We start from the raw sequence: 72,089 nt of genomic DNA, 5'->3' as shown, positions 1-72,089 counted from the left end.
TAAAATCCATGAAGGATTTAAAATGCTAGAAGCATATTGAAATTCTCAAGAAATAATTAATTTATATGAATTGAAATAATTTGAATATATGTGGTGAATAGTAGTTGAAGTGGGATTATAAAATGATCCAAAATACCTATTTTTGTTTTTATAGAAGAATCATGATTAAAATTTGCTACAATTATTATTGAAACTATAATGCCCCAAAATTGGCCCAGAAGTTTTGGCTGAATTTCGGAGGTCACATTGATCACTGAAGTGATCGTAGAAAAATTTTAATTTAACAAACCGAAAAATATTGCAGTATTTAAGTTACATAAAATTTTCAGTTAAAAAGTCCTAATATTTCAAAAGAAAATATAGTCCCAATGACACTTACGAGCGTAAAACAAAAAATTTCATACCACAGTTTTCAAAACAGTACTTACAATTCAAGGTGTTTAACTATAAACTCAGAAATTATTAAAATACTATTAAAGCCTATTTTTACCCGTGACTATCCGAGACCTCCGCAGATCGAGTCCAGCATTAAAATTTGGAAATGTACCTGCAAGGGGAAGCACTAAGGGGTGAGCTACACGAGCTCAGTGTGATTTCAAAATGTATCTAACAATGGAATTACAGATCAGAAACCAAACAGTAGTTCGATAACAAAAAGTACTTACAGAGATACGCAGAAACAGAAAGTAAAATCAGAACCAACGTCCCAAAATATGCAACAGTCAAAGCAAACCAAATCACACACAGAATACTCAACAGATAAACCCGTCAACAGGTCGATACAATAATACTTATCATCACAATCCAAAATGTCACTACACTAACACCTCATTGTGCGCAGAATCATTCATAAATGTTATGACAAACAGATAGATTACAGACAAGTAGCTCACATCCAGATACATATGAATGTAGTCAAGTATTAAAAACCCACCCATCCAGCCAAAACATCTCACCGTCCCTTGATCACACCCTAAAAGAGCTGTTTAAGCTCATCCAACCAAACATACCACATAGGACCTCGAAAGGTCTATCCAACCCTACACACCATGTATGTGGACTATGCCATTAAGATAATAACATGCAACAAGGCTAGTGTATATGTAGTACAGTGCATTGCGATAAACTGTTGTACAAACATCTTGAAGTTTAAACTGTCAGATCAGATAATAGTACGCAACAAAGCTGATGTACACACAGTACAATACGGTAAACTGCTGTACCGATCAGTTGCAGTTAAACTGCCAGATCAGATCAGAATCAGTCTTCCTTCTCTTCACAACCAAGCCAAAAATTACTCTATGCAAGTGCATGTATGTTTACAACCTCAAAGAAACAAGGAACACATCAACAGACAGTCAGACAGAAACAGGCATACACACACCCAGCTAACCGGGTTCAGAATCAGATATCTCGCACAACAGTCACAAATAACACATAAGTCCAAGCCCAGATCAGAGTCTTAACTACCCTTACTAAAGCCTAGTCAAGGGTCTGAACACACAGTCACATTTTTAGATAAAAAACATACACAAAACTAAAATTGGTGCTTAGGGCCACACAGCCGTGTGCTCTGGCCATGTGGAAAAGCCTAGGCCTTGTGGTGGTTAACACGCCCGTCTGGGAAGAGGCACACGCCCATGTGACCCAAGGACATGGCCGTGTGAACAGGCCATGTAACTCTCTATCCATTTGTGCTAAAATAGAGTACAGGGTATACACGGCCGTGTGAGGGTCTCACATGCCCGCATGCCCACCAGACACTGCCTTATGTCCAAAACACACACCCGTGTGAGATCCCTAAATCCCCAAATTAGCCACACGGTCGTATGGTACCAAATCACTAAAACCCTAATTCCCAAACACACACGCCCGTATGCCTAGGGGACATGACCATGTGAAAATCGACTAATTTCCCCAAATTATCCACACGGCCATGTGGCATCCAAATTAGCCCAGAAACTCTAAATCCCAATTGCACACGACTGTATGAACCGCCTATGAAGGGCACACGCTCGTGTGGCCACCCATGTGGTTACGAAACTGTACCGAAATAGGCTATCGAATGTGCCTTTGTTGTCAAAATGTTCTCCAATCCTTAATAACTCAAAAATAAATCAAAATCACACCCAGTTCCAAGCCATCCCATGATATTTGACATTTCGAATGGTCAATTTCACAAGCACACAAACAATGTCGAATTTCACCGAAACAAATCAAAAATTCGATAACGAAAGGGAAGGGTTTCTGATCACACATGCAAATATAGATTGCTACCAAATTGAATCATCAATTCACAAATAAACATCTTAGTTCACAATAAAACTCCCTAACAATCAATGAACCACAATGCCTTCACTTTTTGCACAATTGTGTCTCCCTCTAGAACTCGAAACCAATCAAGACGATGAAACCACAACGACCAACAAGAAAAAAAATTCATGAGAAGAGAGGGACAAGGGAAAAAGAGGAACATGTTTTTTGTTACTTTTCCCCTTTTTTTCCCAAAACCAAAAAAAAGTAAAATAAGTAACACAAATAAAAATAACTCTAACCTTTTAAAACAAAAACAAAGCTAAATCAAAATAGTTCCCTCAAAACACACTTAAGGACTTGAACCAAGGACCCCAGGCTAGACTAACACACAACCAACCACCAGACCAGCAGGCCTATTCTGACACTAAAGTGCGAAACTAAACACAATAGCACAACCTACTCACTAACCCTAACCACAAAAGCTCAAACTTCTAACCCTAAAAATTAGAGTGTTACAAAAACTCCAGAAGAGATCAAAATATATTTCCCCTAAATTTTCCCTCACTCATGACTTTCAAAAGAATAATGATATAAATGCTTAGCACATACATTCAAATAGTCATTTGAAAAATTAGTATATTTTCATGAGGGGCAGTAAATACGCGCTATACTCTTTTTCCCTTAATCGAGGTTTTGTCCCATTGGGTTTTCTTGGTAAGGTTTTTAATGGGGCAGCATATTATGCATATTATAGATATGTGTACTCTTTTTCCTTCACTAGGAATTTTTTCCCACAAGGGTTTTATCTTAGTAAGGTTTTAACAAGACACATTATCTACAAATGAACATCCAAAGGGGAGTTTTATGAATATTTTATTAAGTGGATGTCCATTAAGATTTAGATAAGTTTTGATATACTTTAAATTCTAGTAGTCATTAGAAGTAAAGTTCTATTTCATTTAAACTTACTATGTCTATAAATATAGACTTTGGAGAAGCATTGTAGATGATTCCGATTGATCAATACAATACACTCTCTCTTTGCTCTCAGTGACACCTAAAATCCGACCGGAACGGACCGACCCAAAGTCGAAACGACACATTAGCCACCGAAGTAACTCTCTAGCACAAAACCACCCCAAAACACACCCCAACCTTATAACATCTCAATTCTAACTAATAACTGTCTAAACTTATTGCGGAAGAGATTTGTAAACCATTTTAAAATTATTTTTAAGGATTTAACCCTAAAGGTATTTTAGTCATTTTACCACTTAAAACTAAACGATCCCAATTTTAATTCTAAATGATTACCAACTTCCTTTTAAATCAATTTCGAGAAACCCTTAAAATTCATTTTAAGTAACCATTTTTCATTAATCCATTTACTAATTAAGGCTATATTAGCTAAGTTTTATTACTTTAATCATATATATACAATTTTAATTAATATAATTACAATTAATAAACAACATGTATTCATAATTTAAGCATTCAAAATCATGCTTAACAAACAACAATTAAATTATACAATGGGCTTACCTTAGCCACAAAGCTATCCACTCTTTGACAAGCTACAGTTAAAATGTATTAGTGAAAAATTCATGCTTCAATCACTATGTTTTCAATCACCATGATATCATTTAGCAACATACTATAATCCACACAACATTTCACCATAAAATCAATCATTAAGAAAAATAAGTAGAACATCTCAAAATTAAAATTCAAATAAAAGTTTCAAATGTCCATTACAAGTATATCAAATTATCTCAATTGAGTGCCATAATGCCTTCCAATGTTTCTACAGAAGAGTCCTTAATCTATAATACCAAATAGAATTAAACTTGGACTAGCCTTGCCCTTGCTCCTTAACTATCCAAAGCTGGAAAAAAAACTCTGCACAAAGTTGTGAGGGTGTGAGTCGAAAAAGCTCAGTGAGTGACCATAAATTCAATAAGTAAATCACACCAAAAACATACTTAAACCAAGGTAAATCATGTATCAAATTTCGAGTATATGAATCATAGTTTCAATTATATTTTCATGCTTAATTATAACATTCAATTGATTGAAATTTCCTACAATAATGCAACATCATAACATCATAATTCCATATGTTATTCCATGAGTAAAATCACATTTATTATGGCATATGGAAACATAATTTAATTAACAAGAAAACACTTATATTGGAAAATGACATCCATGGCAAAAATATAAACATTTGATCATGCATTGGATAAGCAGATCTTCAATCTCCCAAATGTCGAATACAATACTTCGTTTGAATAGGGCGTAGCCACACACTCACTTATATCACCTCGAAATCACCAATAATTGAATGGAGAAAAAGACTCAACACTCCCTTATCCACTCCAACAAAATTAATACTCCTAGAGCCATATGCTCATAAATAACACATATAGTGGTGAGTACTCCGTAATCCTGTAGCATGCCATCTATATCCAATGGATCCACCATGAAATGTTGCCAATATAACCAATCATACAGGGCATAAAACTTGATATTTAAACACTTAATTCATGATCTAAAAATTCAAATTAAATCATGTCACTTAGCAATTTTAGTACCAACATAGATAAGCACAATAAGTGTCTTTGTCCATGGATCTAAAACCAATCATAAAACCATCACCAAGTGCTCTAATATATAGTAATCCATGTTCCAATTATTATTCAATACAATTCAAATCAATTATACCAAACACACAATTCACAATTTCCATAAATCATTTACAAATATGCTTATATAAAATTAAAATCAATTTTAATAATCTAAATCATTTGAGATACAATTCAATCATTAGAAACACAATTCAAAACCTCAATTTAGAATGTAAATAGGTGTGTTTACCAATTGATTTTAAAAATCACCACCTTCACACTTTGCTTCTCAAGCCAAAGTATATCAAGTAGCTGTATTTAGACCTCGATTCTGCTGAACAATGGCCTCTGCTCATTGTGGAGCTTAAATAGAGATAAAATAAATGTTACTAGATATCATTAACAATAAGAAAATAAAAAAAATCATGAACTACACGGATCTAAAACGTATCTCTAATCTACCTTACCGAAAACTCACAGTATAGATGAAACACAAATTTCAACCCCTAAATGACCTTCTCTACACCAAAAACCATTTCTAAACATCATTTCTAATCTATCAACACAAAACCTAAGCATCACTTTCATCAAAAAAACCATTTCATAATTTTTTGAAAAATCAACTCATGTTTTTAGTTAAAAATGGATTTGTGAAAATTGATCAATCAAACGAGTTTAATATTTTTCTGATCAAAAACCTCTTAATAAAAATGATTTGAGATTAGATATCCATTTAAACATGGATTCTAACTTAAAACCATGAATTCACCATTGATGAATTTCATGTTCAAAAGAGAAGAGATCAAGATTTGAAAAACCAGTTTAATCGATTTAAATTGAAAATAATGATTAAAAACAACTTTAAAATGAATTTAGAGTTGAGAAATTACCTTCAATTGATCTAGAATCATTAATATTGAAGATTGGATCAAGATCTTTGAAGAGCTCGGATGAGTTTTATCCTAACTTTAAAAATCTTTTCTAGAGAATTTTGAGAGAATTTTGAGAAAATTAAAGATGATATCTAATCTTCGATATGTAGGTTTCAAAAATGAAAAATAAAAATGAAAGAAAACGCTTAAAAATCGGGTGAAAATTGTCTGTGAAGTGAGGGGGTTGTAGTGTTTTTGAGCTAAAGAACCCCCACCTGATTTTTAAAATTTGGGGAAATTGCCATCAGGCCACTCCTACAATTCCCTTGTCTTACAAAGTAATCATTTCCCTCCAAAAATCTAGAAATACAAGAGATTAACGAGTGGATGTGGGAGTAATTAGTTTCTATGTAGGGCTTCTTAGTAGATCAACTAGTTAGGATAGGAAGAACTTAAAACCCTAGGCTTGAAAATCCTAGGAAGTCATCAGGTGCGAATGAACTCAAAATTGGTATTGTCTATCCGTAAACACCTTACCCCAATTTGGTTTGGACTATGAGGTCGAGAGATATGTAGTTCTTGCTGACTCATTAGTTTAATGGAAGACCGAGAAATCCTGCTAGGTTAATAACTACTTGATTGGATAGAACCCGAAATAGGAATTAGTTATGACCACCGAAGCGAGTTAGTCTTCCGTTCTTAGAATTGATCAAATCTATAAATTAGTTTTTCGCCTTTGCTTTTATACATCTTAATTATTTTTATAGAGTATGAATTTTCATCACCCTAGGAATTATCATAATATAGTTTAGTTAAATTACTAATTAGATCTATTAACGTCAAAGTTAGAATTGATTTAGTTTCACCTCCCTTGGGTACGATCCTCATAGTACTTCCATACTTCGTTGTATAAATTATATTACAACTTGACTCATATACTTACGGAAACCGCCTAACAATAATATTTGGTTGCAGGAATTACACTCTAGACACTAGTATGCGCGGCGGTGTTCGTTTCGAGTGATGAGTACCTGTGACAAGATAGCCATATGAGAAGTTCACAAAACTAACCCCATGAAACTTAACTTATAACATATCTCTTCTCACTTAATTTAACTGAATATTTGTAAGAGGATGTAGGTGTTAGGGGTAGTTCTGTGACGACCCGATAGTTAGGGGTGTCAAAAAACGTATTTTTGGGACTCAATTTTCATAAGCCAAACCCGTAAATATTTTTATTAAATATTTATGAGGCTAGCTTAGTAGCTAATTAATTTTTGGAATAGTGAATTTTGTGAAATTAGGAGTTATTAAGGTATAGGGGCTAACTCGTGTAAGGGTTAAAAGTTTGAATTATAGATTGAATTAAACTAAAGGGACTAAAGTAACAAAAATACCATTTATTAAATGGTGGGATGGAGACCGACCATGTCTTAATGATTTTGCATGTGTGTATTATGTATATATATTATATATTAAGTTATCATAATAGTTATATTAATATAAACAAAAGAAAAGAAAGAGAATGTTTCATTCTCTGTTACATGCACTCAAAAGAAAGAAAGAAAGAAAAAAGAGAATTCACGTACGGCTAGGGGTTTGGAAGTTTAAATCTAAATTGGTTAGTGCAATTTAGTCCATATACTTATAATTTTTATGTTTTTGGAATCCCGGTACTTAGGGCTACCTGACCTATTTGTAATTTTTAGTATTGTTCAAAATTTTAGATGTTGACATTGTTGAATTGTTTAAGTGTTAGGGATTAAATAGATAGATTTTTAAGTTAGAAATGAAAAAGGGCTAAATTATGGAATTAATTGTTGATTTTGAACAATAGGGACTAAATTGTAAAAAATTCAAAAGTAAAGGTTTGAATTGGAAAAGAGGAAGCTAAATGTGGTTTAGAGTGAAATTAGTATAAAAATATGAAGTTAATTGTGAAGGTTAAAATTAATCTCAATTTAGGGACTAAATTGAAGAATAAGCAAAATATAGTGTAAAAATTAAAATTTAATATGAAGTTGAAATGTGTAATATTCATGTGATTTAATTGTTTTATTTCATACCTAACATCGTACCGAAATCCTCGAGTAAAAAGGGGAAGGATAAAATCGACGTCGAATAGCTCAGAAATCATGGTTTGTGTTTCTATAATCTAATTAAATAGTAGATTATTGCATATATAATTGTTTGCATATGGTAAGCATTTGAGGTGAGTACTTTGGTACTTTGGGATTGAATTAAATTCATAATTGAAATGAAATGGATTGATTTTGTATATTATGAAATATATTGATTATGAATATATGTGTATTGAGAAAAATGTGATTATTATCAAATTGAATATATGTTTACATGTGATGATATACATTCATGAAATTGAGACATTGGTTGTATTGAAAAGTGAAATGAATCTTTATTAACTGTATTAGGTTGAGTCGAATATAGATGGCATGCCATAGGATAGGAAAAGTTTAGGGATTACTTCAACCTTGAGTCTATGAGGCACTGGGTGCCAATTTGCTTCGGTTTAACCGATGAGACACTGAGTGTCAATTTATATAGCGTTGGGCGCAGATATTACTTCAGAGTTATCCGATGAGGCATTGGGTGCCAAAGTAGTGTGTTGGTTGGATCCGTGTATCCGTCCGAGTTCATGTTGTGTTAATAGGGGAAAGTAAAATAATGATTTTATGTGATTGATATTGAAATGACAATGATGAGAAATGAATATGAGATGAGAAAATATTGAAATGGCAAATATGAGAAATGATTATGAGATGAGAAATGAGATATGAATTGATGAATTGAGATGTGAAACTTGAATGAGTTCAAGTATTGATCAAAGATATGAATCATGCCAATGCATGAGATGATGTATTCAAATGTTAAATAAAATGCCATTGATATATACTTATATATTTGAACATTTGAAAATCTTAGTAGATGTGAATAAGGAATGAGCAAAAATTGTACTATTAAATTGAAACACATGAACATAGCTTATTTGTTGCATTTTGCATTTTAATTACTTATATCAAGTTTATGTTATTTGGATTATAGAAATACCACTGAGTTTTACTCAGCGTTTGGTTTTGTTTTCTGTGCACAGACTAGGTACTGTTCGAATTATTGTCGATTCAGCATCAAATCACAAATCCTGAGCTCAAGTGTGGTGATATTTCATTTTGTAACGGCATGTACCTAGGGAGTCTTTTTTTGATATCATTTATAAGATGTTGTTAACTTAGTTGCTAGTGAAATGGTGGTTAAATGTGTATATGGTTGTGGTTGAGGCTATGTTTGTATGCTAGCCTAGTTTATATTTTTGTATGTGATAGTTTAAAGTTTGGCAGCTTAGCATAATGCTTGGTATGTGCTTAGCTTCATATTTGGTAACTTTAGAAGTTTAAAAGTTAGTTCAAATATGGTAAGTGTGATATGAATGAAAGTCTTGAATGTTTGATATGTTGTTGATGTATTTGAACATATAAAATATGGTACCAATGAGGGTACATTTGTTAGGCATATTAGGTGATGAATTTGGTGTATTTTGGGCATGTTTTATCATGTTTTGAATAGATTAAACGATTGGTAATTGAGTTGCTTAGTGTCTAAGTAAATAGGAAATTGTAAACTTGAGGTTTAAGGTACTTTTGGGTGTACATGGCCTAGCTACACAGACGTGTGTCACACACGGGCAACACACGTGAGGTGTGTCCCAAGTCAAAGAGTTACACAACCTAGCCACACGGGTGTGTGACCCCTGAAATAAAATTTTTGTAATTATTCTTAAACTTCCAGACTTGTTTGAAATTAGTCCCTGCCTATTTTTAAACTACTTTTAGGGTCCCATAGACTCATAATAGGAGCTGTAAGAGTAACTTTTACACTGAATTGGGGTGGATTAGCAAACCTAAATTAAGTGCATTCCACTAACATCATCAAAGATAAATTAAAAAGATAATCGTAGACGGAGTATGGACTAATACTTTGATGCTAATAATTGGAATAGTCTTATATGTATCTGAATTCTGACAGTCTAGAAGGGATAAATAGTGATAAGAGTGTAGACAATGGAAGACTAAGTTTAGCAATGTATAAATAGTGATAAGAGTGTAGATAATGGAAGACCAAGTTTAGAAATGCATAGCATAATTTATAATTCGAATGTATAAGAATCTAGCATGAAAGTATTAGATTGTCGTGACCTGCACCTGCATATTATAATGTTATTAGTTAGTTTATATGTTGATTATGATTGAATTATTTATTTGATTCATTAATAATGCTCGTGACCCTAATCCGATGACGGAGAGGGGTTAGGGGTGTTACAAGTTCCCTTTGACATGAACTGGTTAAAGCCTAGTATTACTTGATCTGTTATTAAGAATCTCTATTTTGAATTGAATTGAATCTTGCATTACTAACGTGGATTTCTTCAAATATCAAGTTTAGCAGTTACAAAAATGAGAATCCCATAGTTTTCCTCTGACAGTTTAAGCACATATACAACACCATTGCGTATGCCGATGTGTCAGTAAAAGTTATCAAATTGTTATTAATTTCATTTGCCTTAAAAGGACAAGCAAAGGCTTGGTTAGATGCACTACCCCCAGACACTATTACCACCTGGATTGAATTTGTACAATTATTCCTACTTTGAGTTGTACCGATGACTACAATAATCAACACATATGAGGAGCTATTTAAATTCAAGCAAGATGTGACTGAAACATTGGGATAGGCTTGGGAGAGGTTTAAATTGATTATTCGGTCAATATTGGGAGGGGGCATTAACTTTGTAGTACAATTACAACATTTCTATGATGGACTAGATGGACAAAGTAAACGACAATTTGATATCATAGTTGGAGGAAGTATTTGGTCAAAAACGGGACGAAAAATAGTTTACCTATTGGAGAAAGTCAATAGTGATGAGCTTACATAGGTATGAGCTAGGGGGCAGACAGTGTTAAAACAGCAGAATTCACATCCTAATTAAGAAAGAATGATCGATAATTCAGAATCAGAAGTGTTGAACTCAATCGAGCTAAATAAAGATGAAATAGAGGAGGAAATGATAGATGATCCAGAATAAGAAAATCATGAATTGGCCCTTCAGCTTGACTGGTGGCGTAAAAGCAAAGGACAACCAGAACAAGTAAATCCAGTGACAATTAAAATGGTTCATTCTATGATCAAACCACTTGTTTTGGAATTATAACCTTTACCTGACCACCTGAAATACGGATATTTCAGATAGCAGAATACATTGCCTGTAATTATTGTCGTAGGATTATCCACAGAACAGGAAGAGACGTTACTAAATGTACTGAGAATATTTTATTATCAAAATATTTTTATTTTTTTCTTATTTGTAAAAAAATTAAAAAAAATTTGCAAGTGTAAATAATATTTTTAAATATAAAGTAATACATGATTATAAAACAAAAAATAACACAAATACAATACGAATGTGTAAAATTTTCATGATAAAAAATGAAAGAAAATAAAAAAATTATAAAATAAATAACATGAATTATTTACCTAAATTACCCCCAAAAAATCATTTAAAGATAATAATTAGTTGTCTAATGAGCAACCTCCTCAAATTATAATCTAAACAATCTCAAACAAAAGGATAACATTTAAAGATAACAAAATATATTTTGTTAGAGCTTAATGTTGTACAAAGTTTTGTCTTTAATTTTTAAGAATTAGGTGTAGCCTTCAACCTCACATTGTCTATAAACAAACTACAAATGGATTATGAGTCTATAAACTCATATCCCATATCGCTTAAGAAAAAAAGGGAAATAAGACTTGTTTTGTAAATTTTATTCTCACAAAAGGTGACACCCAACAAATTAAAGAAAAAAGAGATATTAGAGGCAAAAAGCTCCTTCAGCTGGAAACTCTAGAAGCATTTTCCTGCAAATATGCTAAAAACACTTTCAACAATAAGTGTTTTTATTATTTTGGCCTAATTCAATAATTTTTTTAAAAAAAACAACCTAATCAATAATTTTAAATATATATATATTTAAGAAATTTACTTGGATTTTAAATGTTATGAAAATAGAGATAGTTGCAAATTGCAATAGAAAGCGCTTGAAAATGAAAATGTGAAGTGATAGTTTGATTGTCATGAAAAACGTCCTAAAAATGGTAATGCTCTTCCCTTTCCAACTGTTTTCCTTTTCTTTTTATTGATTAGCTATTAGTTGACTTTCCAGTCATCTTCCAAAGTTGAGGCGCTGCTCTGAATTTTAGCAGGGAAAAGGAAGAAGAAGATCAAGCAAAATTCAGGTGGAGAAAAGAAATATCAAATATGGCACTCAACTCTACCTTCATTCCTCTTCTCATGCCTCACAAAATGGGAAACTTTAACCTCTTTCACAGGTTTGTTTCCTTTATATATATAGAAAATAAAGGAAATTCATTATCTGATATCATGCTCTGATGATCTAGAATTTTGGGCGAACGAATTTTAGTATTTAGTTCTTTTTTATTTTCTTCCATTGATTCTTCACTATGGGAAACTGAGAACACTTTTCTTCTCAGTAATAATATAATAATAATTGTGGATACAAAATTGTGGTCCATTATTTTTGTCGTAAAATATAGCTAATCGACAAAGCCAATCAATTCATAGATATTTTGAAGTTTTTTTTCCTCTTTTACGGAATTCCCAGAGTTGTTTCCATAATGAATGAATTAATAGTGTATTTCTTTTTAAATTTTTGGAAAAAGGATACAGGGTGGTTTTAGCACCATTGAAAAGAAATACATCTTACAATAATATTCCACACATTACAACAAAATAGTCCTAAGATGACACTTTTGGGGCTACACTTTCCTAAGTGTTGGGATAGATTGATCAACATACGCTTTGACCAACTCTTTGTATTAGGGTTGGGATATGCATGCCTAAGGCAACGCTTAAATAAGAGTTAGCTCTGTCTAGTCCTAAGACGACACTTTTGGGGTGACACTTTCCTAAGTGTTGGGATAGACTTACCAACATACGCTTTGGTCAACTCTTTGTATAAGGGTTGGGATATGTATGCCTAAGGCAACACTTAAATAAGAGTTGGCTTTTGTGTAGTCCTAAGATGACACTTTTGGGGCGACACTTTTCTAAGTGTTGGGATAGACTTGCCAACATACGTTTTGACCAAATTTTTGCATAAAGGTTGAGGTATGCATGCCTAAGACAACGCTTAAATAAGAGTTGGCTTTTATGTAGTCCTAAGACGACATTTTTGGGGCGACACCTTCCTAAGTGTTGAGATAGACTTGTCAATATACGCTCTGGCCAACTCTTTGTATAAGGGTTGGGGTATGCATGCCTAAGGCAACGCTTAAATAAGAGTTCGCTTTGTCCAGTCCTAAGATGACTTTTTCCTAAGTGTTGGGTAGACTTGCTGACATACGTTTTGGTCAACTTTTTGTATAAGGGTTGGGATATGCATGCTTAAGGCAACGCTTAAATAAGATTCGACTTTGTCCAACACTGTGCCTACACTTTTGGGCTGACACTTTCCTAAGTGTTGGGATATACTTGCCAACATACACTTTGGTCAACTCTTTGTGTAAGGGTTGGGATATGCATGCCTAAGGCAATGCTTCAATAAGATTCGGCTTTGTCCAACACTATGCCAACACTTTCCTAAGTGTTGGGATAGACTTGTCAACATATGCTTTGGCCAACTCTTTGTATAAGGGTTGGTATATGCATGCCTAAGGCAATACTTAAATAAGAGTTGGCTTTGTCCAATAGTATGTCTAAGGTAACACTTAAATTGGCAAATTAATTTATGTAACAAATATATTCATAAATGATTGATACTAAAAAAAATGTTTTGATTGAAATATTTAAATTAAAATATTAAAGATTATAGATATTAAGTTCGCGAATCTTATTATAATTTGTTAATAGGCTACAAAGAATTTTTTATTTTGTAAAATAATCGTGTTGATAGATGTTAGCCATCTAATGTATAGTATTTATTTTGAGTAAATATATATTATTGTTATTATTCTATTTCTTTGGTTAAAAAGGTAAAAAAAAATTAGGGCAAGAAAAGAATATCTTTGTTATTTTCTTTGGATGAAACCTTAATGCATTAATGGAATTTTGTAAAAAGGATCGAATTCTTAGATAAATTCTGAGCTTTTGATAAATGCTTTCTCTTTGAAGCAACAATGCCAAGCTTGACACTTTGCATTTTCTCAAAACATTTAATATGAAGAACATGCCCAAGATACTTGAGGAATATTCATTTTTATAATTATAAAGATAAATATATAAACCACATATGCTCTAAGGATTATATTCTTCGTACATTTGTAATTTAGTACTTTACTTTCATTTTAAGAAATTGAAATTTGCCGATTGAGTATTAGCTTAATCGGTATAAGTATTGTTGCCAATGTAGGAGGATGTGGGTTCAAATGCGCTGAAGCGTATTATCCTCGTATTTATAGGTTGGGAAGGGATTATGGATAGTTCTAACAAAAAAGTCATAATATTTATGGAATCCAATTATTTCTGTGTATTTCTGTGTATTTACTTGAAGATTAAGAGTTAAATATTAAATCTAATATTGAAGTTTATTTATTTTAATTAAATCTAATTCTTAATCATTATTATTTTAATGAAAAACTAATGAAAATGTGAAATCATTATTATTTTAATGAAAAACTAATGAAAATGTGAAAAATTTAAACATGGTAATATGTGTGGTAATCTTATTAATTTTTAAAATTTTTATGAACTATTTGTATAATTTTTTGAATTTTAATTTTTTTATTTTATGAATATAATTTTAAATTATTTACTGATATGACATATATAATAAATGGTATCATGTCAGCATAAAGTAGGTGTAGATTAGCGGATTATCACCCTAATATAATTAACAAATTATTGTTTTAGTTAACATTTTCGGTTAAAAAAATAAATTTACTGTTTTTAAAAAAATTGAGAATCAAATTTAACTAAAACAATGAAAGCTAAATTATTAAAAATTTCCAACGTTTGAATACTAAAACTATTATTATGATAATATTAAATAATAAATAGTTTATTAAAGAAAATAAAATATTTTTGAATAATAAATAATTAGTAAAAAAAGACTTAAATGATGGTGACATGGCATGGGATTAGTGGTTAACTGGTCAACTTATCCTGATTCTTATCCACATAAAAACACTTATTCTCTCTCCCTCCAAACTCTTTGGCCAAAGAAAACCTATTGCATCTGCTGTCCACCCCCTGCTCCAACCACTGGTATGTCACGGTGCCTTCTTTGTCTTCTGTTCACTATCTGGGTTTTTCTTATATTGCTCAGTCTTTTTTTTTCCTGAGTAAAAATTCATCTAAAGATCATTACTTTTCATGAATTTGGGTTCTCTTCCTATGCTTATCTATGTTTTTATACCTATATATTGAAGTAAAGTCAAATCTTATTTATTAAAAAAGAAGAGTTGAGAATTCTGTAAAAAAAATCAATTTTTGGATGATTTTCATACTATTTATTCTATGTATATACATGCATGTATGTGAAAAAGTGATGTACATTATCACTCTCTTTCCCATTGGAAAGTAAAAGTAGTAAAATGAAAAATTACTTCTTTTTTGAAATGTTTGAAAACAACATAAAAGGGGAAACATTTTTCTCTTTGTTGTTGTTGGTTTTGGAGTGATGATGTTTGTGGGTAACTAAATATGTGGAAACAGTTGTTTGGGAAGTAAAAACTCATTAAAATTAAGTACATAACCAAAAAAATATTATTAGTTTTCTTGAAAATTGTTTCTCTGAAATTGTTAGCCATGTAGGGTGTTATAAATTGAATGCTACAATTTTAACTGTCAATTTGAAGAATAAATGATGAAATGCTATTTTCATTACTTACAATCTATTTGCCTGTAACAGCCCGTTTTTGGGTCAAGTAGGAACAGCGGTTTCGGGACCACAAATCTGAAGTTAAAATATTAATTTTATTATTACATTAACGTTTACAGCATGATAGAATTATTATGTGAAAGTTTCGTAAAGAAATTTTACTGTTTGAATATTTAATTCGGTAAAAAGGACTAAATTGCGTAAAGCATATAAGTTGTGTTCTATAAGCTAAATGTGTCTAATAACTATAGAACATTAAAGTAAAGGTCCTTAAGTGGTAAATAGGCCATTTATGAGTTAGTGGATGATAGTGGGGTGGCATTTGGTGTAATTACTAATGTTTTGAACGGATATTTTGGTAATTACATAATTAAGTTAAGTTAAAATAAAAGAAAAACAATTTTAAGTTTATTTTCTCATCTCTTTCACCGAAAATTTTAAAAAAAAAAAGAAAGAAAGAAAATTGTTGAGTTCTGCCCATTTCTTGGCTGTTCGAATGGAAAAGAAAGAGGAAGGATGCTGCATGTTTAATTTTTGAGCTCATTTAGGAGTTGGTTCCTTAAGAAACTGCTCAAGAGTAGGTTCGGTTGCTGTTCGGTAAGTCCTTACAATGAAACCTTGAAAATTTTCCATGTTTATTATGTGTTTAATACATGCAGGTAAAACGTGAATTTAAGGGCTGTTAAGCAAAGTTAGTAGTTAAAAATACATGTTATTTGTTACCAAAATACTGGTGTTAGAAGTGAAGAAGAGTTGATAAATAAATGTATAGTTGGTGTTGAAACCTGTCGTTGAATGCTGATAGTTTCAGCATGTAATTGTCGTATTTTATAATGCAATAAATCCTGGTGTAATTGATCTGTTGCTGTTCTAATTAAGGTAAAATGTTGGTTGATAAATGTCCTGTTTTGTGGAAATAAGCAAAATATAAATATGGTTGAAATTAACATGCATTACTGTTTGGTTTATGTTTGAAGAGGTATTAAATTTTGGAGCTTAAAACAATTTAATTTAGGGTTTACATTTCCAAATTTCAGTTTTAGTAATGTCCCATTATTATTGGTTGAAGCTAAGGAAACAAGCATTTGTTGAAAAGATGTAAGGAACTAAATTGTCTGAAAATTATTTTCTGTCAGCTAGTGAAAATTTAATGTTTGAATGTATACTGATTTTTTTTAAGTGTCTGAACGCATGTTAGAATTCAACATGTCCAAATGCACGCTAGAAATTAATACGCTGGAGTGTTTTGTTTAAGTAGGATTAAATGTGTATGATATTCAAACCCGTCTATACACTAGATTCATTGTTGTACCGTTACAAACCGGACAAGAAGTCATGTACTTAAAATTGAGATATCGTGTTGCATGATCTTGTATGGTAAATTAAATGAAAATAGACGACATTGATATCAAATTTTAATGCAAAATATAGGTGAGTATTGGATATATGAAATGATGTAAAAATTTAAATTATGATGCATGATTTATGTGTATAGAAATGAAATATCTTTAGTGAGAACTCGATTATGTTTATTTGTGAGCATGCCCTTCCCCTTGTTATGATCCAAAAATGGTGCATGAAGATTGTCGCTGAGCTTTAATACTGTGGTTCTAGTCATTGATACATTTTCTTAACTGTCATTGGCCAATGAGCAATTGATGGTTTTTGTCCTTTGTTGAATTAACTAATGAAGCATGACGTTCAAGGCTCGTACAGCCTCGAACACAATGAGTGCTTGTTGATATTTACACAAAATATAGCTTCCACTGATGAGCTTATGTGTTCTTTGATGTTTAATGGTGAAATATGAATATTTGATGTTAGATTTTCATATTTTATAAAGTGATTTTTGATGAAAATGCAAATTAGGGATTAAATTGTGAAATATTGAAATTATGTGGTTAAAAGTGTAATTTTGCCAAAATGTGTAAATTATGTTAAATTGAATGAATTAATGATTAAATAAGCAAATTTTGTTATCATATAGATTGATAAAAAATGAGATTCGGATCTAGAATGGGGGAAAACAAAGTATCGGATTAGTCGACCTAATTCGTCATTACAGCAAACGAGGTAAGTTCGTATTCTAGTAACGTATTTAAATTTTGTTATAAATGCTTAATTATTATTGAATTGAATTGAATGATGAATGGTCATGAATACGAGCCGAAATCGACAGAGTTACGACGTCCAAATGTCTCGTATGAACCTTAGGAATAGAATATAATACAAATGCCATGACATTAGGGTTATCGATATGTGATAACATGTAAGACCATGTCTAGGACATTGGCATTGTACTGTGATTATGTATAAAACCATGTCTGGGACATTGGCACCGTTATATGATTTTGTATAAGAACCTGTCTGGGACAGTGGCATTGATATGTGATAACATGTAAGACCATGTCTGGGACATTGGCATTGTATTGTGATTACGTATAAGACCATGTCTAGGACATTGACATCATTATATGATTTCGTATAAGACCCTGTCTGGGACAGTGGCATCGATATGTGATAACATGTAAGACCATGTCTGGGGCATTGGCATTGTACTGTGATTACGCTTAAGTCCATGTCTGGGACATTGGCATCATTATATGATTTCGTGTAACACCCTATAAGACCCTGTCTGGGATATGGCATTGTACGAGCTATTATGAATTCTGAGTATCCTTAACGATTTCGAATGGTTTAACGGGCAAGGTCAAGACTAGAATGAAAGTACAATCGAATTAAGTGATATAGATACGTATAGAACCTAAATGAGAATTAAATGAATGTAATTTTGTATATCATGAATATTGAATTAAATAAAGTATATATATAATTGCTTATGCATATGAAAATGTGAATGAAATGATAAGAAGTATTCAAACTATATGTCTTTTGAATGAATAAACTCATGAAAATATGGATTAGCTATGTGCATGAATTTGAAATAGAATGGTGTAAAAAAATATGAATTATATCATATTTTGAATAATTGTTTTAAATGCGGTTAGTTAATAACATGAGTTTATTTCCATACGAGCTTACTAAGCTTTATAGCTTACTTTGTTTTCTTTCCTATGTTTATAGAGTTTTAGAGGCTTGCTCGGGTTGAAAGTCGTCAGAGATCTCATCACACTATCCAGCTATGGTTTGGTATTTATAAGCTTTGTGATATTGGTTATATGGCATGTATAGGCTTGAGTCTGTTTGATAAAGGTTTTGGTGATGATTCAAGACGCCCATTTGGTCATTTGGTATATGATGAGTATTTACTTATAAAAGGCATGTTTTAAATAGGTTTGAATGTGTAAATGTGTTGGTTTTCATATTGATTGTAAATTGTCCGATAGGTATGGTAATGCTCCATAACCCTGTTTTAGTGATGGATACGGGTTAGGAGTGTTACATTTTATTGGTATCAGAGCTACGGTTTAGTCGAGTCTAGGACTAATGTGGCATATGTGAGTCTAGCTATACATTTCGTATTTAACCTGTGATAGTGTGATATCTCTCGATTTTGACGACAGTTATTTTAATTTGACAGATGTGTTTTCCAACCGAGCTAATTCTGATATAGCAGAAAGTGGTACTCAAATGTTTAAGTGAAAATGTGATTATGTTGAGTTGAAACTCATAAAGGAATGAATAAAATTTCATAATATTGTGTTATTAATAAATGTTATAGTATGTGCATGTATATGTGAGAGTTAAAGTTGAGGCTTTACGACCCTCACCCCCTCATTAGTAAGGCATTACAATGAAATCAGTAACATTTAGATTAAATAAGCTCACAAGTGTGGAATTACAGAGTTCTTTGATTGAAGGATTAATACAGTAGTCAGATTATATTGAAACTTATATTACCGCCAGAACTTGAGAAGATCTATAGCAAAGAACAGATCAAAATCCTAGTTTATGAGACTAAAGAGTTGAGAAATCCACGGCTATGTGATAAGCCAATGTGAAAGTAAATGTCCAACCAAATCACTGGTAAGATTTTCGGGGACGAAAATCCCTAAGGAGGGGAGAGTTGTAACAGCCCATTTTTGGGTCAAGGGGAACAGTGGTTTCGGGACCACAAATCCGAAGTTAAAATATTAATTTTATTATTATATTAAAGTTTTCAGCATGATAGAATTATTACGTGAAAGTTTCGTAAAGAAATTTTACTGTTTGAATATTTAATTCGGTAAAAAGGACTAAATTGCGTAAAGCGTATAAGTTGTATTTTATAAACTAAATGTGTCTAATAGCTATAGAACATTAAAGTAAAGGTCCTTAAGTGGTAAATAGGCCATTTATGAGTTAGTGGATGATAGTGGGGTGGCATTTAGTGTAATTACTAATGTTTTGAAAGGATATTTTGGTAATTAGATAATTAAGTTAAGTTAAAAGAAAAGAAAAACAATTTTAAGTTTATTTTCTCATCTCTTTCATCGAAAAATTTAAAAGAAAAAAAAAGAAAGAAAATTGTTGAGTTCTGCCCATTTCTTGGCTGTTCGAATGGAGAAGAAAGAGGAAGGATGCTGCATGTTTAATTTTTGAGCTCATTTAGGAGTTGGTTCCTTAAGAAACTGCTCAAGAGTAGGTTCGGCTGCTGTTCGGTAAGTCCTTGCAATGAAACCTTGAAAATTTTCCATGTTTATTATGTGTTTAATACATGCAGGTAAAATGCGAATTTAAGGGCTGTTAAGCAAAGTTAGTAGTTAAAAATACATGTTATTTGTTACCAAAATACTGGTGTTAGAAGTGAAGAAGAGTTGATAAATAAATGTATAGTTGGTGTTGAAACCTGTCGTTGAATGCTGATAGTTTCAGCATGTAATTGTCGTATTTTATAATGCAATAAATCCTGGTGTAATTGATCTGTTGCTGTTCTAATTAAGGTAAAATGTTGGTTGATAAATGTCCTGTTTTGTGGAAATAAGCAAAATATAAATATGGTTGAAATTAACATGCATTACTGTTTGGTTTATTTTTGAAGAGGTATTAAATTTTGGAGCTTAAAATAGTTTAATTTAGGGTTTACATTTCCAAATTTCAGTTTTAGTAATGTCCCATTATTATTGGTTGAAGCTAAGGAAACAAGCATTTGTTGAAAAGATGTAGGGAACTAAATTGTCTGAAAATTATTTTCTGTCAGCTAGTGAAAATTTAATGTTTGAATGTATACTGATTTTTTTTTAAGTGTCCGAACGCATGCTAGAATTCAACATGTCCAAATGCACGCTAGAAATTAATACGCTGGAGTGTTTTGTTTAAGTAGGATTAAATGTGTATGATATTCAAACCCGTCTATACACTAGAGTCGTTGTTGTACAGTTGCAAATTGGACAAGAAGTCATGTACTTAAAATTGAGCTATCGTGTTGCATCATCTTGTAGGGTAAATTAAATGAAAATCGACGACATTGATATCAAATTTTAATGCAAAATATAGGTGAGTATTGGATATATGAAATGATGTAAAAATTTAAATTATGATGCATGATTTATGTGTATAGAAATGAAATATCTTTAGTGAGACCTCGATTATGTTTATTTGTGAGCATGCCCTTCCCCTTGTTATGATCCAAAAATGGTGCATGAAGATTGTCGCTGAGCTTCAATACTGTGGTTCTAATCAATGATACATTTTCTTAACTGTCATTGGCCAATGAGCAATTGATGGTTTTTGTCCTTTGTTGAATTAACTAATGAAGCATGACGTTCAAGGCCCGTACAGCCTCGAACACAATGAGTGCTTGTTGATATTTACACAAAATATAGTTTCCATTGATGAGCTTATGTGTTTTTTGATGTTTAATGGTGAAATATGAATATTTGATGTTAGATTTTCATGTTTTATAAAGAGATTTTTGATGAAAATGTAAATTAGGGATTAAATTGTGAAATATTGAAATTATGTGGTTAAAAGTGTAATTTTGCCAAAATGTGTAAATTATGTTAAATTGAATGAATTAATGCTTAAATAAGCAAATTTTGTTATTATATAGATTGATAAAAAAATGAGATTCGGATCTAGAATGGGGGGAAACAAAGTATTGGATTAGTCGACCTAATTAGTCGATCTAGAATGGTCATGAATACGAGCCGAAATCGACTGAGTTTCGACGTCCAAAAGTCCCGTATGAACCTTAGGAATAGAATATAATACAAGTGCCATGACATTAGGGTTACTGATATGTGATAACATGTAAGACCATGTCTAGGACATTGGCATTGTATTGTAATTACGTATAAGACCATGTCTGGGACATTGGCATCGTTATATGATTTTGTATAAGACCCTGTCTGGGACAGTGGCATCGATATGTGATAACATGTAAGACCATGTCTGGGACATTGGCATTGTATTGTAATTACGTATAAGACCATGTCTAGGACATTGGCATCATTATATGATTTCGTATAAGACCCTGTCTGGGACAGTGGCATCGATATGTGATAACATGTAAGACCATGTCTGGGACATTGGCATTGTACTGTGATTATGTTTACATCCATGTCTGGGACATTGGCATCATTATATGATTTCGTATAAGACCCTGTCTGGGATATGGCATTGTACGAGCTATTATGAATTCTGAGTCTCCTTAACGATTTCGAATGGTTCAACAGGCAAGGTCAAGACGAGAATGAAAGTACAATCGAATTAAGTGATATAGATACGTACAGAACCTAAATGAGAATTAAATGAAGGTAATTTGGTATATGATGAATATTGAATTAAATAAAGTATATATATAATTGCTTATGCATATGAAAATGTGAATGAAATGATAAGAAGTATTCAAACTAGACGTGTTTTGAATGAATAAACTCATGAAAATATGGATTAACTATGTGCATGTGTAAAAAAAATATGAATTATATCATATTTTGAATAATTGTTTTAAATGCGGTTAGTTAATAACATGAGTTTATTTCCATACGAGCTTACTAAGCTTTATAGCTTACTTTGTTTTCTTTCCTATGTTTATAGAGTTTCAGAGGTTTGCTCGGGTTGAAAGTCGTCAGAGATCTCATCACACTATCCAACTATGGTTTGGTATTTATAAGCTTTGTGATATTGGTTATATGGCATGTATAGGCTTGAGTCTGTTTGATAATGGTTTTGGTGATGATTCAAGATGACCATTTGGTCATTTGGTATATGATGAGTATTTACTTATAAAAGGCATGTTTTAAATAGATTTGAATGTGTAAATGTGTTGGTTTTTATATTGATTTTAAATTGTCCGATATGTCCGGTAATGCTCCATAACCTTGTTTCAGTGCTGGATACGGGTTAGGGGTGTTACATTGCCCTTCTTAATCGGCATTGAGCTTGCCTTCTATGAAGCTTTTTTAAGCTCTGTTGTTGATGGTATAATTTTTGTGAACTTTTCAGGTTTAATTAAAGATCTCGAAGAATGAATAATGGCATATACCTTTTTTACTATAATTAATATATATGTGATATTGGCTTTACTAGTTTGATATAACCAGAAGGTTAATTAACCTTTTCTTTTCCTTTTTTTTGTTTTTTAAATTTAGGTTTAAATTTTTCTATCTTTGTAGTTTGGACTATTTTATTTAGGAATTTAAATATTATTTATCATAAATTTAAATATTATTTAATTGTCATAAAGATAAATTTTATTTATTTTAATATTTAAATTTGTTATTTTATTTCTTGATTAGGTAGTTTTGGTTACTGTTAGTTCACCAGAAAGCTCATCTCTTTTCACACATAGACCTTAGGATTAGGCATTAATAGATACTTTATTTTAATATTAATTTCTCTAACAGATGGTTGATAAAAGTTGGATGGATGCTCCAAGATTTAGCACCAATCACCTAGTTGGAATAGAAACATTTCTATCATTTGCAATTGGAAAATCACTTTTTAACGAAAAAATATAGTCTGTTCCATCGTTGCAATAATAAGATATTGTATGGACCACATATTATGGGTGAGCATCTTCGTCTTCATGGTATAATAAAAGAATACAAGCATTGGATTTTTCATGGAGAATGTATTGGAAGAACATCGGTGCAAACCGACCAAACGGTGATAACTTCTCCGTCAATTTGTACATTGCCTCAAGACAACGAAGCCGATTTAAGGGATCTCATAACGGATGCTCTAGGTATCAACATCCCAACTCTTAATGAGAGTTTTGATGGAGTTTCAAGCGAGTTTTAGAATAATGAGGCCCAAAGGACTACGGAGTTTTAATGGAGTATGATGTTAATGAGGCCCAAAGGACTACGGAGTTTTGATGGAGTATGATGTTAATAAGGCCCAAGGGACTAAGGAGAGAGCAACTACTCTTCTATTGTGAAATTCCACTTTGTCCTGGTTGTGTCAAGTTCTCATGCGTCTCTTTTCTACTTCGGCTTTACCACTTCAAAGCACTTTTTGGATGGTCAGAAAAATCTTTGGCATGCTTATTGGCGTTTTTAAATGAGGCATTTCTAGATGGAAACACAATCTCGAATACTTACTATGAAGCGAAGAAAAAGATTTCTGCACTAAATCTTTGTATGTGAAGATTAATGCATGCCCGAGTATGTTATACTGGGGCGATGCTAGTAAAAAGATTAGTTGTAATGTTTGTAAAAGCTCAAGGTGGCAATCTTCTAATGAGTTGGATGCAGATGAACCGGTTGATGGTAGTTGTCGCTGTCGTAAGCCTGCCAAGGTATTATGGTACTTTCCTTTGATTCCTAAACTTAAAAGATTATTTCAATCCTCCAAGACATCATAATCCATGAGATGGCATAAAGAAGGACGAACCAAATATGGTATATTGAGACATTCAGCTGATGGTTCTGCCTGGGATGCGTTTGATAAAAGGTTTCCTGATTTTGCATCTGATCCTCGCAATGTTAGGTTAGGTTTGGCTAGTGATGGATTCAATCCATTCCGAACAATGAGTACAAGTCACAGTACATGGCCCATACTTCTTATTCCTTATAATTTGGAACCTTGGGCCTGCAAGAAAAAATCATCAGCTTACGCAACAATCCTTATACTATCAATGGTTATCCCTGGTAATAAAGGACCTAGCAACAACATTGATGTCTACATGCAGCCTTTAATTAAAGAGTTGAAGTAATTGTGGATAGGATTTGATGCTTTTGATTCATCAGCTTCCGAAACTTTCACTTTACGGGCTTGTCTTCTTTGGACAATCAATGATTTCCTAGCTTACGCTAATCTTTCAGGGTGGAGTACAAAAGGTCGAGTTGCTTGACCAGTATGTGCTGAAAAAATTGAATCTCGATGGCTACGGTATGGTTGGAAGTTTTGTTATATGGGTCATCATCGATGGTTATCGGCTAAACACCCATTTCGAAAATAGAGTCGTGAATTCGATGGCACTATAGAGTGTGGGATAGCTCCTATACCACGATCCTGAGAAGATATCTTAAGGGAAGTTGAATGTGTCAATTTCATTTATGAAAAAGCCCGAAAGAGGGATAGAGAAGAACTAAATGAAGGGTCGATAGAACTTGATGTAGACGAGGGGTGTGATTTATTTAACAACTTTGAAGAATTTTTGGTAGAGGAAGATGAAGAAAATCTCATAAATCAAGACGAGACTTTATGAAAGAAGAGGAACATATTTTTTTACTTGCCTTATTCGCGTTAAAATCTACTTCGACATAACTTGGATGTCATGCACATCGAGAAGAACTTATGTGACAATGTTGTTGGCACCCTTCTTAATCTCTCACGCGGTGGTAAAGATAATATCAAGGAACGTAATGACCTACAAGATATTGGCATCTGAAGTTATCTTCATCTAAAAATGAGAAATGGGAAAGAGTACCTACAGCAAGTGTGTTACACACTTGCATAAAAGGATAGAGATATTTTTCTTTCCATTGTGAAGAACTTGAAGGTACCCAATAGTTATGCATCAAACATATCTCGATGCATGAATTTAAAAGAGCATAAGTTGAGCAACCTCAAAAGTCATGACGGTCACATTCTCATGCAAGATTTGCTTCTTATACGCTTAAGAGGAGTTGTAGAAAAGAAGGTGCTAAGTGTTATTACAAATCTACCAGATTTCTTCAAGAGATTATGTGCAAAAGTCTTGATCCACAAGAAGTTGATCAGCTTCAAATACAAGTCTTGTTAACACTTTGTGAAATGAAGAAAATATTTCCTCCAAATTTCTTTACAATCATGATTCATTTGATGATTGATCTGCCGATGGAGGCTAAGCTTGGTGGACCTGTTCAATACAGGTGGATGTACCCGATTGAAAGGTATATGAAATATATCAATAATATTTCACAATATTTTATTTTTATTATTTTAATATAGTATATAATAAGTATGTAAAAATATATGTATGTGATGTCGGTATCTTATGGGATTGAAAGCTTCGGTGCGAAATAGAGCTTATCCTAAAGGTTCTATTGTTGAAGGGTAAATAGTTTCAGAATGTCTTACATTTTGCTCCCATTATTTTTCTGATGCGGACACTATATTTTCCTGTCCTCTCAAGAATGATGGGAATATTCAAAAACAGTACATTTTTTCTTCTAGAGGACGTCCAATTGGCACCATGAACACGAAGATATTGGACATGCAATCTCTTGCACAAGCAAATCACTATGTTCTATTGCATAGCGATAAGTTATCACCATACCATCAGTGAGTTTCCTGAGGAAAACCTTGTCAGTCGGTTCTTTTTCTTAACCAATAGACAAAAAAGTAATATTTCTTAATTTGTATACATTTTGACAATATTTTTCGCAAAATACTGAATATATTATAGGGATTTTTGGAGTCTGAGTGAGCTGCTTATGGTGGCATTTAAATTAGTAAACGCACAGAGTACAAATGGTTGGTTGAAAAGGTCCCAAAATGGCTTGCGAAACAAGTAAATTTTAACTGTTAAAATAATTTATCGTATTATTTATATAATGAGGGAACAGTGTAGAAATTTGTTCATAGAATAAGAGCTAAATGATTTCCTACTATATGGTTAGATTCCAAAGATGGAAGTTGAACAAGTTGATGCTGATGTAATTGCTCTTGCTCAAGGATCGCATAAGGTGGTTTCCACATATGATGGGCTTATAATTAATAGTTTTAGGGTCCATACTAAAAAACGTGAACAACATCATAAGACTCAAAATAGTGGCATTATTGTTTTTGTTGACGGGAGAAACTATTATGGCAATTGCATTGAAATTATTGAGCTAAACTATTATGAAAGATTTTGGGTTATCATGCTTAAATGTGATTGGGTGAATATTAAATCTCCTAAGAGTATGAAGAAGGATGGAAATGGTTTTATTATGGTGAAATTTTCTAAGCTTATCCATACAGGGAATTGTGATTCGGACGATCCATACATACTGACTTCTCAAGCGAAACAAGTATTTTATATCGAGGATGGCAAGAGTGAAGGATGGCTCCATGTTATCGGAATAAAGCCAAGAGATTTGTACAATCTAAACGTTGAAACCCCTGTAGAAGATGATGAATATCTGCAGTGTGATCATCATATTGTAACTTAATAATTTTAGTTTTAATTTGAACAAGAACGATGTTTTAAAGTGCAAAGATTTAGTGTAATTGACATTTTCAATGCAATATAGCATAATGAATTGCCCAAAAGAAACAGAGCACTTAGATGAAGATGACATTCATATTATATTAACATCTATGTATGTTCATTTTTACATTTAAAGACATTTTGGGTTATAGAAATTATGAAATTATACAATGTTGGAAACCAAGAATATAGTCTTATTCAACATATAAGCTTTATTCTCAGTATTAGGTTTAGGGTTAACTTGACCATTTGTACCAACTTAGTTTGTGTTGATGTGGTAATTTTGACCAATCTGGTGGTGTAACAAGGCAGCTTCTCAATTAGCCACGTAGCAAACATAAATTAAACAAGTAAATAAATATATAAATTAATTAAAAAAATATTTTTTTCCACATCAAGAATGAACTTAGACAAGTATTTCGATAATCATTTGTTTAGGTTTGATGTTTTTTTTTGTTAATTTTAATTTTTTTATAAAAATCAATTTTTAGGTTATTATTTTGAAAATTGAATAGAATATAAATTTATAAAAAATATTCAAATATATAAAAGCCCATAATTTTCATTCATTTGAAATATATATTTTCTAAATTTATAATATATTTTTATAAACTTATATATTATAAATTTTTTATAATATTTTTATAGAATTAGACACTTTTATATATTTATATATTTTTGCATATGTTATAGGATTTTATATATTTATATTTTATATATTTTCAAAATAATAACTTAAAAAATTGATATTTTATAATAAAAATAAAATACATAAAAATGAATAAAAAAACCTAGAATGCAAGATTATTCCATATGTGAAAAAATTAAACATTTTTAATTTCATATTAATCATTAAGAATTTAACATTATATATATTAATTTTTAAAAGCCAATGGAATGGATGTTCTCCATCTTTTGACTTTAAAATTGTCGGTCAAATTCTAAAAGCTAAAATAAAAGGTAAGTAAATAAAGAAGCAAACCTTGCTCCAAATTTACAGTCGATTTCAAGTTTCCTGGCAATAGGAAGTTGAAAATTCATATTTCTCCCGGTTTTTCCTCCTCCTCAAAACCCATGACTTTTTCGGTGCCCTGTTGAGTGCTTCATCGTTAACCATTACCACTCTGTTTTCTAGGAAAATGATTGGCAAAATGCGAACATTAAAAGGTGTACGATTCTCTTCGAGGGGTTCTTTGACAGGTTCAAATACCTTGGGAAGTGCTACTACCGATAGTCAAAGCACGAGAGAAGAAACTCCAACTCAATCAGCTGAAAAAGTACCTGCAACTTCGGCTGGTACTTCCATTGCCTTCTCACTTATTCTTTCTCTGGTTTTAAACTCATTTATTACCTTCTGCTGGTACTTATTCTTTCTCTGATTAAGTTGACTAATGGCTAATGGCTTCATACTCTAGTTTTCTTTTTGTTCACAATATACAGAGAAACAAAAAAAATTCAGCTTTAACTTTGTGTTTGCTTTTTTGCCACATTGATCTTTCTATTTGCTACCATTTTGTCGCTGCTCTTCTTTTGCACTCCATTATTGTACGAATTTTTTTTGTTTTCTTTTCTTCATATATTCCTCTTATTCTTTTGATGCATTATCCTTTTTCACAACTTTTGGACCATTTCTTTGCTTTGTTAAACTTGATGGGTTTTTACATTTCTCTTTGTTCTTCAACGGATTTAGCTATTCTTTAGTGGGCAAGATTTGGAATGGGGTTGGTTTTGATTGTTTGGTGTTTGACTGTTTCACAAATGATTGACTTCTTTTTGGGTATCCTTAAATTTTTTTTTTAATTTTCCATAAGTTTATCCTTGCATGCAAGGGCCTCTCCCAAGAGGAAGTGACTCCTTTAAGCAAATATTTGGAAGGGTAGGAGGAAAAACAAAAAACAAAAAAATAACCCAAGAATATTTTACCTCAAAGAGTTAAGAGTTAGAGAAATCTGAAGAATTTTTCAGAAGATGAGAAGTTTGTTTTAAAAAAATAAAAGATTTTATCTCAAAGAGTCCGCTTTAAGCCTTTCTCAAATATAAAAAAAACTACATTAAACGTAGAGTTTGGGTGAGTTTTCTTTGTCCTCTTTAAAGTGGTAACCGGTTGAGCTTGTAGAAGTTTAACTACATATTTTCCAATTTTTCTATATGGCATCCTCAAAGGTTACCTTTTATTGCCTTTTTAGTTTTTTCATCAAACGACTAGCATAGAGTTCGCAATATAAAAGTTAACTCTTTTATTAAATCAAACAATAAATATGTAAAATTTAAATTTAACTCGAATTTTTTATTAATTAGAGTTCACATTTTTTAGCTATGAAAATTTTTGTTATTTGAACAAACACAAAGAATTTTTGTTATTGTTCAAAAAAAATTTTCAGTTTTCTGATTAAAAATTTTAGCAAGATTTCGAAATTAAGTTAAAGTTCAAAAGAATCTTGTTATTTGAACTGTCGAACATTTCCATTTGCATCACAAATTCCCCGCCTTTCTTGTTACCAAGAGAAGAGGGTACTCTTTTGACTCGCCTATGTTTCCTATTAAAGACTCCTATTATTGGTGAATCAAGTTTAGAAATAAAATCATTCAAAAACCCTTCTCTTAAATAAAGAATTTTGATGCTTCTCTGACTTTAGCCCTATTTGAGGCACTTTCACATTACAAGCAATAGCATAAAAGAAACTTGTTTATGTATTTTTGATGATAAATAAAATCTTTTATTATGCTTTTATATAATTAATATTGGTATGTTTTTTTACCATATTCACAATTTGCTCTTGCATCATATTTATTTTTTCACATTGATACATAATTTTTTTTGTTCCATTTTCATATCTAAGCTATAAATAAACTATATTTATTTACTTTTCATATCTACAAACATGAAAGATATATGGAATCTTCAACTTGGAACTCGTATAGTAGTAGATGTCAACCAATATGGCCAGCCTATTGGGAAGGAAGTGTCCAAATTGGCTGAATTTCTCGGTACAATTGCAAGGATTGGTTCTATCTGTCCTTTGAATACAAAATATTAGAAACATCTTTCTAAATATGTGTTGGAAAGCATATTGAGAATCGTTCATGTATGTAGTACATAATCATTTTCTAATTTAATGTATTGCAATAATTTTGCATTATTTGAAATTGTATGTAATGAGTACTTGTTACACTAATTTGCTATGTGTGTTGGAAAATTTTGATCTCCAAGGTAAGGTGGAGGACTCTAACATCCTCTCACATGTTGGAAAACTCCGGAAGGAGTTTAAATCAACTTTGAAAACTAGATACTACAAAGAGATGGTTCAAGAAGGTCTATCGGTTGAAGAAATATATGAAAACAATCCTCTTGGTGTGCATGATGATCAATAGAAGTGGCTAGTGGAGCGATGGGGAACACTGCAAGCTGCAGTATGCACTTTTATTAGACTAAATGTCCCATTTTTTCTGCTTCCACTTACTGTATGATCAAAGTAAGGGTGCATATATGCATGATTTGTTGAATGAGTCATAATAAACTTAGCCTTCCTATTACTCTCATATTTTTTTTCTCATTAATTTAAACAACAAGCACAATCAGAAAAGGCGAAAGAATCCCAAACAAAGGTGTGTTATGCACACACCGCTGGTAACATAGGATATGCGACCCTCAATGCACAATTTGTAAGTATTACATATTAATCAATATGTAACTTATATTAATTATTCTGCGCTCATTGGTGAATATTGTTAACAACTATTGTTTTGTTGTATAATTGGCTAAAAAGGAAGGTTGTGAACCCTCGTGTTTGGACCAATTTAGATTTCAACATTTGCGAAAAGATGGGGGTGACAAGTTGAGCAGTGAGGCAGCAGAATAAGTTTATGTAAGAAACAAATGGGTATTATTTATTTATATATTTTTTGACATCAATTTTACTTTTTTTCAAAATAGATTTTTCTAATGAAAGAGAACTGTAAGATGAAAAATGTAAGAGGGTTACAGACTCTATGCCAACACCTGAGAGTTCTTTCGCTGCTCAAGATAATATTGCATTAGAAAACGAGGTGTATACACAAGTGTTCGGCCTTGACAAGGATGGAAAATGTTGGGATATAGACGTGGGATGACCAAATCCAGGTTGTTTGGCTATGGTTCAGTCACCTGAGGAAGCCAATCTACATTAGCCATCAGTACATTGATTGAAGGGATAAGCGCTAAACATGTCTAGCAAATACAAACTATTCAAGCCGAACAAGCAATTTGAGAGAAAACTCTACTCGAGGAAGCAGAATCTCGATTTCGTACGGAGGCTGTAGAGCGAGAAGCTCGTTTGATAGTTGAGGCAAAAGAAAGATTTATGAAATTAACTAAAATTTGAGAGGCAAATTTCATGGATATGATGGATGCTCGTGAGAAAAAGTATAGGGTTCTCCTCAACAATTGTATGGCAAAGGGAATGTCAAGTAAGTACAGGGCTTTTCATAGTAAGCATAGTAAGGTGACTATTTTATAACTAGTTTGTCAATAAGTTTGTTAATGGTTTAATAGACATTGATTGTTGTAACTGAATGCTAGGTTCTTATTTGATGTCTTCATTGCTTGCTCAACTAATAATTAGTGGATGTACTGATAAAAATTCTTTATTTAACTTCAATTTATGGTTCTTTGGTTAATTCTAAAATATTCTTCCCATGTGTTTATGTTGTTTCTCATCTAACTCGTATAAATAGAAAATGTACATTGCTATTTTTGTAGTTGAATTTCAGAGTAGCAGACTTGATGATAAAGCCTTCAGTTCGGATGATGATGAATGAGGCTTATTGCATATTATGTATTATATATATGTTATAGTGGTTGATGAATGCTGTTGTCCCATAATTTTTTGATGTCATGGGAAACAAGTTGACAACATGTTTGCAACGTGTTGACTGCTTCTATTAGGATTTTGTATAATTTTTTGATGTCATGTGAAATAGGTTGACAATATGTTCGCAACTTGTTGACTCCTTCTATTAGGATTTTGTATATAAATTACTAACTGCATTATCCAATGGTAATTTTGTATTTATATGATTATTTTAAGTTAATTAATTGTTCAATTAATATTGTCTCAAACTTTTCCAAACCCAATACATACAAATTTGCTCATATTTCACCAAAATAGGCTCTTAAAAATCGGGGAAAACGTCGTAAAAAAAATTAGACATGAGACAAAGATCTATCCTAACCTTTTTAAGTTTGCCTTAGACGAGTTTACCTTAACCTTTTTAAGGTTGCCTTCGATGGGTTTATCCCAACTTTCTTTAAGTTGCCTTGGAAAAGGTCTATCCCAACCTTTTTAAGGTTTCTTTAAACGGGTCTATTCTGACATTTTTAAGGTTGTCTTAGACAGGTCAATCCCAACCTTTTCTAAAAGTTGCCTTAGACAAGGTCTATCTCAACCTGTTTAAGGTTACTTTAGATCAATCTATCCCAACCTTTTTAATGTTGCTTTAGACAAGTCTATCCCAACCTTTTTTGAAGATTGCCTTAGACAAGTTTATCCCAACCTTTTTTTAAGGTTGCCTTAGACAAGATCTATCCCAACATTTTTAAAAGGTTGCCTTAGACTGGTCTATCCCAACATTTTTAAAAGATTGCCTTAGACAGGTCTATCCCAACTTTTTTTAAAGGTTGCCTTAGACAAGGTCTGCCCCAACTTTTTTTTAAGGTTACCTTAAACTGGTCTATCTCAACCTTTCTTAAAGTTTGCCTTAGACACGGTCTATACCAACCTATTTAAGGTTGCCTTAGACGATTCTATTCCAATCTTTTTTAAAGGTTGTCTTAGACAAGATCTATCCCAACTTTTTTTAAATGTTGCCTTAGATAAGGTCTATCCCAACTTTTTTAAACAGTTATCTTAGACTGGGCTATCCCAACCTTTTTAAGGTTGCCTTAGACAAGTCTATCACAACCTTTTTCAAAGGTTGGCCTTGACTAGGTCTTTCCCAACCCTTCAATGAGGGTCGGCTTATGTTGACTTATGCCGACGCTTTTTCAAAAGTGTCGTGGAGTCTACGCCAATTGTATTATAGACAACCTTTTTGAAAGCATCGAAAGAAGCATCGCGAAACCTATGCCTACCTTTTTGCGTCGTTTTAGGTCAAAAAAAGTGTCGCGGTAGGCTTGTTTTTTTGTAGTGACAACCACATGCCATCTTATACTACTCCCAGTGTTCAACCAGTGGTGGGTTTCTCATTGCTGAAGCTATTGGAGTTTCCACTACAGCACAAGGGTAACCTTTTCTCCATTTCCTTCTTTGAAAAAATAGGATTAAGTGGGTGTCATCAGTTGTTTAACAAAAAAATTAAAGAGATTTTATTATTATTTCATTAATGATATTAGTGGGCATATTGGATTTGAAGGTACATAGACATGCCTGGAATTTGGACAAAAAAGCAAGTGGAAGCATGGAAACCAATTGTGGAAGTTGTTCACGACAAGGGAGGCATCTTCTTTTGTCAACTTTGGCATGTTGGTCGCGCCTCTAGTTATGGTATTCTAAATTCCATCCTTCTCCTTTTTTTTTTCTTTTTAACCAAGAATCATCAAATTTATTTCTTTTACGTATAAAAACTTCAGGGAATTTTTAGATGTACGGTATGTTTACATGCGGTTAGTGTAAAAATATTGGTGGCGGTGAGATTAAATACTGTAATGATACTGTGATGAGAGACAAAAAGAAAATTAAATGCACTACATTGAAAAAAACACTTTTAGGGTGAAGCTAGAATTTTTCAATTTCTAAAAAAAGTACTTTTGTACCAATTTTGGTTTGAGAGAAGCACTTTTTCTCTCAAAAAGCCATTTATTTAGGAATGAATTTGTCTCAAAAGTATTTTTTTAATCCCAAAAGTGTTTTTTTTCCAAAAGTGATTATTAGAAGTAATACTAAACATACCCTTAATAGTGTAACTATATTTTTTTATGAACTACAATTTGATTTTCCTTTATAGATTAAAATATGCCATAAGTTTTTGTATTATTTTAATTTTGAAATTTAGTCTATGTACTTTTATTTCTAAGAATTTAGTCTATCTATTTTTCAAATTTCAAATTTTAAGTGCAATTATTAACATTGTTAAAATTATTTTGTTAAATTCAAGTTCATTACAATGTGTATTTATTTAATTACATAATTATTGAGTAAAGTTTTTTTTTAATTTTAAAATGACAAACTAATAAATTTAACTAAAAAAATTTAAAAGTGTTGGATTTAAATTTTGAAATTGAAAAATAAACAGATTAATTTTGAAGTTTGAGAAGAGTACAAGAATTGATCTTATATTTTAATTTATTTATAATAATGATAAATCTTTATGTAACTAAATATTTTAGTAGAATTAAAGTGATAAATTTTATGAATAAAAAATATTGAAAATGTTAAATGAAGTATTATAAGAAACAACAAACTCTATTAATTAGTTAGAGAAACTTTTAAACTTGTGGTTTTAGACATGTATTGTCAAGTTTAAAAGAATAAAGTATAATAATTTTTTTGTCCTTCAATTTTATAAAAAAAATCATTTGTCTTTCATTTAATTCTTTTTGCTTCTTTTTAGCCATTGAATTTGCATTGAATTTGCATTGTTTATCAAATTACCTCAAAATGGATGGAATGTATCACGTTAACAATTAATTAAAATTTTAAAAACTAATTTTTTTTATAATTTTTACTCTTAAAATAAATTTTAATTTTTTTAAATAATTTTTGTATTTTTAGAATTTTAAATCTAAAAAAAATTAATTAATTGGTGGCATGGTATTCATGTGTTTTATAAGTTAGCAAGGTTAATAAATGTTAGCTTTTGTATCCGTTTTATGGTAATTTAACAAATAAAAAATTTTTAAAGATTAAAAAAGACAAATAATTAAATGATTTTTTTGTAAGATTAGAGCAACAAAAGAATAATGAAAATATTCCCCTTTTAGATGCCGCATCATGGTGCATGGACCATGGACCACAGCATTTCAACCGCACTGCTAATGTCTAACAACCAACATGCTTCATTAAGCCTGGCCCAATCTAGAGAAAGGGAAACATAACATATGAAATAGCAATCCATGTTCCATATTCCGTATGATGCGTGATGCATTTCAACCACTATAACACAATGCTTAGAATCGTTTCGTTTAGGTGAAGAAATGTTCTTATACCTTGTATAAAATTTTGTACTACAGCTTTTCAACCTAATGGTCAAGCTCCAATCTCTTGTACTGATAAAGGGGTGATACCGGGCCTTGATGGGATGGATTGGTCACCTCCTCGTCGGCTTAGAACCGATGAAATTCCCGCCACTGTCAATAATTTCAGGCTGGCTGCCCGAAATGCCATTGAAGCGGGTGAGAATATATGTATGAATACTTGTTTAAGTTATCAGAGATTGAAAATTGATCATTGTAATTAAAAGTAGAGTATTAAGCAGGATTTGATGGGGTTGAGATCCACGGTGCAAATGGTTACTTACTTGATCAGTTCATGAAAGACCAAGTGAATGACAGGACAGATAAGTACGGTGGAAGCTTGGAGAATAGGTGCCGGTTTCCGCTCGAAATAGTCGAAGCGGTGGTGAATGAAATAGGAGCTGATAAGGTGGGAATGAGACTATCATCTTACGCCAGTTACATGGAAGCTAGTGAATCAAACCCTGAAGCACTAGGCGTTTACATGGCGAATGCAGTTAACAAGTTTGGCATTCTCTATCTTCACGTTATTGAGCCACGGATGATTAAAATAAACGACAAGTATGAAACTCCTCATAGTCTTCTGCCAATGAGGAACGCCTTCAAGGGGACTTTCATTGCTGCCGGAAGGTACAACGGAGACGATGGTAACAAGGCTATGGCTGATAATTACTCGGATTTGGTTGCATTTGGGTGGTTGTTCTTAGCTAATCCAGATTTACCAAGGCGATTTCAGCTCAATGCTCTTCTTAACAAGTACAATCGAGACACTTTCTACATTCCGGATCCCGTCCTTGGGTACACCGATTATCCATTCCTTGAAGATATTAATTCCTCTTAATTAAAACATTATGTGCATGTAATGGGAAGAATGTATCCAAGTATAAGCCGAATGGCTTACATCAAGGACCCTTGACGATGGTAATTGTTATTGAAATTGTTTAATCAAGATATTATTAATTATTTATGTGATTAAAATGCCATTCATGGTAGGGGCTTCTTAACCTAGTTTATAAAAGATAAATAATAGAAAAAGATATAGACTAGAAGACCAAAGTATGATAGCTACTTTCCTGATCAACAATGATTGGAGTTACGTATTAAGTTAGTTTCATGCTTTCTTTAATATGTTACATCTTGCATCAAAGTTAGCTTCTTTTGTTGTTCACATAATAAATGTATGCTTTCTCCGATTCAGTTGAGTTGTGTTAGTTTTGGATGATATCTTCATATGCATCAATGATTAAAAGATTAAGGTAATTAATTATGAAATATTATTACTTTTTAATATTTAGTAATCATGTTTTTATTTTTTATTTTATGATTCCATTGAATTTAAAAAAAAATTAATTACACCCTAAAAGTTCATTGATACAAAATAGTTTTCTTATTAATTGATATTGTTTTTGAGAGAATTGAATAAACAATCTGATTTTAAGTGGTATCAGAAAATGTGATTTTGAAACTTCATTTCCATAAACCAAGTCTGTAAAAGTAAAATGGGAATATTTATAGATTTCATATGAAATTATATTAAAGATCGAATAAGTAATTTAACCGAGAATTTTTTTATTAAAATTCAAGGATTAAATTATAAAAGTTTAATTTTTATTGAGTTTTAATTAAAAAAACTTGGGACCTAGATAGCAATTATCCAAAGAAAAATATGGTTATTTAACCAAGTTTAAATAGGAGGTAGTGGATTGTGGTAATTATAATTAAAGAATAAAAATAAAATTAATTAATGTTATAATAAAGATTAGTTAAATTAATCTATTCCTAATCAAGTTATAAATAGCTAAGATAGTAGAAAGAAAGATGACGTGTCTTCCCTGGAACACCTCAGTTTGGCGGGTTCTACGTTTTGGCACGTAGCCTAAAAGTAATCTGTATGATGCAATTCTATCTGTCAATCGTTTCTTGTGGCGTATAGATTTGGGCACATAGTCGAAGTCAAACTATTAAGTAAGGATTGATCTAATAAAGTGGAGTCGTAAGGGAGAAGAGCCGGGTAAGAGAAATTTGCAAGTGAGATTAACACCAAGGGCGATGTGAGCCAAGTTTGTTTAAGTTACTATGCTGATCATGTTGTAAGTAATCAAGATAGGATACAAGGTGATTTAGTTAGAAGTCAATTGGATTGAGTAATGGAGTAACTAAAACATTGGACCTTCACTTATGTTCTTCTTAGAGGTTGTAGGCCATTATGGGGACAATTCTGAAAGAAAGTGACACATGTCAAATTTTAAAAAGGACTTAGGTTATATAAAATTGTATTCAGGAGGAGAATGGGGAATGTAACGCCCCAAAATTTTAGTTGTCATGGTTGTTAGATTCTATTGTTAGTAAATATTTGTTTTAGTGGTTAGGGGCTCTAATTATGTGTTAGGGTCTTGAATTCAAATCTCAATTCAATCGTTTTTTTCCTAGGTCTATCTAATTTTAAAATAAAATAATTTTTTGTTGTCAAATTAATTTTAGAGTTAATTTTAAATGAGTTAATTTTAAAATATATATAATAATAAAATCAAGTAGTTAAATTAAAATGTTTTATCTTTTAGGTTTGTTTTGAAATAAATAAAACAATGTATTTAATTTATGTTGTGCTTATCCATTCATTTTTTTTAAAATTAATTCCATCTTATTTTTGTTTTATTTATTTTGTAAAAAAAACCAAAACCCACGTTCCCACTTCTGATATTTCCCTAACCTACGCCGCAAACTTCAATTCCAAAATTTTGTTTTTCTTATTTTCATCTTTTCGTCTGTTCTTTCGATTTTGTTTTGGGAATTTTCTTTAAATGTTGGGCTGCTGTTATTTTTTTAAGCAATAGTTGTGATTCTCTGACTGCAAATCCAAAGGTGAGTATTTAAGTTCAGTATGTTATGCGTGTTTTTTTTTAGATGTGTTGGACGTTGGGTTGTTAAATCGGATTAGTGATATTGTATTAATTTTAATGCATTTTTAGGAGTAGTACAAGAGGCAATGGGCGACCCTCTAACGATTTAAAATTTGCGTAGTGGCTGTTTGTTCATTGGTAAATGTGTGGTGTTATGAAGGGTTGTTTTAGTTTGACTAGGGTTGATTATTAGTTATATTTTCGCAAATCGTTATTGAAATTGGTTGTATTAATTATCAATATAGGTTTTGGGATTACACGTGTTGAATCAGCATCAAAAAATAACCAAGTGTGTAATGAGAAACCTTGAAAACAGCGAACGGCGAAAGCCGAAATTTGGCACTGTCGACGCCACACGGTCATGTGGTAGGTCATGTGCAACACACGGCCATGTGACAGACCGTGTGCGACACATGGCTATGTGACAGACCGTGTGCTGAACCGTGTTGACACACGGTCTGGGTTATTTTGGGTTGTGTGGACCACACGGGCGTGTGGGCCCAAAGTTCAGAATTTCTCCCTAGGGCTGGACACGTTGTCTCAATTGACTGTGGGTCTTCCGTAGGTTCGGTATGAGACTAAATATATTATAAGAAATGAAATCTGGACATCTGTTGGTAAAAATTCTGCTGTCCGTAAGAATAATGAATACGTATAATAAGTATGTGGTTCGTATCTGTTATGTTGTGCATGTAAAGCTATGTCACATTTAATTTCTGCTCTGAATATGTATGATATTTTCTTTACTCTATATTTGCATCTAGGTTGGGTTGTAAATAACATGTGAAGGAAGTGATTCTATAAAAGGCGTTAAATCGCCTATTGATCCGGCAGCTCAGTTGGAACTATTCTGTAAAGTGTCCTGTGGACACTAAGTGGTGTGTAGAGATGGATGGGTGTTTTATACTCATATGGTGTGTAGGGATGGATGGGTGCTTTATACTCATATGGTGTGTTGGGATGGACGAAGTTGGTGTGTAGCAGTTGGGGGTAGGCTTCTGTGTTGTATTTGCTCTGCTCTACTTTGCTTTAAATCTGTTTCTGATAGATCTGTTTAATATGTATTTAACTGTGTTAAGTTTATCGTTATACACTGAGTTTCAAAACTCACTCTCGGTTTAACTAATATTTTCAGGTAATCCTCAGACTTAGGCGGATCGGTGTGATGGGAGCTCGGTTACATTAGTAATTCGTTTCTTTAACTATTTTAAATTGTTTAAGTGTTTTGGAAAATTTGGACTGCTTGGACATTTTGGGACTGTCTCGGTTTTTGAATTTTATTCTGGATTTTTGCATGATATTGATAAAATGATTTACTGAAAATGATTATTTTCCTGCAATCAATGTTTTCAAGGGAACAAACTTGGTTTTCCAAAACATAACAATCTAAGAATTTACGTTGCAAAGTATTCGATTTATTTAGAAAATGTAAACAAACAAAGTTTTGAATTAAATAATTATGTTAAACATGTTTTCTAATAAAACGGGCTTTTAAGAACAAAAGTTCACGATGTTTTCAAATAAATGAAAGTGAGATTTACAATTGTTTTACGTAGCATCTCCAAATCTAGCCATAACATCTAGAACGAGTTTAGGGTGTTACAGGGGAAGTTATCTTCTCCATTTTTTAAAAAGTATTACTATCTGATTCTTAAGGAATTGCAAGCATTTCTTCCTTCCTTAAGCTGGAAGTTGTGATTCTGGGTTGTTATGAGGAGGTGTTTCATGTCTGGGTAAGTTTTATGACTCTGCGTGTTATGTTATGAAGGACTAAGTTTGTAAGAGTGCATGAATAGTAAGATGAAGAAGTAAAGCTTTGCATGAGGTTATCTGGGTTTGAGATAATGGTAAAGGTTATACGAATGAGTTTTAATGGTGGTCGTTGCAATTTCATGTTGAATGTTGAATCTAAAGTTCAAGTTGATATTTGTGGGTGTCAGGTGAGTCTCTAAATTGGCTCTTGCGTGGTATTGTTCATACATTGATGTGTGTGGAACAAATCGAAAGGTGATGTCGAGATCATAAAGGGTATAACAAGTAAGGTAAATGATTTGTAAAATATATCTATGATTGAGTGAATATTGTTAAGAATAATAAGTAAATCTAGTACAGAGTCTGATGGGTTCAAGCATGTGATGAATGATGCATGAGTAATGAAAGGTGAAGCATGGTTGTATCTAAATGTTGAAATGCATGTTATGAGATGTGTGTTATATTGGTTGCTTATTGTGGATTAAGAAGATTGAGCTTAGTATGTTTCCATGTATGAAGTGTCTGGGAATAAATATGCTTGAAACCGAGCTCCAACATTTGTTGCAGATTCGAAAATACATGTGACACAAATTTAGCTTGAACTGGCAATTTGTTGTCGTTTTAAACATTTAGTCTGAATTGGTAACCTTGCATGTATATTAAGTCATGAAAATGGTGTCTTCTGTAAAGGAACTAAAGGGAAATGATTACCAATAAGGTTCTTTATGTGTCTCAGAACAATGATGGGCAATCTTCATGATACGAGTCACAAAGGCCTTAGATGCTTACACGAAAGAAAGAGAAAATCAAGATTCACTTTCTTGTTTTCAAGAAAATCAAGAAACCGAATCTTGGCCCAATTTTGCTGTTTGGAGCGATTTCAAGAATCAAGAAAATCAAGATTTCAAATCTTGGAAATCTTGGTCCAAGAAACCGAATCTTGCAGCCAAAGCGCATTAGATCTCCGTTACGAGCATCAACGAGCCAATTTCAGTAGGAGATGGACTACAAGCCCAAGTTCTTGAAGGCAAGGCCTAATAAGAGGATTCCAAGCCCAACCAAGAAGTCAAAACATACTTAGTTGAAAATCAGGCCAATTGTTAAAGTGGCCCAATTTGTAAAAATTTTAATTGTTTAATTTAATTTTAGACTTTAGGAGTATTATATGTAAAAATTCGGCCCAAGCAACCCATTAGAATGCCTTGGCCGAATTTCCCTCTTAAATTTGTTAATTAGGTTTTTTTTAAGTTTTCCTAATGAGATTAGGAAATAGCTATAAGGTCTATTTATAGGCATGGCCGGCCACCCTTGATACATACATTGACATTACAATACATTAAAATTTCAGATTTTTGCTGAGTAAAAATTCTCTTAGAGTTTTCTCCAAGAATTCTCTCTTAAGTTTCTTCATTGGAGGGGATATTAGAGTCGTTTGAAGGGAGTTGTGAAATCTTTCTCGATTTCAAGGCTTCTTAGGACTTTATCTTTATTTTCTTGCTGTTCAATCTCTTTTAAATTTCTGCTTGTGTCGATTTTTATTAGCTAATTTGTTTGCTGTTCTTGTTGCATTTCAGCCTTTCTAAAACTCCAAGATCTGATTCGGCACTTCCTTGGACATAAAGAAACATTTTTGATTTCACAAAAACTCCTCTTTTCTTGCCGTCTAATCCCTAGAATTAGTTTCAATTGATTTCGTAATCTGTTTTAATTTATTTGCTGTTTTGTGTTCTTTGATAGATTCGGCTGATTGGAAGTTAATCTTGGGGCTTAATTCCGCATTCTTGGTTTCCAAGATTGGATATCTATAAGTGTTTTTGATTCTTAGCTGTTCTTTATTGATTTGGGGATTTTTAGTTTCCAGATCTAATTGATTCTAATTAAGTTTTGTTGTTTCGTTTCAGATCCAAACGTTTAGAGTTTTTGTAGGAATTTCTCGTGACTTGACAACTTGATCTTCATCCACGCGCAACCCTCTATCATTTGGTATCATATTTTGGGCGTTTTGGGTGTTCTTGGTTGATTTCTAAACTGATCTCTATTTTTTAAACTACAAACAGCAGTTTTACCCAGAAAAATTTTTCGAAAAGAACTCATTTGAGTGGGTGAACGTTGTCCGATTGATCTGAAATTTGACATGCATATTTGTGGTACTGTGATTGAATATTAAAAAATATTTCCCACAAAAAATAAGTCGAAAAATTCAAAAAAATTGAAAAATACGAAATCCAATAAAAATTAAAAAAATATTCAGCAGATTGAGTTTGGTGCCCAAACTTTCCATATCAAAAATTCAATATTTAAGGACATTCCAGATTTAATTTCGTGATTTTTTGAGATCGGGAACACCTCGAACGAAGTTGTCAAGTTACTCCACATTTTATCGGGTTTTTCGATTTCAGCAATTTTTATTGATTCTTAGCTGTAGGTTTTCATTTGTTTGCCTTTATTCTTCCTTTACAATCTAACACCTTCTTTTTTCTTGTGTTAGTAGGATTTTAAGGTGTGCACAATTCTTCCTCGGTGCAACACAAATTAATTGGTGTCTCGTCAGTTTTTGGCATCTTAGTGCAAATTAGGACTCTTTGGTAGTTTCGGTTCATACACTGTCTAATTGGTTGATATAGACTCTACTAAAGAACTTACAAGACTGAATTCTACCTCATTGAGAATTTGATTTTTCTTTTTGAGTGGCTAACGGTGAGGTTTGCTAATTTTTCTTTTGAGTGTTGAGTATTTGTTTTACAGGTATTTCAAAAAAAAAAGAGAAAAAAAATAAGATGGTAGTCTGCCACACCCTTAACATCCAAGTGGGAGACGATTGTGATAACCAAAGGACCAATATTTTCCATTCTAGGTGTTTTATAAAAGGTAACTTATGTTCACTTATTATTGATAGTAGGTGTTGTTCGAATGTAGTTAGCAGCTATTTGGTGGATTCCTTAAAGTTACCTTGTATCGAGCACCCTAAGCCGTATCACCTTCAGTGGCTTAATGAATGCTCAGAAGTTAAAGTTACAAAATAGTCCTTGATCACTTTTAAGCTTGGGAATTACGAGGATGAGGTATGGTGTGATGTGGTCCCAATGCATGCGGCACACTTGCTCTTTGGACGGCCTTGGCAATTTGATCGTGATGTTACACGCCAAGGCAAGCTTAATAGATACTATCTTGTGTTTAGAGGCCGAAAATTCACTCTTGCTCCTTTAAATCTCAGTGATGTATATAAAGATCAATTAAAAATGATAAAATTTTGTGAGGGGTGAGGGAGAAAGGACAAATAAAAAAGACAGAGAGAAAAGAGGCTAGTAGTGAAAAAAGTCAAAATTTAAATGGCCCAAAGGTGAGTGAATCCGCAAGTAGTAAAAATAGAGTGAAAATTTTAATTGCAACAAAAAAATATGTGGGGAGTGACCTATTCAATGAACAGCTTGTATCCTTGTGAGGTTTAGGCAAAATTATTTATCTCTATCTAACATTAATGAAAATTTGCCTAGTGTGTTTCAATGTTTTTCGCAGGATTATGAGGACGTTTTTAGTGAGGCCCTAAAGGTTTACCACCTTTGCGTGGGATAGAACACTTCCATTGGCCACATATGAAAGATAACTTCCAACTTCAATACCTTTCCGATGAAAGACGCTTTCATACAATCAACATAGGCAAAGATGAAATCACACTACATGAGCCCGAAGGTAAGCGAGGTAAGGAAATTTTATCAACCGAGTCCCGTGCAGATTTGAAAATTATTGATAAAAATTTTGGTGACTTAATTCTTAAAAGATCCCCTCATTTTGATCCAATTAATTGTTATTCTTCGATTGTGGTTGATAAAGTCATTACGAAAGGAAGCGTGAGTTGTTATTCTCTTGATTTGCCTTGTGTAAAATTCGCGAATTTGTGCAAATCTGTTTTGGTGAATAAGGTAACGAAATTTTCCAAATTTATTTTCAATTTATATTCGTGCCTTAAACAGTTTAGGTGGTTGTACATGAAGTTTGAGTTCCATTTGACAAAGGTTAACTCAACAACAGAGCTTCGACTACACTATGCTCCCGATGAGCGAAGGTTCGTAATGGAAAAGGTAAAATCGACCCTTCTTATTCTTCTTATAAAGGTAAGATGCTTGAAACTTTTGAAACACTTTTTTACTCCTCAGATAGTGACAAAGATCGTGTTGATGATTTAATTTTTGTAAAACACTTAGATCGAAACGTGCTTGACTGTCCTATTTTATTTAGTGATGATCTATTTGTTTTGATGGTTGATAAAAAGATTCTTGTTTTTGATAATGCATGTGTGAGTGAATCTATAGACCGTCGATTACTGCATGGTATGATTGTGTAACTCTGTGAACCGTGTGAACCTTTTCAAATACCTACTTGTGATGATTACGTTTACCATTTGATTTATTACTCGTGATTTATTCATGGTTTGTGGAAACAATTTGAGATGATTGAATGCCTTAAATCATGTCCATCTTTGTTTCGAATATTTGACGAGGCATTGGCGAGTAAATTAGCTTGTTTGCATGGTAATCTGAATCTGTCCATTTGCATGCGTTATACTTGTTTTGTTATGCTTATGTTTGGACTACAAGTTCTACTTTCAATGTGGTTGACTTATCTCCATTTGATTTTTCAAATTCGAGGACGAATCTTTTTGAGGAAGGGGGGAATGATAGGAGTCACAAAGGCCTTAGATGCTTACCCGAAAGAAAGAGAAAATCAAGATTCACTTTCTTATTTTCAAGAAAATCAAGAAACCGAATCTTGGTCCAATTTTGCTGTTTTGAGCGATTTCAAGAATCAATAAAATCAAGATTTCAAATCTTGGAAATCTTGGTCCAAGAAACCGAATCTTATAGCCAAAGCGCATTGGATCTCCGTTACTAGCATCAACGAGCCAATTTCGGTAGGAGATAGACTACAAGCCCAAGTTCTTGAAGGCAAGGCCCAATAAGAGGATTCCAAGCCCAACCAAGAAGTCAAATCATCTTAGTTGAAAATCAGGCCAAATTGTTAAAGTGGCCCAATTTATAAAAATTTTAATTGTTTAATTTAATTTTAGACTTTAGGAGTATTATATGTAAATATTCGGCCCAAGCAGCCCATTAGAATGCCTTGGCCGAATTTCCCTCTTAATTTTGTTAATTAGGTTTTTTTTAAGTTTTCCTAATGAGATTAGAAATAGTTATAAGGCCTATTTATAGGCATGGTCGGCCACCCTTGATACATACATTGACATTACAATACATTAAAATTTCAGATTTTTGCTGAGTAAAAATTCTCTTAGAGTTTTCTCTAAGAATTCTCTCTTGAGTTTCTTTAGAAGTAGTTTTAACAATCTTTTTTATTGTGGGAGCCATCTTTAGCCTTCTTCTTGCCATTGTTCTTCATTGGAGGGGAGATTAGAGCCGTTTGAAGGGAGTTGTGAAATCTTTCTAGATTTTAAGGCTTCTTAGGACTTTATCTTTTTTTTCTTGCTGTTCAATCTCTTTTAAATTTCTGCTTGTGTTGATTTTTATTATCTAATTTGTTTGTTGTTCTTGTTGCGTTTCAGCCTTTCTAAAACTCCAAGATCTGATTCGGCACTTCTTTGGACATAAAGAAACGTTTTTGATTTCACAAAAACTCCTCTTTTCTTGCCGTCCAATCCCTAAAATTAGTTTCAATTGATTTCGTAATCCGTTTTAATTTATTTGCTGTTTTGTGTTCTTTGATAGATTCGGCTGATTGGAAGTTAATCTTAGGGCTTAATTCCGCGTTCTTGGTTTCCAAGATTGGATATCTATAAGTGTTTTTGATTCTTAGCTGTTCTTTATTGATTTGGGGATTTTTAGTTTCCAGATCTAATTGATTCTAATTAAGTTTTGCTGTTTCGTTTCAGATCAAAACGTTTAGAGTTTTCGTAGGAATTTCTCGTGACTTGACAACTCGATCTTCGTCCGCGCGCAACCCTCTATCACCTCACATAACGTGAGTTTAGACAAATCCATATCGTAAGCATGTCAAGAAAGAAAAGCCTTTGTGGCGAACTTTGAAAGGAAAGCTTTTGTAAAAATTTTGAAATTTTGAAAGGAAAACAAATCCCAGTTAAACGCAAAATATTTAACATCGTCGTTGATTGTTTTTATTCAAGGAATGAGTAAATCTCTCTCTCTTTTCGAAAGGGATAAATTTACCAAAATTTGAAATTTGTAGGGATTTAGTGGTATTTATACCAAATGAAAATGTATGTAGAGCATATATAAAGAGATTTCAAAGAAAATATGAAGCAACCCCCAGAAATAAATAAATAATGATTGGATTGCTGAAGATGCAGTTAGAAATTAACTACGGAATACGGAACTGATCCTTTATTATAAATTCTGCAGTTCTATAGTTGAGTTCAAAGAAATGCATGCATAGCAACTTGCAATGCAATAGTGCTACGCTTTCCTATTTTGCTTTGATCAAACAAAACAAAAGAACAAAAAAATAGGATAATTCCCCCCTGAAACAGCATCAATCAACAATATAACAAAGAATTGATGAAGGGAAAAAGGCAGGCAAGAAATTTGTAAGATCACTCAGGGCATAAGGGTCTTTCCAAGCTATCCTTATGGCTAGGGATTCTGAAGTGTCTAAGCCTTCCTTCTTGCTTTTTCATGTACCCTTGGCATAAAAATGCCATGGAGAACTTATCTTCGACCACCCTATTCACATCATGCACAAACACATCAGTCTCTCCTTTCTCTTTATTCCTTGCCATCATACCCGCGGTGTATATGGCGGTCATCCTCCCCGGAGCGTCCTCATAGTATCCAGTCGGTGCATCTACCATTATCAAGTCCCATTTCATCTCATAAACTTCACTTGGCAAACCTTTCAATGCAAGTTGGCACATTGAGTATTTAGGGTCAGCAATTGCTGTGCATTCAGGTCCTCTGCCCACGTCCATGAGATTCTCAGCTTGGTTTACCTTGCTATCATACGTCACATGGTAGGACTCCAACATGGGAAACCGACGTCGGATTTGCTCAATCCAAGCCTCATCTTCTTCAAGGAAAACTGTTCTCCCACCGTAGTTGAGGGAACTCCACATAAGGCTGTCATGGCCTAGGCCAAATACTAGGAAATTGCATGGTGACTTCTTCTCTAGAATTTTGGCAGTGACAGAGATTTCTTTCAGTGTTTGCTGCGGAGTGATACTCGAAGTTGCGTAGTGAATGAGAGCTTGGGCTAGAGAGCGTGGAATCTTATCACAAGATGGCGAGCAATTTGCTCCACTTTTGCTTTCTTTAACACCATTAGAAGTTTTAGCTGCGGCAAATGTTTGTAAATCCGATGTATCATATTGGGAAGATGATATACTTGATCTTAACACAAAAAGGAGGAGAAAAGCAAAGAAAACTCCTAAAAGGAGGACCTTAAAATTGAGGGCTTGACTGCCTTTAGTCCTCATGTTGGTCTGCAAGAAATGGTTTTTTTCCTTGATGCAGAGTATTGGTTATTATATTTGTGAGAGGTTTTGAGCTGCAAATACATAAAAATGGGTTAAACATACTATGATATGATATGGTTTCCATTATGCTTGGAAACAAAGGGAAGAAACGTCAGATACTTGATGAAGACAAAACATCTGCAAGGATTGTGGGTGAAGCAAGCAAGCAATATTGCGGTTGGCACATCTACTAGTTTGGTGGATTCATTTTTTGTGTGGGAACTGCAGTTTAAAAAAATAATAATAAAAAGATTTCATGGATTTGACCCAATTTGTTGGTTTGTAAGGTTATTAATTTTAAGATCCAAAGGTCCAACAGCAAGGGATGATTAGGGAAGCCTTAGTTTTCAGAATTTGCTGGCTGAATGATGTTTCAAACAATAACAAGTTATTCATTGTGACTGAAAACGTTTTCTATTTTGGTTGTTGGTTGGTGATAAGGCAATGGAAGCGTTCATGGTCCACCTAATCCCATCTCCAACCAACCCCATTACAACAGTGCATTGGTGAGTGTTATATGCTGCTCTGCTTCAAACATACATCTAAATCTTTACCAAACAACGGGGGCTGTGAACAAAAACCCTAGGGAGATCAATTTCAGTAAATTGCTTCCTCTAAAATGTTTCTATCAAATCTACATTGATATAATTACAAATTAAACCTTCAACTTCAATTTAATTCTGATTGAAGGTAATATATACAAATTTTATCTTCCAGATATACATAAGTTTATTATATCAATCAAATTCATAAATATTGTCCTCCTTAGATTAAATTGCGCTTTAAGAAAATTAAAGAGGTGATTTTTCCTAAAGGTAGATGATAAGATTGAGTAAATTCGAGCAGATGATTCGACCTTTACAAACCCAAAAAATTAAAAAGCAGTGAACTTGATTATAAATTTTGTAAGAAGCCTATTTTATCTGTACAAAGCATAGTTCAGAAAGTTGAACAATGACACAAACCTGTACCTAAGATAACAACAAAATGGCCGAATTTCAAAGATAATCACCAAATACCACTCAACATTTATAGAACTTCCGGAGTGAACTTTGGCCGGAAAAAATTTGCCCTTGCCGCAGGATTTCCATGATTATTGAACATCATCTGGCAGCAAGACGTGTCAAATCTCCAAAACAAAAATATTTCTTCCTAATAATTAAATTATGACCACTCTGCTGAGTTTCCAGATCGGCATGGAACAGGTATAAGCATTTTTCCAGTTTCTCACTGTCACTTCTCGTGTTATAGTAGTGATTCAGTCTGTCCATTGTCATCAAAGTTAATTTTTGCGCTTGTCTTGTTCGAACGAGCTCTGAGAACAGCATTCTGAATCCGTCTCTCATGCTCTTTAAGCATTTCCTCAAGGTTTCCTCCGCGAGGCATCAATGGTCCAGAATAGTGGATTCGATTATTCATGGAAACATAACCCTGGATTCACACACCAAAATTTAAGTGTTAGTAACTCCAGATAGTTGAAACTGATAAATTGTGCCATGAACAACATAAAAGCAATCATTATAAATTGTGTTCCTCGCCTAGTATACACTTCTAGCTTCAAATTTTCATGGATTTTCTAGGAGATGGATATCACATAAAATCCTTGCATTCAGAAATCAGTTGTGATTAGAATGGATATTGAATCTACCAGTAAAGGAAAAGAAATAGGAAGTCAAAAATACATGTCGATAAAACTAATTCTAATTGTACAAAATTCCCTTACCACAGCTGATTCCTTGGAAGATGGTTGTTCATCCTTCACATTTGAAGCCTTTGGTCTATCGAGTAAACCATGGGACAAATCATGCTTTTCAGAGGACTCAGCATTATCCAGATGGTTATATCCGGAATTAAAACGCTCCTCAGGCCAGTGAGGATTTATATTATTCTCTTTGGTCATGTCAAACCGTGAACTGCCTCTAACTGCAATTGAATTAGAAAATCGGGACAATTCCACAGCTCCACGATGAACACATGTCTGAGTTTTCAACTCTTCAGGCTTCCTTGGAAAACCAAATGCTCGAGCAGAAGCCTTCATAGACTCAATCTCAGTCGTCTTCTTATTCCGTGAAGATTCAAACTTAACAGGGTGCATTAACTGGCCAGAATGAGAGTTGTATACAACTCTTTCTGTTCCTTTTGAAGGCTCAATAGGGAAGCCAGCACCTCTGTCTTCTTCAGGGTAGCATACTTCACTGATACTTTTAGCACCAAACTGTCCTCGCCGTTTCTGTATCAAGCAACATAACAAACATCAGTTGTGACCAAAAGACTGATTTTCAGTTGGAAAGTGTTCAAACACCATATTAAATACTATAAAAAAACATATGAACTGTGCAATAGCAAATAAATCTTGCAAGTTAGAAAGTACCTGTATGGATGCCTGTAACTCAGCATTGAAATCTGGGGCAGGAACAGCTATAGATTCTCTGGAAAACTTTCTAACAGGATCAACTGCATGTACTTTCCCACCAGCTCTCTGCCTGGTTTTCAAGTTTTTAAACAGGAAGAACAGTTGTTTTTATACTTTTTTTTTTTCAGGCGGGCCGGGGGGGGGGGACTTTAGAGAGCAAGATTGTTCTCAATAACACATACTAATTCAAATTGAGAATTTTCATCCCTTTCTAGTAGATGGCAAAATAACCCAAATCTGTCAATATCAGTCCTGACCCTATAGGGGCATTTAAAAGAAAAAAGAAAAAAAACAGTAGACGAACTGGAATTCTGGGTACAGCTTGTGCAGGTTTGAGACAAACTAAAATTACAAAAATACCCTTCTTTTATAACTACTTTTATACATTTTAATTAGAATATTTTAAACTTTTATAAGATTTTATAACATTTTAACTATTTCTAAACATTTCAAGACGTAATACCAAATGCAAATCACAATGAAGTTATTAGAGCTTCCAGTATAATGAACTAAATGACCAGAATATAGGCAAAAGTTTAATAAGACACAAGATAATTTTCACAAAATGTTGTTTAAACATTGATGAGATCAAAATTTTTAATACAAAGCAGGAGCAGATAACTACCTTCTAGATTCCTCTTCTCGAAGCTTGGCATCAAACTCCTTACTAGGTGGATACTTGGGCAAGCTAGATGGATCGCAAGGAAGAGGAAGTGTTGTAAAGAACTGGAAGAGAAACTTCAGAGTTAAAACAAAATTACCAAAATGAGATGACATGTATGAAGGATGAAAAGGTAGGATAATCATAAGCAACCAATATAGTTTACATTCTTAAGATGAACATCCCAGCAGGACCCAACACAAGCTGTGCAATGAGTATTTCATAGTTGACCTTAGAGAACATGCCATTTCTCAAGTAAGGAGAGCTGACACATGCACAAATGAACCAACAGGCTGGACATCTGAATGTCCCAAGTCCCAAAGAAAAGTTGAAGGTTGCAATTATAAAGATGACGACTAACAACATTTCAAATGCAATTGAAAGACAGGCTTCTTGTTTATTATAAGGGTTTTCCCTTATTAGCAAATCAACCAATGGTAATATGTCCAAATGCAGTTCAAGCCAATAAGATAGGAATTAAAAGGGTCATCTTGCTTGTATAAGAAAAAGTATGAACTTAAATTGTTTTCAAGGAAAAAGCATAAACAGAACCAGTTGGACTAACAAAAAGATATATCCCAAAATGAAGACTACAAGGTAACAAGTACAGCTAAAAGAGATTGAACGTCTCAGGTTCACCTCACTCTGAAGTGCTGAAGAAGCAGTTCCACGACACTCGGGTTCTATTGCAAGAAGAACCTCCAAAAGGACCAAAGCAGATGCAGGAAAGTCCTTGAATGTCTCGAGAACACAGCTTTTATAAGGATGTTGAGGCTTGAAAATGGTTGCATGTGGCAATTTTGATCTTTTCCAATAATCTTCAGAAGGTGATCCACAGAGTTTGAAGATTTTGTGCAGTTGTTCGACCTAAAAATGATAAACAATGAGATCGTCACTTACCAGAAGTTGAACTAAAAAGCTCAACTGCAAGTGCACTGCACTTTGGATAGTTCTATGAGTAAATTCTGAAAAATAACTTGTAGGCAGTTCTAGAGTACACATTCATTGCATAATCATGTCATGACAATGGCAATTATAAATGCTGAGCAGTACATCACTGAACCCATGGTCCAGTAAATTATCAACTAAAGTAGATGATTTTTGTGGCTGTCAACACCAGCAATGCTACCTCCAACCCCAAAATCACCTTAAAGGTGATACAAGCACATAATGAGCAAATAATTTGACAATTAAATACGTGCGAAATGAGATGATAAGCAAATTCAAACAAATGCCAAACCCCTGAATAAGATCATAGCTTAGGTTCTAAACAATTCTATGCCTAGATCATAGCAGAGAGTGATGCTAGTATGACTTTAAGATTAACTTTTCGCATCCAGGTCTTCCAATGTCATAGTGTCAAAAAGGAACCCAAATTCTCTTTGCATTTATATTTTTCCATCTTGTTAAGCACGTGCAACAACACGCACACATCCACAAACACACATGACTAATAAATATATATAGTCATGCATACATGAGTACGGTAATAATTCCATGTCATCATAAGAAGCATGTTTGCCTTTTCTATCATAAGAAATAAAAAGCTTCATTAGAAGCTCGCCATGCACGAGGAATTTCAAATTATATGTGTCAATACCCTCAAAAAATGAAAAAAGTACCTCAGTTCTTCCAGGCATGATAGGCTTCCCAGCAAATAATTCTGCAAGTATGCAACCAGAACTCCACAGATCGACAGCAACTCCATAGTTTGTAGAACCAAGCAAAAGCTCAGGAGGGCGGTACCATAAGGTTACGACACGACTTGTTAGAGGCTGCTTCTGATTGGGATGGAAAAAGGTTGCCAGTCCAAAATCACCAATCTTGAGGTTTCCATTACAGTCTATCAAGAGATTTGAGCCCTTGATATCACGGTGTAAAACACCACGACTATGGCAATGGTCAAGTCCGCGAAGCAACTGTTGCATATAACACTTTATCTGCATGGTTACACATAAAATCCAGCACTTCAACACCCAAATAACCAAGTCCCTTTCTTTCATTTGAGCTAAAAAAAAGGGTTAAACATAATTCTTTGCTGTCAACTGGTAACACAGTATATATAATTAAAGGTTACAACTTTGGTAAAGAAAACTGCTTCCACTAGTACAGGCAGCTGATCATTTGCTACATGCACAATATGTTCCATCAAATATCATTGAAAATCCACTAACAGTTCACAATGTGGCAGACTTCTTATGAAACTGTTTTCCTCCACCATGGAATCACAAATTTTATGCAGATCTGAGCAACATTAATCAAATAAATATTGAAAATATGAACATACCTGAGCTTCAGTGAACTTAACCTCAGGTGTTGCTAATAGCCCTGCAAGATCATGTTCCATGTATTCAAATATAAGGTATAAGCTTCCAGACGCCCTAGAAGTAATTAGACCTTCAAGCTTCATGACATTAGGGTGATCAAGCCGACGTAGAATAATAATTTCTCTTGCCATGAAACAAACACTTTCAGGGTCCATATTAACAAATCGAACTTTCTTCAAGGCAACTATCTTATTTGATTCAAGGTCACGAGCTTTGTACACACTGCTGTAGGTTCCTTGGCCAATCTACATTATTAGCAGGAGCATATACTATATTTATTGAAAGAGGAAAAAGAACAGACATAGAAGATTACACCAATAAAGCAAAGAGCTAAAGGCCTCATAAAGGTTGTCATAATTTGTATCGAGATGCACATTAACGAAACATACACTCATTTTAACTGCACAGTAGTAGCTAGTTTATAAATTATAAATTTCAAAGTAGATATGCATAAGCAAAACACAAATTTCTGTAATGAACAGAAACAAGAAACGAAACTATAAATAAGCAATAAAAGATAAAGCTATTGAGCAGACCTTCTCCAACTTCTCGAATGACTCTGCCTTTCGAGGTATCCAACCATTGATGGCTTCCCCAGCTACTGCTGCTAGCCAAGAAGGCCAACCAGCGACCACCTGTGCACCTCTTTCGCCACCAGTTGCATTTATGATCCTGGACATCCTCTGCCGCCCTTGTCCACCCCTCCCATCCGCCTCTGTTGTTGGACGCCTTTGCAGCTCGGATGGGGTCCCTTTAGACCTCTCAAAAACCGCCAACGCTGCCTTCTTTTCTTCATCATCAGAAGAGGACGAAGGCCCTGAAACGGCACCGTGGTTTGGCTGCTGATTCAAGATCAACCGTGCAGTGGCATCCGCCTCAACCACCACATTGTCCCTTTTAAAGGAAACAGATAACTTTTTTGCTGTTTTTCTCGAGTTCTTGTGGGCCTTGTCTCTTTTTCCATGGTTATTTTCAACATATTCATTTGCTCGAGAACCTTTCGAGCAAATGCAACCCATAATTTATAGCCTCAGTTTGTTTTCCAATCAGGAAACTACCTCATTCAATGTAGTTCCCTTCCTTGTTGTAGGATTCAATGATCCTCAAAAAAAAAAGTCCTAACTTTCTCTCTTGAATGTTGGAATTGTTAGGATAAAAAAGAATGTTTGGAATTTTTTATTTTGAATTACATAAAAGGAATGCAGCTTTCCAGTGAATCAGAAAGACCCAGATCCCAAATCAAAAGGATATCCCAAAGAGATTGCTAATTCGAGAGATCCCAAAAAGCTTAAAGTACAATCAACAAGAACCCAGATCCCCAAATCGAAGAAAATAACTCAAACGAACCGAGAAACGGATCAATATGTGAATTATATGAACCAAATTTCGGGACCCAAAAACAATTAAAACAAAATGCATATAAACTAAACCAATCCAACAATGAAAAAAAATACCTTTCTGTAATATGTAATTGTCTAAATTTGATAGAGACATAAAATTGAAGTAAATGTATGATAAAAAGATACAAATAACCCTAGCCAAAAAATATTTTGGGGAAGTTAAATGAAATTCTGAAAACAGAGGTTTTTACTTGGAAAAAAGTACCTTCTTTAGAACAATGTAAAATGTTTATAATTGGTTCTTACTTCTTACAAAACAAAGAGATAAAAGCGGATCTGCGTATCAGCCCTAAGATTACGAATAGCCCTTGAAAAATACAATTTTGGTTAAAACATAGTGTCCATAATTTGAACTCTTCCCTCTTTTTACAAATTGAACAAAATCAGATTTTTGTTTTCAAGTCTCTACAAGACCAGAAAGAAGTAAAAAAGAAGAAGAAGAAGAAGAAGAAGAAGAAGAAGAAGAAGAATGAGTGATCTGTTTTGAAAGTGAAAGGAAAATTTGCAGTGTTTGGGGGGGAGAGAGGAGAAAATAAAAACAAAAAGAATGTTTGAAGGAGAGGAGGTGGTTGAACGCGCCGCACCGCACCGCACGAGCGGAGAGTGGGAGAGGTGCAACGTGGCATGTAGTGGATGTTTGAGTGTGGTCCCCGCGGGAGGCGGAGATCCTGGCTGACAGCGACACATCACTTAATGGATTCAACTCCTATTTTCGGCCCTCACCAACGTTATAGCCTTTGGGTTCAGCCTAGAGCTCACCCTTTATGCCCCAATCTATATTCTATACATCTATACCAATCCTATCAAATCTATATAATTAGTTTTCTATCCGTCGGATGGACCAATTTCTTGTTTTATAAAATAATAATATACTAATTAAAATTTTGAGAAAATAATATTTGAATTCTTTTGTATTTTATTTTTTAATAAAATCATATAAAATTATTTTTGTTATAAAATAAATAGATAGAGAGTAAAGAATAAAAAGAATGGGAGAATAAATAGAGAGCGTATTTTTATTGATCAATCAGAATATTTATAAAGCTTTTTCAAAGTTTCTATTTATAAACATAATAAGTATAAATGTAGTAGAGATCTAATTCTAATGAATATTAAAATTTAAAATTCCTCAAAACTTATCTTGATATTAATGGACATCCACGTAACAATATATTCATAAGACTCCCCCTTCGGTGTCCATTGGTAGATAATGTGTCTCGTTAAACCATTACTAAAATAAAAACCCTGTAGGAAAAAAATTCCTAATGAAGAAAAAAGAGTACACATATTTATAATACGCATAATATATCATCTCATTAAAAATCTTACTAGAAAAACCTAATGGGACAAAACCTCAATTATGAGAAAAATAGTACAACGCGTATTTATTCCTCCTCATGAAAACATTACATACTTTCTCATATTCTACATATTCAATCTTGAATACTAGTTTTTCAAATGACTATTTGAATGTATTTGCTAAGCATTTATATTATCATTCTTTTGAAAGTCATGAGTAAGGGAAATTTTTGGGGAAATATATTTTGATCTCTTCAGGAGTTTCAACAATAATCATAACAAACTTTAATCATGATTCTTCTATAAAAACACAAATAAGTATTTTAGATCATTTTATAATCCTCCTTCAACTACTATTTACCACATATGTTCAAATTATTTCAATTCATATAAATGAAGAATTTCTCGAGAATTTCAATATGCTTCTAGCATTCTAAATCCTTTAATGATTTTAATATAAATTTTACTATATAGTGATTTATAAAAGGTTGTAACCATAACCATTAGATACAAGTTAAGTCTTTTATGAATTTTCAAAATAACATATCTAAAGGTTATTGCATCCACTACAAAAGAATATTATATCTTTTCATAATCAATGACAGGACTTACCGAAAAACTTCATATTTTATTCCGTTTTGCAAAACTACTTTATTTGCACCATAACTGACTTTATACCTTTAGGTATTTTGACTACTGGTCCAAAAACTCCACAAATTTAATTGTACTTGAGTTACGTCTTTTTATTCTGACCAATTTATCCTATAACTATATTTCTCAATAAATTTATTTAAGATCCTCATTTTATTTCATTAATTCAATAATAATATTACATGCAAAACCATTGTCTACCATTTTTATTATATTTTCGACATTTTCTCAAATTGACATAACTTATCAAGATCTCTTATTTTTACTATTTTAATTTTCAGTTTCAGGTATCTGATTCTCTTCTAGAGTTTTACTTATTAGTTATGTCTTTGGTATCTTCTAAAGCATCCGCCTTCACTATATGACCATTTAGATATGTTATTTTCTTTTATGATAACTTTCATATTTGGAACTTGTAATGCGTTATTCTTGTTGAACTTCTGGTTCAAATTACTCTCCTCACTCATTTCAAGTTATTGTTTCTCTCCCCCTAATGTTGGGAAAACTATCGAATCAAAATTGTAATCACAAATCATGTCATAATTGAATCTCCAATACATTTAAAACACATAATAATACAAGGAGACTTGTAATTAATATATATTCTCAACTTTCTTTGAGTATTCACTCATCTTTGTTATGGTGGAGCAATTAGAATATATACGCACATACAAAAATTCAAAAATGAGAAATATTTAGCTCTTAACCAAAAATCAATTGTAATGAGGAGTATTTATAACTTATTGACTTGATGTGTACAACACGTAAATCAACATAATCTCATGTTGAAATAGGAAGTTTAGTTCTCATAAGTAATGGTTTAAAAATTAATTAAAGGCATCCAATTAATAATTTCTCTAAACCATTATGCGCATAAATTACAAACTTTTATAAAAAATTTTCAAACTCAATCAATAAAAGACTGAGATATAAACTCGTCAGTATTAGCAATATGAATTGTCTTAATTGCATAATCTGAAATTAATTATTTAACCAAGCAATCTTGCAAACGATAGGTTGCAAATTAATAACACATATGTTATTATTTTGTTGATACATCTACCAAAATCATATAATTTCAAAATCATCCACATGGTAGATGAATGGACCCATATTCATTTTAGAAATGCAAGGTATTAAATCTCAACTTTAGCTAGTGAGTTTATAAGAATCAATTTTCATTAAGAACAAATAACAAATGAGAATTCTTTAAATTAAAGAATCTTTTGATTCTTTAATGAATGTTCATATGAATTCTCAATTAATTTTCGCATCATATATGATTTAGGATGGTCTAAGTGGTCACGCCAAGTAGTAAATGCATTTGTATCAGTAAACTTTTAGTTTACTTTAACATGCATTTCAATTGTACTAAATTGTAACAAATTGATAATTTTACTATCATTCTTATTACTTTGCATCTACATACAAGTACTATTCTGACATTTACTACTGGAAATGTCTAAATCAATGTGAAGTCTATAATGCCACTAAGTCAATAAATATAATTTCCAAATAATTATATCAATATTCGCTTCAGAGAATATGCCAAAATCTTCAAATCAAATCAATAACTTAATCCTTCCTTTTTTTTCATCCTTTCAAAATAGATATTTATAACAATAGTGATTCATATGAAATATAATCTTTTCTTCATTCACGATCTTAATATGAGATCCATTATTAATATATTTTAAAACCAATAGATTAACTATCACAATATATTAATATATTAGCTCTTCTGGAGCTTTCAACTAATTTTGTACTACCAAATATTGGAATAATATTGGTTTATATTTTCTTTTGCATTCACTTCGGGAAATGTAATAAATTTACTAGGATGAACTTATAAACGTCCTAAAAAATTCTTTATTTCATAATCACCATCGCAAATATACGTGGATTTCAAATTAAAATCTATCTATTCATGTTGTCACGATTAATCTCCAATTATAATAAACATGATATAATAAATAAAACATAGTAAAATATACCTAAGATTTTTCAACATCATTGTTATCACTCTGGCTATTATCACAAGTACTATTACAAGTAGTAAAACAACTTTGTTTTCGTACTAACATTTATAATCTTAGTAAAAAAATTCATTTGATAAACAAAATCAAATTTTTCGTGTACGATGCTTGAAAGTTATCCAATACACATTGTACCAAATTTCAATACCAACATATATGTTATAAAATCTTATAATGCTCTAATCAAATATTTATAAATTAAATTTAAAAAATATAATACAATAATTTCAAATATATTTAATAATAATAATTTAATCATAAAAAATTTTAATCACCCAAATATCATACATACTATAATTTAATCAAAGAAACTTAGTTTAAAAGAAACCTTAAAGTAATATTATTTTTCACAAAATAATTTTACTAAAAATCAATCAATAAAGGAGAAAAATATACCATATAAGGATTATATATATATATATATATATTTGCATAATGATTACCCATAATGCATAGGCCTCAATTGAAGACTGAAATAACAGTAGCTCTAGAAGGCAATCAGCACAGTTTGAGTAGCAAATTTGAGTGATCAACTATTGCATTGGTTGTTGGTTGAAAGGGAAATTTTTTTGTGACTTATGGACAAAAACAATTAAAAGAGAATCGTGCTAATAACGTGTTATAAAATAAATAAATAGAGTGTAAAGAACAAAGAGAAAGGGGGGGCAAAAAGAGAGCGTATTTTTATGGATCAATCAAAATATTTACAAAGCTTCTTCAAAGTTTCTATTTATAAGCATAAGAAGTATAAATGAAGTAGAGATCTAATTCTAATGACTATTAGAATTTAAAGTACAACAAAACTTATCTTGATCTTGATGGACATCCACTTAATAAGATATTCATAAAAATTTTGTATTTTTATAGAATTATGTAAATAATATATAAAGATATTAATAATAAATGGTAAATATTGTTGGCTTTCTACTTGTATTTAAAATGTTTATTAAAAAATTAAAATATAAGATCCTGTTTTTCAAAAATTGAGATTCTCAATAAAAAAATATTAATAGAATTGTGACAATAATTTTTTCATAAAATATTAACATAATTTTTTAAAATTAAAAAAAATTAAGTTCTAACAAACTTAGTTTTTTTTTAAAAATCTAATATAATTATAAGAATATAAAAATGAAAAGATATTACAAAATATTCAATATATGGATGGATTTAATATAACTTTTTTATTAGAAATTAGATTTGAAACTAATTAGTTAATTAAATGGATTTAATATTATAATATTTTTTAATATTAGTATATTTTATATTATTTAAAAAGATCTTTTAAATTTTATTTAAATATAAAACATTTGTAATAAATATAATACATTTTAAAATTTTGATTTATTGTATTTAATAAAAAAGAATATAAATTTTAAAAATAGGAAAAAAAATGTATGTATACTCTTGGATTGTCTCAAAAATAGAATTTCAATTTTTTTTAAATATTTTATTTTTGCATTTGTAAAAGAATATTTTAAAACATTTAAATTTGTTGCAAGATTTCAAAAGAATTATTAAATTTCTAATTAAATGCTCTAAAGATTTTAGAAAGTATCTTTAAAAAAATTATTATTATTTTTATTTTTTAAAAACATAATTACATTAACTTTTTAAAAAAAAATTAAAATTTATATCATTACTTTTCCAAATTATCGAAAAAGATTAAATTTTAATTCATGCAACTAAAAATAAGAATTTTTTTACTTTTAAGAAAAATCAAAAGCGGTAAACACTTTCATTTGATATTTATAAGTCAGAAGGTAATGATTTCTCCAATAAAATATCAAACTTTTAATTGTTGTATTTTTCTTTTAGAAACTGAAATAAATCAAAATTAAGAGTTATAAAGTTAGGAAAGAGTAAGATATAATGACAATTTTTTACCTTTTACACTCTTTGGATCAAATGAGAAAAATAATTATTCCAAAATAATGCAACATTTAGGATGAGTTAAAAGTATAATTGAAATGAACCCTAAATCAAGCTGCAATTAATTTCGTAATGTATCAGATTTTATTTTATAATATTTACAACTCTTTTAAATTAAAATATTTTATTTCGAATATTATGATGAGTCAAACGTTTTTTAACTTCTTCTAACCTTCGATCTATAAGTTTTAGATAGGTTGCCTTACCTTCCATCCAATTAAATCATTCATAATTACAAATTAACAATTAAAATAATTAAATATGTAAATATTAATATAATGATGAAATAAAAAATTCTATTCAAATAGAAGTTAATCTGTTCTTGCAAATTCCTTAATAGTTTTTCTTTCTTTTATAAAGTATAAATTATAGATATCATTCGCTAATTTTTATTGAGAATACGAAATTATTGGTCATTAATTATCATGTGAGTTTAACTATTTATCTCATCAAATCAAAATGAATGACAAAATTTATCTTACCACAAACATCTTTATCTTATTGAAAATATCCACCACGTGTTGATCAATTTTTTAAGATATAACATCAAAATTTTCTTTCATTTTTCATTAAAAAGTGTTATAAAATTTATAAACTGTAATGCCTATTTTTTGCCCGGCCTTTAATAAATAAAAAGAGTCCAAGTCCAGAACGAAATAAGGTGGCCCAGAATACAAGGCCCAAATTAAAATAAAGCAACGGCCCGAATCTGGTAAGCCCAAAACAGTGACAGAAACCCTAGGGTTTCTGAGATGAACTCGCACCGCAACCAGGATCTTCGCACGGCCGCCTCCCTGGATCTTCATTTGCACACAAAAAAAGCAACAAACAGCATATGGAAAGAAAAATCATGGATTTGTGAATCAAAGATATCAACAGATTTTTTCTTTCTTTGATTTATTATCATGGCTACAAAAGGCCATCGAATACACTGTAATAAAGGATCTCGAATCCAGATTTCGAAAAATCAATAAAAAATAAGCAAATATTTTCACAGCATACAAACGGAGAGCAAGATCGATCGGAAAGGTTGATATTTTTTTTACTTATTTTTACTGTTATATTTATTTTTTATCATCTATATACACACGAATAAAATAAATAAGAAAAAAGAGAGAAACAACTTGTGTTTTGGGCCCCAAATCGCCGTAAACGACCGAGGGAATCGTCTCTGAGGAAAGACGATCAGAAACCGAAAGGTTTCCTGGGTTTTTTAGGCTTTTTCTCTTACTATTTGAAGGTTTTAAACCCAGATCTGGGCTTGGAAGGGGCCAAATCGAAGATTTTCCTCTTTTTTGGCCACCGCAGACGGCGGTGCCGGTCTCGAAGATCGGCGACCGGCACCGTGGCCGATGACCAGCTGATGACCGACCGATGGTCGGAGGACAGAGGAGGTTGAGAGCTTTTTTGAAGGGATTTTCGGTTTTTTTTGAAGGAATGAAGAAATGATTTTTTTTTTAAATTTTGGCTTAAATAGCCGATTGAAAACAGCGCCGTTTTGAAGGGAGGATCCGCGCGTCGACCCGACCCGGACCCAGGATCCGCGTGTTTTTCATGTGGAGGGGCAAATTGCGCTTTTAGCCCCTCCGCCTTTTTATATTTTTACAATTAAGTTTTTTTTTAATTTTTAACCTTTTATTGATTTCAATTTCAATTTGGTCCAACTTGCAACGGCGCCGTTTTAGAGGAAAAGGGAAAATTTCCCTTCCAGCCCCTCTATGTAATTCACGAGTCTCATTTAGTCCTTTGGCCTCCACTTATTTACAAATTTGCCTCAGAATTTTTACTTACAGTTCAAATTAGTCCTTTTTCATTTTCTTTATTTTTTATTAATTAGTTTTTTTATTCCTTTTCATATTTAATTATTTTTTAAATATATGTATATATATTTTTTTACATACACATTTTTATTTTTGTAGTATAATATAATTATTTTTATTTTATTTTTATTTATATGTAATTATTTTTTATAATCTATATGTATATATTTATTTTATTATATATACGTATGTATACATATTAATATTCTTAACCAATTATTTATTTATTTATATATGAATATTTTTTAAAATGCAAATACATGTTTTTTATATACTTTATAATTTATATATTTTTTTCTTTTATAAATGCATCATGTATATATGCGTTCCATAACCCAAAAAATTATTTGTAAATCATATGTATATTTTAATCTTCATAATTTCTATGTTCATATTATATAGATTCTTTTCTTCATTTATTTGGTTGGCTTTCCTCCTTTCGTTATATAATTGAGTTTACATTTAATATTTTGCATGTCATGGATTATTGTTATCAATTTTGTTTATTCATTTATTCATATTATTTCTATGCCATCGTAATATTTATTATTGCATTGTATATTTAATGTAGCATCACATCATTTTTCATTCGATTTCAAAATTTTCAAAATTGAGATAATGCTTGTATTTAGGATTTTCAAGGAAATTGAGCCCTAATGTATTGGGTTCCGATTTTCTTCGTTAAATCTAACAACCGAGCATTTCTCTTTAATCAAAAAAATAAGAACTCATTATTGGGAATTCAACACGTTGTGTCCTAACGTATTGGATGTGACACATTGATTTCTCGAAATGAAGATTTTTTTCTAAAAAATAATAAAGGAAATATTCCGAGTTTGGGATTTTGGAGGAATTGTGCCCTCACGTATTGGGCCGCGATTTCTTAAATCTTGAATAAATGGATATTCTTTTAAATTTTTATTACACAAGTATTTTGGCCTAATTCATTTTTGAGAAAATTAGAATGTCGTACCCTAACGCATTGGGTGTGACATTTTCTTTCTCTGAAATGATAAGGGTCTTAATACGTAACGTTTAAGAGTTTTTGCTAAGGATTATATTTTTCAAATTTTCGACATTAAGACATTAATTAATTAACTAGGTACCAATTTTTGGGCGTTACGAGGGTGCTAATCCTTCCTCGAACGTAACTGACTTCCGGATCCGTTTTTCTAAAACTCGTAGACCAAAGCCATTTTTTTAGGTGATCCAATCACACCTTAATAAAAGATTGGTGGCGACTCCCAATTTTCATTTTTTAAAGTCGACAACCTAAAACTTTTATTTTTCAAAAAAATAGTTTTGACAGCTTGGCGACTCCACTGGGACTTTTTAAAAAAAATAAGAGAGTCGAGCTACAAAGTTGATTAATTTTTGTCTTATAGTCGAAAAAATAAAATTCGTTTTAAAAATCCTCTTACATTCATGCTTAATTGATTTAAGTACTTTAAATTATCTTGCATTGTACATTACATATACTGGATAATTTTACCCTTTAAGTGGGAGCAAGAAACTAGTCCTTCGTGAGGTTTTCACCTTCGTGCAGGGTAGTGGACCGCTTTCGGGATACATCCGTACCTATGTCTTCGTGAGATTTCCATCTCCGTGCAGTCATAGGGAAATGTATTCCCCTGAACCGAACTCGATCCATATGAGCCTATAATGGGTGAGGATTGAGGAATCTGCTGGTTCGGGTACCTTTACCCTAGAAGTCGAACTTCATATAATGAACCTTAGGAATCCACCCTAGGTGGAACTATACTAAACCTTAGTAGATATCCAATTAGGGATTTTACTATTTCTTGATTATATCTTATGTTTTTATGTGATACTGACTTTTGGTGTTTTATTTGCATGAGATGGCATTTCATTTCATCATAAAAGGCGTCAGTGTCTATTCAGTTGCTAGATAGAAGGCTTATCATGGAAAGAGGGTTTCTTGATAAAGTGGAGGACAATGCGGCTGTCCGAACTTGCTCTGAAACAATGCAGCAAGAAAAGGGTGATAGTTTGGCTGACGGGCATATATCGGAGTTATGGGACTTTACGCATATCAGTGTAACTCAAAACAATTTGCAAGAATTGAAGGAAATCTGGGGTTAGTGGAGTGATGAGATTAGACAGTTATTTTATAATAATTATGGGGATTTGCCTTATTTGCTTGATGTAAAGGTAGACAAGCATTTGTTTCAAGCCCTCGCCCAGTTCTGGAATCCTGCTTACAGCTGCTTTACGTTTGGGAAGGTCGATCTGGTGCCTACGATAGAGGAATATATGACTTTACTCTGATGTTCAAAGTTTCAAGTGGACAGGGTCTATTCGAGAGCGGTAAATGTGCCAACTTTTTCAAAGAAGCTGATGAGTGTAATAGGAATGAGTGAGCAATGGGTTGTCGCACGAATTAAGCAAAAGGGGGATAGTAAGTGCGTTCCTCGGAGAAGCTTGAAAGATGCAATTCTCACACACCCAGATGTAAGGAAAATGTTAGATGTTTTTGCTTTAAGTATATACGACTTGGTTGTCTTCCCTAAAGCCTTGGGGTAAGTGGATGAAGCAGTCACTGATTTATTCGACCGGCTCGATAAGAAGGTTATACCGATTCCAGCAATTTTGGCAGAAACTTTTAGGTCATTGAGTGCATGCCGGAAGACGGGCGAAGGTAGATTTATTGGATGTGCACAGCTTCTACTCGCATGGTTTCATAGTCACTTTTAGAAGGTGGATAAAGTTTCGTATTAGGTTTTCTCTGAAAATTATTTACCACTAAAGGAGATAGTCGCTACACCGAGGAGAGACGACATTTCGAAGGAGAAGTGGATGGCAATTCTTCAAAATCTTCAAGAGAAGGACGTCGAGTGGAGAGCTCCTTGGTTACTTCCAGATGAGATCCTGTATAGGTGTGGTAGTTTTGATTAGGTTCCTTTGCTGGGTATTTTGGGAGCTGCTGGATATGCCCCATTATTGGTACTAAGGCAATATAGGTTAAGGCAATTTATACTTGCGACCCAAGGGATAGCTGATTGTGAATTTTCGTACAAAGATGATGGTTATAGAAAGAAGATTCAAGAGATGTCTAGTGCGCGGAAACAGACTCGCCGAATGAAGAGGTTAGCTATGGGTCCAATGACAACTCCCGAGTATCATGAATGGTGGGCTAGAAGGATTAATGATAATACACCTAAGCTAAATCAGGAAGACAGCCAGTCAATAGAAGAGCATTTGCGAGTCATTCCTTCTGAGTTGGAAATCATAAGGCAAGATTTTGAGAGGAGAAATGTGGATTTAGAGAAAAAGATAGAGCAAATGGAGGCGGAAAAGACGAACTTAAGATTGGATATAGACGTTTAGAAGCTTGAAAATGAGAAGTTAAAGAAAGAGAAAAACAAGGCTGAGGAGGAGCTGGGTAGTCTGAAGACGGATTATAAAAAAATGCGTTTGTCAATCAGAACTGCTGGGCTGGGAAAGACTTCAGAACAGTGGCGAGCAGAAATCTGAGAAGAAAAGGACAAAGCCGATAGATGGGAACAGAAATTTTAGGAGATGCAGAGACGAAACGAAATTTTAGAAAAGAGTTTGTCAGAAAGCCAAAAGGAAAAAAGCGAGCAAAAGGATAGGGTGGTTGTGTTGGAAGGATGTCTTCGTCAATATCGAAATCAAAATTTGGCAAAAGAGTTGAAAGCTAGCTTGAACAAGATTGAAGAAATGAAGAAAAGAATCGAAGAGCTAGAAACTGTGCTGCAAAATTGTGAGATCCCGATCAAGCACTTAAAAGCAAACGAGAGTCGTAATAATGAACAGCTTCACCACTTTCAGAGTCAAGTTAGAAGCAGAGATCATCTTATCGAGGAAGCTATGGTCCAGATTCGAGAAGTAGCTGATCATATACAGACTTTAGCAGTACAAACTAACACGCTGAGTGTGAAGTATGAATTAGAATCGGATCGGGGGCAAGAATTAGCTTTGTTACTGAGAAAGATTAGAGTTCTGGGTACTAGGGCAAAGTCTTATTTGTAATTCACTTTATGTAAAGGAATTTAATTTCTAGTAAAGTTTTCTTATATGGAATTGAATCAAAATTGACGTCTTTCTGCATTCATTTCATGTATTGCATTGTTTCATATGCATTAAGAAATACATCAAAGGATTCTAATTAATTTAAATCACTTCTCAGTTAATCTGGAAACCAACTAGCCTACTAAACACCACTACGGTACTCGATCGAAAACTAAGAATATGGATCAAAAGATGGAAAGACTAGAACAATCCCAAAAAGAAATGCAGGAGCAACTTCAAAAGCAAATGAATGAGCATCAAAAAATGATAGACAAAATGATGGAATCTCAAGGGAGTATGATGGCTCAGTTAACTCAATGGTTCAACAAAGGAACTGATAAAAGAAAAGGCTCTGTGCTCAATATTGAAGAAGGAGACAATGAGAGACCTGTCTATCCTCCGGAATTTACCCCCAACCAGTTGAGATATACCCGCGTAGGTCCTCTGTTACCATTAATCCTTCGGGTGACGCTACAACGCTATTGAATCTCCAGGCAGGATCAGGCTTTAACCCCGGAGCTAACTTTGTTAATCCTACTATTCCTGATTTCGATGAGACGGCTGGAAAGGAGAAAATGAATGATGAATTGCCAAAACATCTAGAGGAAAAGTACAAATGGCTGGAAGAGAAATTTAGAGCGATGGAATGTGCAGAAGGCTATTATGGGATGGATGCTAAAGAATTGAGTCTGGTTCCAGATTTAGTACTCCTTTACAAATTCAAAATGCCAGAGTTTGAGAAATATAATGGAACCAGTAGCCCCGAAGCTCATATTACCATGTTCTGTAGACGAATGACCAGTTATGTCAATAATGACCAACTCTTGATTCATTGCTTCCAGGATAGCCTCACAGGGGCAGCATCCAAGTGGTACAATCGATTGAACCGTACCCAAATTAATTCATGGAGAGATCTGGCACAGGCGTTCATAAAGTAGTACAGCCATGTGACTGACATAGTACCTGATAGGATCACTCTGCAGAATATGAAAAAGAAACAAGGCGAAAGCTTTAGGCAATACGCACAGAGATGGAGAGAGGTTGCCGTACAGGTTCAACCGTCTCTTCTAGAAAGAGAGATGACGATGCTTTTCATCAACACATTGAGGGCACCATTTATTACACATATGTTAAGAAGTGCTACTAAAAGCTTTTCTGACATAGTTATGAATGGTGAAATGGTAGAAAATGCTATCAGAAGCAGGAAAATAGATGCTGGAGAAAGTAGCAGAAGGGCGGCCTCGAAGAAGAAAGAGAACGAGGTCAACAACACAAGTTCATATTCAAAGACGATTACGATGAATCAACCGGGAAAAGTGGCTGTTAACCAACAAGGATCATCAAAGCAGAGATCTGATACAAGACAAAATACAGAAAAGATTTAATTTACGCCAATTCTAATGTCGTATAGGGAGCTATATTAGAATCTATTCAATGCACACGTAGTTGCCCCTCACCATTTGAAACCACTGCAGCCTCCATACCCTAGTGGTACGTTGCAAATGCACAGTGTGACTATCACGCGGGAATTGAGGGGCATTCTATAGAACATTATACGACATTCAAGAAGCTGGTAGAAAGACTTATAAGCATGAGTGTGGTTAAATTGGATGATTCACCCAGTACAGAGAATCTGTTACCTAGTCATAATGATAATGGAGTGAACATGATAGGTGGGAGCATGGGCAGAAAAATCAAGGAAGACATAGCAGAAGTGAAAATTCCTTTGAGGTGGGTCTGGAGAAGTATGGTAAAAAGGGGATTGATTGTTCTGAATTCAGAGAGAAGCTTCGAAAGGATGAAAAATTATTGTGAGTTCCATCACAAGGGGGGACATGAAATCCAGGAATGCGCAGAATTCAGAGCCCTGGTTCAAGGCCTGATTGATAATAAAGAAATAGAATTTTATGAGGAAGTTAGGGAGGAAGGGAGCATTTGCACATCCGAATCCTCTAAGGTTCCAAGAGTAGCGCAGCCTGTGGTAATCATCTCGCAACCAAAGAAGGATGAAGTGAGAACGCCAGTGATGCTAAGAATCATAATAAAGAAACCTGCAACCTTTTCTTACCAGGACAATAGGAAGGTTCCATGGAGCTACAAGTGCAATACATCTGTCTCTAGAAAAGAGACTACAAAGGACTAGTGTGTGAGTGCCAAATCAGAACCTATGAAAGGGGCCATAATAGGGGAGCAGAAAGGGAAAATAGTTGAGCCAGTGAAGGAGAAAGAAGCTGTGGAATTCCTCAAATTTCTGAAGCATAGTGTGTATAATGTCGTCGAGCAGTTGCATAAACAACCGACTCGCATATCTGTTCTAGCCTTACTCTTGAATTCAGAAGTACATCGAAATGCACTAATGAAGATGCTAAATGAGACTTATGTGTCCAAGGATATTTCTGTCAGCAAACTAGATCGGTTGGTCAATAATATCAGTGCTGATAATTTTATATTTTTCAATGATGATGAAATACCTCCTGGGGGCATGGGATCTACCAAAGCTTTGCATATCACTGCACGATGCAAGGGGCATATTTTGCCAGAAGTATTGATTGACAATGGATCAGCTTTGAACTTATTGCCATTATTCACACTTAACAGGCTACCCATAGACAGTTCGCACATGAAAACATGTCAAAATGTAGTGAGGGCGTTTGACGGTACAGAAAGGAAGGTCATGGGAAGAATTGAAATACCCCTACTGATCGGCCCAACAGTTTATGAGATAGATTTTATTGTGATGGACATCAAACCTTCCTATAATTGTTTATTAGGAAGACCATGGATACATTCGGTGGGGGCAGTACCATCATCATTACATCAGATATTGAAGTTAGTGTCAGATGGACGGCTAGTGACAATAAATGCCGAAGATGATATAATAGCAGCTGTATCCAATGAGACGCCATACCTGGAGACCAATGACGAGTCAATAGAATGCTCATTTTGATCTTTGGAGTTTGTAAATGCGGCATTTGTTCCTGAAGGGAGCAAAATTTTGGTGCCAAAATTATCCAAAACTACAGAGATGAGTTTACAGTTGTTGGTAGGAAAATGAGCTTTACCCGGAAGAGGGCTGGGGAGATATCTTCAAGGGAGGACTGAGGTTCCAGTGCTGAAAGAAAAGCAAGATCACTTTGGCTTAGGATACAAGCCAGATAGAGGACAGAAAAAGAATGAGATAAAAAGAAGGCAGGAAAGGAGAAGGGCGCGTCTGAATGGGGATGAAGCTAAGTAGGAGCCAATGATAATCCCCCACATATCCAAAACTTTTGTATCTAGAGGATTTATTCATCATGAGAGAAAGAAATCGGTTGAGGAAAGCATCGAGGAGACGTTGAGAAATATGCACATCAATGCCATTCATGAGCATGTGAATGAAGAGAGGAGTTGGCTGGACATTCGTCTTTATGAGCCCGGGAGTGTTCCAGACAATTAGACTGCGGAGGAAATACCTAAAGTCTTTAGAAATGTCTCAGAGTAATATTCAGAACAAACTTGTTGTTTTAGCCTAGAAATAATAAGAACTCTTTTGTGAAATAGGCTTATGTTTAAACATAATTATTTTAATAAAATACATCTTTGCAATTGTTTCGAGTAAATATTCTTTCATTCTTTCCATACAAGTAAATATATTCTTTTATTGCACAAATAATTGTACATAAATTCATACATTCTTTTGTAACCATATTAGGTCCTTGTGTATCAACGATGTGAATGACGCCGCTACGAGTTCAGATTGCCCTTTTGAACGAAACGTGTGTTTAGAGGGATCGCACGACTTTGAAGGTGACGAAGATAGTGGTTTATCTTTGGACTTGTTAATGATGGTAGAACAAGAGAAAAAGCAAATCCTACCTCACAGAGAATTAGTAGAAATTGTGAGCTTGGAAGAAGGAAAAGAGGTGAAAATAAGAACTAAAATTTCTGCAAAGACAAGACGAGACCTCATTGAATTACTCCAAGAATTCAAAGATGTCTTCACATGGTCATACCAGGATATGCCCGGATTGAGTGCTGACATTGTAGTGCATCGCCTACCTATAAAAAAGGATTGCAAACCAGTTTAACAGAAGCTCAGAAGGATGATGCCTGATATTGTGCTCAAAATAAAAGAGGAGGTTAGGAAGCAGTTTGACGCTGGGTTTTTACAGGAGGTCAAATATTCTGAATGGGTAGCCAACATCGCTCCAGTCCCTAAAAAAGATGAAAAAGTACGAATGTGCCTGGATTACAGGAATTTGAACAAGGCAAGTCCAAAGGACAATTTCCCGTTGCCACATATTGATACTCTGGTAGATAATACGGCAGGATTTTTGCTGTTTTCTTTTATGGATGGGTTCTCAGGATATAATCAGATAAAGATGCATTCGGAAGATATGGGAAAGACTACGTTCATTACTTTGTGGGGAACGTTTTGCTATAAGGTGATGCCATTCGGATTAAAAAATGCGGAGCAACATATCAAAGAGCCATGGTCGCCCTGTTTCATGATATGATGCACAAAGAAATTGAAGTATATGTTGATGATATGATTGCCAAATCCAGAATAGAGGAGGAACATGTGCAGGTCCTGAGAAAATTGTTCTTAAGATTAAGGAAGTTCCAACTCAAGTTTAATCCGACAAAATGCACTTTTGGAGTTAGGTCAGGAAAGTTGTTAGGCTTTGTAGTTAGTGAAAAAGGAATCGTTATTGATCCAGACAAAGTCAAGGTAATACGAGATTTATTGCCACCACGTACCCAGAAAGAAGTTCGAGGTTTGTTAGGAAGATTGAATTACATTGCTCGGTTCATTTCACAGTTGACTGAGAAATGTGATCCTATATTTCGCCTCTTGAAGAAACATAATCCCGATGTCTAGAATGAAGAATGTCAGAAAGCCTTTGAGAAGATAAAGTAATACTTATCCAATACTCCTGTGCTATCACCGCCTAGCCCAGATAGACCCTTGATTTTGTATTTAACGGTGTTCGATAACTCCATGGGATGCGTGCTGGGTCAACATGATGTGACTGGAAAGAAAGAAAGGGCGATATACTATCTTAGTAAGAAATTCACTGATTGTGAAATGAGATATTCGCCTATCAAAAAATTATGTTGCGCTTTGATTTGGACAACCAAGAGGTTGAGGCAATACTTACTCTATCATACACTTTGCTAATTTCAAAATTAGACCCTTTAAAGTATATGATAGAGTCAATGGCGTTGAATGGGAGAATGGCTAGATGACAAATCTTGCTCTTCGAGTTTGATATAGTATATGTAAGTCAGAAGACCATCAAAGGGAGTGCGATAGCAGATTTCTTGGCTAGCAGAGCTTTGGAGGATTATGAACCTCTAGACTTTGATTTCCCAAATGAAGATTTGATGTGTGTGGCAAATGCTGAAGAGGATCCCCAAGAAAATCATTCTTGGAGATTAAACTTTGACGGAGCATTGAATGCACTAGGCAATGGGATTGGGGCAGTCCTGGTGTCTCCGAATGGAGATTATCATCCTTTCACCAGTAAATTAGACTTTGATTGCACTAATAATATGGCTAAGTATGAAGCTTGCATCATGGGTATACGGGCAGCCATAGAGTAGAAAATCAAGACATTAGAAGTGTACAGAGACTCAGTATTGGTAATATACCAACTAAGAGGGGAATGGGAGACAAGAGACCTAAGTTGATCCGTTATCGGAGATTTGTTCTGGAATTGATCGAAGAGTTTGACAACATTACCTTCTGTTATCTCCCACGGGAAGAAAATCAGATGGCTGACGCTCTTGCTACTTTAGCTTCCATGATTAAAGTGAATCAGTTGGAGGACATGAATCCCATTCAAATTAGTATTTATGAAATCCCTACCCACTGTTACAACATTGAAGAAATAGAGAGTGATAATCGTCCCTGGTACCAAGATATATTACTATATGTG

General features: G+C 33.1%; 3 protein-coding genes and 1 long non-coding RNA gene across 6 annotated transcripts; 2 read left to right on the top strand and 2 right to left on the bottom strand.

Annotated features, from left to right (window-relative positions):
- The first annotated feature begins 35,281 nt into the window (after positions 1-35,281).
- Positions 35,282-36,500, top strand: LOC107921870 (putative 12-oxophytodienoate reductase 11). Its single transcript, XM_016851699.2, has 2 exons — positions 35,282-35,603; positions 35,687-36,500. Exons 1-2 carry the CDS (start codon positions 35,510-35,512, stop codon positions 36,283-36,285), a joined length of 693 nt encoding a protein of 230 aa, XP_016707188.2. The 5' UTR covers positions 35,282-35,509; the 3' UTR covers positions 36,286-36,500.
- Positions 36,501-38,085: 1,585 nt separating this feature from the next.
- Positions 38,086-40,961, top strand: LOC121213647 (uncharacterized). 3 transcript variants are annotated; one of them, XR_005909025.1, is made up of 4 exons: positions 38,086-38,306; positions 39,480-40,191; positions 40,285-40,381; positions 40,833-40,952. It is a non-coding gene; the product is annotated as an uncharacterized lncRNA (long non-coding RNA). The 3 variants fall into 3 exon arrangements; XR_005909026.1 differs by having other exon boundaries at positions 39,480-40,386; positions 40,833-40,961; XR_005909024.1 differs by having other exon boundaries at positions 38,089-38,306; positions 39,480-40,381; positions 40,833-40,950.
- Positions 40,962-46,434: 5,473 nt separating this feature from the next.
- Positions 46,435-47,788, bottom strand: LOC107922172 (glucuronoxylan 4-O-methyltransferase 1-like). Its single transcript, XM_016852064.2, has one exon. The coding sequence runs from the start codon at positions 47,535-47,537 to the stop codon at positions 46,659-46,661; it is 879 nt and encodes a 292-aa protein (XP_016707553.1). The 5' UTR covers positions 47,538-47,788; the 3' UTR covers positions 46,435-46,658.
- Positions 47,789-48,450: 662 nt separating this feature from the next.
- Positions 48,451-54,912, bottom strand: LOC107922171 (probable serine/threonine-protein kinase At1g09600). The gene is made up of 8 exons (XM_016852063.2): positions 53,514-54,912; positions 52,938-53,222; positions 52,273-52,590; positions 51,290-51,517; positions 50,615-50,715; positions 49,948-50,059; positions 49,300-49,806; positions 48,451-49,007 (listed from the first exon to the last, which is right to left on the bottom strand). The coding sequence occupies exons 1-8, from the start codon at positions 53,994-53,996 to the stop codon at positions 48,822-48,824; spliced, it is 2,220 nt and encodes a 739-aa protein (XP_016707552.1). The 5' UTR covers positions 53,997-54,912; the 3' UTR covers positions 48,451-48,821.
- Between the last annotated feature and the right edge of the window lie 17,177 nt (positions 54,913-72,089).

This window comes from Gossypium hirsutum, chromosome D01 (assembly GCF_007990345.1).
Source record: "Gossypium hirsutum isolate 1008001.06 chromosome D01, Gossypium_hirsutum_v2.1, whole genome shotgun sequence".
NCBI classification, from domain to species: Eukaryota; Viridiplantae; Streptophyta; class Magnoliopsida; order Malvales; family Malvaceae; genus Gossypium; species Gossypium hirsutum.
This window is presented reverse-complemented; position numbering and strand designations above follow the sequence as displayed.

Coding starts and splice junctions, on each gene's coding strand:
- LOC107921870 (XM_016851699.2), top strand. CDS start 35,510: ATGGATTGGTCACCTCCTCGTCGGCTTAGAACCGATGAAATTCCCGCC. Junction 35,604..35,686: donor CCGAAATGCCATTGAAGCGG/GTGAGAATATAT, acceptor AGTATTAAGCAG/GATTTGATGGGGTTGAGATC.
- LOC107922172 (XM_016852064.2), bottom strand. CDS start 47,537: ATGAGGACTAAAGGCAGTCAAGCCCTCAATTTTAAGGTCCTCCTTTTA.
- LOC107922171 (XM_016852063.2), bottom strand. CDS start 53,996: ATGGGTTGCATTTGCTCGAAAGGTTCTCGAGCAAATGAATATGTTGAA. Junction 50,060..50,614: donor CGAGAAGAGGAATCTAGAAG/GTAGTTATCTGC, acceptor CTTGAAAACCAG/GCAGAGAGCTGGTGGGAAAG. Junction 49,807..49,947: donor AGTTACAGGCATCCATACAG/GTACTTTCTAAC, acceptor TGCTTGATACAG/AAACGGCGAGGACAGTTTGG.